The 72,089-nt window shown below is 38.4% G+C and overlaps 2 protein-coding genes and 1 pseudogene across 2 annotated transcripts; 1 reads left to right on the top strand and 2 right to left on the bottom strand.

The window, feature by feature from the left end:
• Window positions 1-7,322: 7,322 nt before the first annotated feature.
• COQ2 (coenzyme Q2, polyprenyltransferase) lies at window positions 7,323-28,216 on the bottom strand. Its single transcript, XM_074324104.1, has 7 exons — window positions 27,908-28,216; window positions 19,088-19,254; window positions 14,936-15,057; window positions 13,528-13,613; window positions 11,987-12,120; window positions 9,799-9,987; window positions 7,323-7,993 (listed from the first exon to the last, which is right to left on the bottom strand). The coding sequence occupies exons 1-7, from the start codon at window positions 28,197-28,199 to the stop codon at window positions 7,829-7,831; spliced, it is 1,155 nt and encodes a 384-aa protein (XP_074180205.1). The 5' UTR covers window positions 28,200-28,216; the 3' UTR covers window positions 7,323-7,828.
• Window positions 28,217-34,224: 6,008 nt separating this feature from the next.
• On the top strand, window positions 34,225-35,539 carry LOC109447187 (transmembrane protein 163; annotated as a pseudogene).
• A 3,362-nt stretch (window positions 35,540-38,901) lies between these two features.
• On the bottom strand, window positions 38,902-71,489 carry HPSE (heparanase). The gene is made up of 12 exons (XM_019731371.2): window positions 71,130-71,489; window positions 60,077-60,222; window positions 58,249-58,374; window positions 53,406-53,579; window positions 51,539-51,707; window positions 50,897-50,944; window positions 50,316-50,409; window positions 49,752-49,858; window positions 48,523-48,637; window positions 45,592-45,710; window positions 44,289-44,435; window positions 38,902-40,503 (listed from the first exon to the last, which is right to left on the bottom strand). Exons 1-12 carry the CDS (start codon window positions 71,369-71,371, stop codon window positions 40,344-40,346), a joined length of 1,647 nt encoding a protein of 548 aa, XP_019586930.2. The 5' UTR covers window positions 71,372-71,489; the 3' UTR covers window positions 38,902-40,343.
• Between the last annotated feature and the right edge of the window lie 600 nt (window positions 71,490-72,089).

Below are 72,089 nucleotides of genomic sequence, written 5' to 3'. Positions count from 1 at the left end.
AGCATGGAGCTCCAACCGCCTGAGCCACCGGGCCGGCCCCTCAAAGCAGTATATATTAACAGCAATAACCAAATGGGCAAGACACGCAAGTAATTCACAAAGAAGAAATAAAAACGTCCTATAAACATTTTGAAACTGTTAATCTACACTAGTAACCACAGAAATGTAAGCAGAACGATGTATTATTTTTGCCTATGTAACTGGCAAGGATTAAAAACTTGTCTTAGTGTTGGCTAGAGTTTGAGGAAAGAGGCCTTCCTGTACTGCATGTAAAAATATAGAACTTTCAGAGGTAATTAGAAAAAATCTGTGCAAAACCTTAAAAATGTGCATAGCACCACGTCTAACCCTCTACACTCTCCCTACAACCCCTGGAAATGTGCACACAGAGACATTCTGTTTCCTGGATTTATCCTACAGAAAAAATCACAGATGTGCCCAAAGATATGGGCACTACTTACTGCACTAGTGTTTGTGAGGGAGGGAATAATGTAAAAGCCCTATGTATTCAATAATAGGATTAATTAAATAATAATATATGCATATGATAAAAACCTATGCAACCAATAACTAGTTATATTTTGAAAGAAGATTTAATGACATGGGAAAACATTAAGTTGAAGAAATAGATTTTTGAAAAGAAAGTATACAATGGTGCCAATTTTATTAAAATATGTTTATATGCCTATTAAAAGTCTAGAAGACTATCAGTGTGCTTATAATGCATATCTTTGGATAATGATGTTAAAAATGAATTTTATTTTCTCCTTTGTGTTTTTCTGTATTTTTAAGCTTCCCATAATATACATATGTGACTTTTGCATTAGGAAAAAATACAGTAAATATTCTTTTTAAAAGATAAGAGAATAAAAGCGGTGGGCAACTTTTTATTTCATGCCTTTTGTTAGTTATTCCTGAGGACAAGCAAGGTGGTATTGTTATTCCCAGCCATAAGTTTCTGATAATGATCAAGGTGTGGAAACTCATTGCCTGATATTACAGGAGGGCTTTGGACATCATTGGTTAAGAAGCTAACATTACAGGAAGCCTTTGGACATTATTGGTTAAGAAACCAGCCATTACGAGAGACCTTTAGACATCACTAGTTAGAAAATTATTTTGGCTTCATAGTAAGGTGGAGATATGACTGTTTTACAATGTGACTTACTGGTAGCCAAGGGATGTCTCAACTTTGGTGCTCTGTTGGGGTTTACTTTTTTGGGATTGTAATCCTTTTTCAGATGTGGACAAGAATTATCACTTCAAGGAAGGCGTGGAAGTCTGAGGCTGCAGTTAGAAGCCTTCCCTTAGTATTCAATTCAATCCTTTATTTTGGAAAGAACTTATTAAAATAATAATAATCTTCCTTTGTTTTTGTAGGGGCTATACATGGGTTATCTTGAAGTTTATATTTTAAATGTAAATATTAAAAAGTAAAAATAATACTGGAAGAACTACAGGTTACGTTCATAGATTAGCTTGAAACATGCAATTTAGGAACATTGCGCATTTAATTTTATTATAAAAAAATTTTATAATAACCTACTACCCATGACATATCTTTCTATTTTTGTTTCTTTAGTCTTCATTATATATTTTTACATAGTTTTAATCATATATACATGAAAAAATCAATATTTTTATTACGGTATCTCACGTTGTGAACTTTTTTATATGTTGTTGGATGACATGAATAATTTCCAATTGTTAACACCAGTTTTGGCAAGTACTTAATGTTACCTCATTGACGTATGATAAATCACAAATATTTATCAAGTACCTACAGTGTGATGTATTGGGGCTGTTTTAATGAATAAGACAAAGTCCCAGTTCTCATGGCATCTGCATCTTAGTAGATGGAGATATGATTTTTAAATCCATGAGAAGGGTAGTATTATTAGCTCCATTTGAGAAACTGAACCACAGAGAGATCAGGTAACTGGCCCAAGATCATCCAAGCTAAACTTGACCTGTAATGAGGCCCCTCCCAGGGGACCCTGGGGCCAGCACGCTGGTGGCCAGCTGTGTACTGTGCCAGAGCAGTACCAGGCCATGAACACAGACAATGCACAAAAGGACAGACTGGGCAGACACCAGAGCTCTGCCAAATTAAATCCTGCTCTGTAGGGTCAGTCCCAGCACAACAGCTCCTTCACTGTAGTCATGGCCAGTCCTCACAACCATTCAGCCTGAGGATCAATCTTTCCCATTAATGAGCAAAAAGCAGCCAATGCTCAACTACAACAGAAGGGCACACACAACCCATTCAAGGGACACACCTGAAGCACCAGCTCAGGTGACCAGGGAAACTGCACCATAGGACCCCACAGGACACCTACTACGTAAGTCCATTCTACCAAGATGGGGAGACATAGCAGCTCTATCTAATACACAGAAACAAACACAGGGAGGCAACCAAAATTGGCAGACAAAGAAACATGTCCCAAATAAAAGAACAGAACATAACTCCAGGAAAAGAAATAAACAAAATGGAGACAAGCAATCTACCAGATGCAGAGTTCAAAACATTGGTTATAAGGATGCTCAATGATCTGAGAGAATCTCACCAAAAAGATAAGAAACATAAACATGGAGATAGAAAACATGAAAAGAAGCAGTCAGTCAGAAATGAAGAATACAGTGACTGAAATAAAAAATACATTAGAAGGGGAGGTCCAAGACAGCCCAGTAGATAAACACTGTGCCTGCTTCCTTCTGTCAACATATTAAAATTACACCTAAATTATAGAACAATCAACTTGGAGAATCATCTTAAGTGTGGTCTGAACAGAAGTTTTATAACTAAGGATAAAAAGAAGCCATGTTGAGACTGGTAGAAAGGGTGGAGACGTGAAATAAGCTGGCCCCACACCTCCGTGTGGTGGCTATGAACCAGGAGGGATATGTTGGCTGTGGAGGTTCACCCCAGAGGAAGGGACCCCAGCCGCAAACCAGTTTCCCCAGCCTGGAGTACTGGTGCTGGGAAGAGGAGCCCTCATAATATCTGGCTGTGAAAAACAGTGGGGATTCCAACCATCTGGGTGGGATGGAAGGCTGTGGGAAACCCAGACATTCTCTTTAAATGGCTGGCGCACAGATTCTCTCACTTGCAAGCACTTACCTTGGGTTCCGATGGAGGGACAGTAACTCAGGGGGTGTTGGAGACATACAGGGACCCGACTGAGGAGTGTGGCTTCCTAGCGAGGTGTGGAAAACTCACTAGAAGGACACCTGTGTGGGGTCCTTTTCCCCTGCAGCCGGCGGGCAGGAGCCATCTTTTCTGTGTTGAGCCCGCCTCCATAGGCCAAAACTGAATCTGATTGGCCTGGTGAGCTCCACTCACTCGAACCTGCTGATTCACTGGGACACCTCCCCACTCAACTCACCCAACACCAGAGGCACTTTCTCCGTGAGGAGCCAGCCCTGCCCAAATTGCATTCTTTCTTAGAAAACTATCACAGTCTACAGGTCCCAGGTGGGTGGCAGCTGGCCTCAGTGTGCTGAGATGTTTGCTGAGGAGCTCCAGGCTCAGCACTGGAGCAGAGTCTACATTAACCTGTTGACCACAACTCTGCCCACTAGTGACTCCCTGAGACCCCCATGTCACCCAAATTGTGTACCACAGGAGTCTTTATCAGTGGCTGAACCTTAAGGCAGGCAGTAGGTGGCAGCAGGCCTCAGGGTGTCCTGGCATTTTGGAGCTACCTCAGGCCTGGTACTGGTCGCAGCCTCTCTCATGTGCCTCCAGGTTTAGCACAGGCAGTGAACAACTACGGGTCACTCTGTAGCTCCTACTAGGTTGTCCCTGGTCAGTCATAGGTAGTGGGTACCTGGGCCTGCAGCAGATCCCCTTGCAAGAGGCCTCAGAAGCAACATACTTGGAGGTTGGCTCAGACCAGAGCAGAACACTGCCCAATTAGCCCCACAAGCAGCACACCCAAATGGCGATCTCAGGAGGAACCAGAACCTGTTGTAGTGAATTCCACTCAGTGGGGTAAACCCCCTGCATAGCAGCATGTAAGCTGTGGATGTGGCCAATTCCCATAGGCAATCAGCCTGAGCGTCAATTCCACCCACTGACATACCACTAGCAATCAAGGCTCAATATACACAGGAGAATACACACAACACACACAAGGAACACTCCTGGAGCACCTAATGCTCATGACCAGGGAGACTGTGCCAAGTCCCCAAAGGGCACCTACTACATAAGCTCATCCAGCCAAGACTGAGAGACATGGCAGATCTATGTATTATAGAAAAACAAAACAAAACAAGAGGCAGTCAAAATGAGGAAACAAAGAAATACATTCCAAATGATAGAACAGAAGAAAACTCCAGAAACAGAACTAAACAAAATGGAGGCAAGCAATCTACCAGAGACAGAGTTCAAAACATGCTCATAAGGATGCTCAAGAGAACTTCAACAGAGAAACAGCAAGCATAAAAAAGAACATAGAAACCATAAAAAAGAACCAGTCAGAAGTGAAGGATACAATAACCGAAATCAAGAATGCACTAGAAGGAATCACCAGCAGACTAGATGAAGCAGATGGTCCAATCAGCGACTTGGAAGACAAGGTAGCAGAAAACACCCAATCGAAACAGCAAAAAGAAAAACGAATCCAAAATAATGAGAATAGTTTAAGAGACCTCTGGGAAAATATCAAGTGTAACAACATTCACATTATAGGGGTACCAGAAGGAGAAGAGAGATAGCGAGGGACTGAGAACCTATTTGAAGAAATAATGACTGAAAACTTTCCTAACCTGGTGAAGGAAATAGACATACAAGTCCAGAAAGCAGAGTCCCAAACAAGATGAACCCAAACAGGCCCACAGCAAGACACATTCTAATTAGAATGGCAAAGGTTAAAGACAAAGAGAGAATCCTAAAAGAAGCAAGAGAAAGGCAACTAGTAACTTATAAGGGAGCTCTCAGAAGATTGTCAGCTGATTTTTCAACAGAAACTTTGAAGGTCAGAAGGGATAGGCACAAAATATTCAATGTGATGAAAAGCAAGACCTTACAACCAAGATTACTCTACCCAGCAAAGCTATCATTTAGAATTGAAGGACAGCTAGAGCTTCCCAGACAAGAAAAAGCTAAAGAAATTCATCACCACCAAAGTGGTATTACAAGGAATCTTAGAGGGACTTCAAGATGGAAAAAACAATAAAAATTATGAATAATAAAATGGCAATACCCATGTATCTATCAACAACTACTTTCAATATAAATGGATTAAGTGTTCCACTCAAAAGACATAAGAGGGCTGAATGGATAAGAAAACAAACTGCTTACATACTCGTATTCTGCCTACAAGAGACTCATTTCAGATTGAAAGACACATACAGATGGAAAGTAAAGGCATGGAAAAAGATATTTCCTGAATATGGAAACAAAAACAAAAACAAAAAAATCTGGGGTAGCAATACTTATACCACACAGAATGACTTTAAAACAAAGGCTTTAACAAGAGACAAAGAAGGATCCAGTAATTCCACTTCTGGGTATTCATCTGAAGAAACCCAAAACATTAATTTGAAAAGATACACACATCCATATGTTCATTACAGCATTATTTACAATAGCCAAGACAAGGAAGCAACCTAAGTGTCGATCAGTAGATGAATGGATATAAAAGAGGTGGTACATGCATACAATGGAAGATTATTCAACCATAAAAAGAATGAAATCTTGCCACCTGCAACAACATGGATGGACCGAGAGGGTATTACGCTGAGTGAAGTAAGACAAAGACAAATACCACATGGTTTCACTTACATGTGGATTCTAAAGAACAAAATAAACAAATGAAACAAACTCATACAGAGAACAAACTGATAATTGCCAGATGGGAGGGGCACGGGGGGATGAGTGAAAAAGATGAAGGGATTAAGAAGCCCAAATTGGTAGTTACAAAATAGTCACAGGGATATAAAGTAAAGCATGGGGATATAGTCAATAATATTATAATAACTATGTATGGTCAGATGGGTACTAGATCTATTGGGGTGATCACTTCGTAAGATACATAAATGTGTAATCACTGTGTCGTACCCCTGAAACTAATAATACCGTCAACTTTAACTAAAAAATTAAAAAAATATTTAAAAAGAGGCATAACCCTATTCTAAGCCCAATGTTTTCCTCACTCTTTTTTGTTGTTGAAGATATCCCTCCACCTGCTTAAATTCCATATTTTATTACGTTTTCTAGAAAAATTGTGTAAATTTGCTAAATAAATCTCTTCCAAAGGAAAAAAAAATATATAGGACATTTGTAAGAAAGCAGAAATTACCATAGATTTAAATTTTATCTATTCTTGGTGCTATGTCGGAATTAGATAAAATAGAATACAGCCATGTCTCCCTAAAAGTAGGATACATTTCTATTTCTTCTCTTTAACTCACTGCTGCTACTAGTAGAATAACTGCTGCTACTCCTGTCCTAAGTCTAAACAGTCATGCTCAGTGGCTCAGTAGTCACTAAGTCAACAGTTAAATACATTTTCCTTTATCAGTTCCTGGCATATGTAAGTGCTCTATTTCAGCTGTCTCATCATCATCATTATGCAATTTAGTGTTTAGAGTTGCTCACAACCCACATACACAAATGACTGCCTCCCTACACCCTACTGTCCATGAGAGCCACTTAAATCAAGTAAAATATATTTTAGATTAATAGTGGTAAGTTCTGAAGAGAAAAAAAAACAATAAAGTGCAAGAGGATGGGAAGCACAGGTAGTATTTGTATATGAAATTTTAGAAACAGTGGCTAGGAAGCCTCCTCAAGAAGGTAATATTTACGAAAAGACCTGCAGCAAAGGACTAAGACATAACTGAAGCACAGCATTCCAGGCAAAGGGAACTGTAAATGCAAAGGGAACTGTAAATGCAAAGGCCCTGGGGTAAGAGTCTGTCCTACCTGTTGAGGGACAGTGAGGCCGGCGGGGCTGGAAAGGGTTGTAAGAAGAATGGTCAGATCATGGAGGGCCTAGCAGGTGGTAGGACTTTTAGTTTGTACCGAATATCCTGGGAAGATCGTGGAGGGTTTTGAGCAGATGAATGACATGGCCTTACATAGGTCGTAAGAAAATCATTCTGGCTGCTGTGCTGAGAACATTCTGAAGGGGGCAAGGGAGGAAATAGCACACTTAATCAATATGCTACTGTCCTATGAATTACAAGCAGATAAGATAAAAAAAGAAATAAATAGGAATTAGTTTCTGGTGACTGCCTGCCCATTCTGGTCACTATGGCTGAACACCCTGGATTTCCCAAATAAATGTGAGGGTTGGTAACGACAGTATTCCGTATGGGTATAGCAGGTGAAGTTTTTTATTTACTTAAACTCTCCTAAAATATAAAAAACAGAATGGTTTTCTGAATTACAGCTTCTGGCAGGGAGTACAGGTCACAAAAAAGCACAATAAACCCCCATTTTCTGTAGTAGCTTTTATTTTTTCCTAAAAAAGAATCCATTTTCCTACATTCATTTAGATGAGATACACATGATTTCTTTTAAAGTGCCAAAATGCATACGGTTCCCATAACTACAGACAAGCACTGTAATGAGAAGAATGCAGCAATTTAAATATTCAAGATCATCTCAAATCCTGAAGAGTCCCTGGTTTCTGTGACAGGGGAAAAATTTTGCTAGTAAATATTTGAGATAAAATCCAGGCAAATAACTCTTCATCTTCTGGTTCTTAATTCTTTAACATATGGTAAGACTGCTTATTCAAATCTAATTATATGGTAACAAGACCTGAGAGTGTTTTGTAAAAGTTTGTATTAAAAATGCCTAGATAAACTTCATTTGCTAATTTTCTATTTTACTATCTATATTTTTCTTCGTTTCATCTGCCTTCTTTTCCTTCCACAAGTTCCCGAGGACAATCCCTAAAAAAACCATTAGTCCTATTGTTCGGTTGGAGGCAAATTTATCCCAACAATCCTCAGGTCTGTGGATGTCTAGACTGAAAATCTGTAAAAGAACACAATGCTGCATTAGTACCGAGTATGGACTTTCGGCATCACCAGTAAACACATTAAGACTGAGAATAGCCCTGTTATAGAACTTTGAGCAATGGGAAGCCCTTAATGTACCCCAAACGGTTTCCCAATGTAGACAAAATCTACCATATGTCTCACTGGGTATCAGCTAAGCTGTGTCCTAAAAACTTTCCCATGAGGGGTGCATGAATGCTTTGAGAGGCAACCCAAGCTACTTTCAGTTTTATTTAGAAAGCTCTTCCTTTTAACTGAGATCTAAAATCTACTCCCTACAGCTCCTACCTTCTAGTTCTAGCTTTATTCTTCAGAGTGGTGTTTCTCAAAGGAGAACAAGTCACATTTGGGCAGGACAACTCCATTGTGCAGGGCTGTTTGGTACGTTGAAAGATATTTAATATACCTGGCCCTCACCCACTCAGCGCCTGTACTGAGCTCTCTCAGTTTCTTCATGATAACCCAAAATACCTCCATACATGTGTAAACCTCCCTCCTATCGTGCCCACATAGAGAAGGGAATCTAGAGACCTAGATTTGCAGCTGGTGACTTAGGACATACTCCGTTTTCTCCATGGTAGTCCTGCAAACATACCAGGACAGTTTCATGCCCCCGTCTTTCTCTTCCCTAGGCTTACACATCTGCATTCAACTATTTCTTATATGGCCTGTACACTTAAAATCATCATAATTTCCTTTCTTTTCAAACACTGGAAGGCTATGTCCATCTTAAAATACTGTGCCGAGGACTGGAGAGAGGACCACAAATGCACTTGTGAATATAAAGTGGGTTCCAAATATCTGTTACCGTATTTGATGGTCCTAATTTTTTCCTTTCTCTGATAATATCCAGGTACTTAAATATTGCTTATTCTGACCAGATAATTAACTGATGAGGACAACCTCATGGAACTGAGCTATGATCAAAGGGGATGCTGAGAAATTCTGAGGAGGAAAATGATGAAATCTGGAGAATCCTGGAGAATCACCAATTCATATCTTTTAGCTTTCCTACTGAAGAAAACAATGAAGGTGATACAGTATGGGATTTACTTTATGAAGATTGGATTTTAGTTTCCTTCACACGTGATGCAAGTCTTGCTTACACTGATAGCTTGCAATAATCTGTATAAAATACACCTAAATACAGATTCACTAACATCTGTTCAATTCTGATAAAATAAAATAATGGTAACACCGATGCAAAAATACTGTCTATTTATAAGCAATCTACTTAATTAAAATTAGATTTAGTTCATTCATTTTACAAAAATCAATATTGTGGATTCCCAATATAAGCTTGTGGGGGCTGGGGTGTTGACAGTTTCCTACTATTTAGGCAGAACTGACATGGTACCATTTCATGACTTATCTGGCCTTGGTTTCTATGCGAGTGGGACCCAAACCTATGAATAATTAGTTTGCTAACCATCATCACTAGAAGTCCACATTTTTAAAACAGCTGTGTTGATCAGTTGCTTTCAGAGTAATTCAGCTCAACCCACAACCTTCAGATACCACTGAAATTTTTCCAGACATAAATCAGAACTAATTCTAGAAAAATCAGAGGAGAAAATATCTGTTTAGTTTTACATTACTTCTCTAAAATAATACAACTATCTCTTCTAGATGATAAATTGGGGCAGGGGAGGGGCTGGTTCAAGGCAGTACAAGCCAAGTGTTTGTTTGAAGAAGTATCCTGCTACGAAACACAGAGGTCGCTTTGTTTAAATAGTATAATTTATACCAAGAAAAATGAGGGGAAAAATAAGAGGGTCGAACCTGGTGAGCCAGATGGGCTCCGACAGCAGCCAGAGCCGTGTAGTAGGGCGCGGTCTGACCACTGTTCACTCCCACCAGGCTCAGGGCCCCGAGCATCGCCACACTGAAGCCACTCAGCCACTGCTTGGTCTTGTCACGGAACAGCAGTGCCGTGGACTTAATGCCAATCAGAGCATCATCTCTCTTGTCCTAATGTCAGAAAATAAGAAATTGCCTGCTTTTATTGACATACCATAACATTTACCATTTTGAAGTATATAGTTTGGTGGTTTTAGTGTATTCAGAAGGTTGTGCAATCATCAACCCTATCTAATTCCAGAGGAAATTGTCTTTTAAAGAACATTGATATAGAAACATAAAGACACACCATGAACTGTGAAAGATGACAGTTAACTCAGAAACATGTGTTGATCTGTAATGAATATGCAGGCCAAATCAAAGTTAAATGTTACTGCTAAAATTATCTTCCAGCTCTATTTCTACAAGTCATTGTATTTCTTATAACTCTACAATGACTTTTAACTATACTTTTACTACATTAGAAGTAAAACTCAACTCCAATTCTTCACATAGCTCCTCCTTGCTAGAGTTCTCAAATCTCAATAATTTCCCGTACATTTTAGTTCCCATCTTGACAAAAATCACAGATGTAGAAAATGGTCACTTACTATCTAACCATATCCATTCACTTTTACTTCTAGCTCAATTTTTTTCCTTGCCTCTTCCCCTCAAATCCTTCCTGTTTACGTAGAGTTAGGTTTTGATGATACACTCACATCTAGCTGACTGGTCTCCTCCAGCAACTTTATTTGTAAGCATTTCCATATACTGTTGTAATTATGGTCCTGTGGTATTAGGAGCTGCATGCTGAGCTCTGCACCCACTTGCAGGCAGAGAGCTATCTTTTGGAGTCCCCAGTCCAAGTGAAAATGAGTGTGGGGTGAGTGTATGTTTTTCCTTTCAGACTGCAAGCACCTAGAGGGTACAAACTGTGTCTTTAATTATGTGGACCACAAAAGTGTCAATGAGAACATGGTGTTTTACTAAAGAAGTTAATCTAATTAGAGTACCATTATCCTGACCACTGGTTCCAGAGCTTACTGCAGAAAGTAGGGTCAGTCAAGTTTCTAAACTGCTAGTCAAGTTTCACTTCAGGAAATCAGGCTTATTATAGACCTGGCAAACTTTTTCACGATAATACAAATGTAGTGGTGGAAAGGGATTAATGACAGAAAGCAGGATGAGATCCAGAAAGAAATATTAGAAAAAATTTCATTAAATTATGACATATTCTTTAAGTAAAGGATTGAGAATACATAATTATATTTCAGAAAATATTGAGAAAAAAATCCTTTTTACAAAGTTCATAACCATAAAAGGAAAATTAAGAATAAACTAAGAAAAGCAAAAAAGGATTTTTTTATTAAACATAAAAAAAAGGCAATATTGAAAGCTATAAAAATGTTTATATCCTTAGTAACTTAGTAACACCACTCCTAAAAATTTACTCGGAAAGTTCATAGTCATTAAAACATTAGTAATTAGAATGTTATTTATAATTGCGGAAACTCAGAAACAACTGAAATGGCCAAAATAGACAAATTGTTAACTTAAAAAAAATTATGGCATATTAAATCAATGGACTACTGTACAGTCTTAAAGATATAATGACAAAAAATAGGTAAAAATAAGGGAAAATGTATATTATCTACACTAGGTAGTAAAAGCTGCCTAGTACAATGATTAGCGGCATTGACAAAAGGGCAGGAGAGGGTAGCGGTTAAAAGCACTGACTCTGCAAACTGTCTGGGTTCAAATCTCAGCTCTGCCATCCACTAATTGTGTGACATGGACAAACTACTTCTCTATATGTTTCCTCATCTGTAAAATGAGGATAATAAAAGTACCTTCCTTGCAGGTTGTTATGAGGATTAAATTAGTATTTGTAAGGTATTTAAAACAATACCTGGCATATAGTAAATATTATTTAAATTATTGTAAATAAAATAAATGAGTTTATCTCTTTGGCAAATATATGTACACATGACAGAGAAGTATTTTGCTGGTGCCATGGAAGTGTGAATCATTTTCTTTTTAGAAAAAAAACACTTTCCCTTTAATTAGGTTCTTAAAGTTTTTTAAAAAAACAACTAAACCAAAGTTAAGAAAAAAGTTGATATTTCTTTACCTGATGGGCATAGATAGTATCATATATTAGAGTCCACATAATTCCAGAAAAATAAAGAGGCAGGCAAACAGATGGATCACAGGAGCCCTTGATAGCAGACCATCCAAGTAATGCTCCCCAATTAAAAGTCAACCCTACAATGAGTAAAACAGGAAGAGAGGAAAAGTCTAGCTGTACTTCAAATTCCAAAGGGAAGGAGAGGGGCATCAGCATGTATTAAGTGTTTCTGTATATTAGGCTCTGTGTAAGCTCTTTTCTAATACATTTCTTCCTTAAATTCTCTCAGCTCTCTGTGGTAGTTATTAGCTACACTTTAGAAAAACAAAAACAAGTTTAGAGAGGTTAATTAACAATTAAAATAATACAGCTGATAGAAACCCTAATCAGTTTCATGAGAACGTTTATCTTACTTAGTATGATGCCTGGCACAGCCCATAAATGGCAGATGCTGGGGACTGAACTTAGACCTAAGTCAAAATCCTGTGATCTTTCCATTATCACTCCACTTCCCCTGTAAGCTACAGAAACAAGAGGATAGACAGGAATCCTTATTTATTCCATAAGCCCATCCTCTCTGAGAACTGTAAACATCTACACGCTATCAACTCCTAACTAAATCTCTATGTACAAGCCTGATCACTTCCTTAAGCTTCGGACTAGACAATGAACTGTCTGGTGGACATCTCTACCTGCAAGTCCCTCAAGTACCTCAAACTCAGTGGGTCCCAAACGTCTTTTCTCAGAAACCCTTTTTCTCCTCCTATGTTGCCAATTTCCACTCAGAATCTCTCAACTGACGAAGGGCCTCTCCTTTGTGTTCACACAGCACGCATGCAGGCCAGTACAATGCCCTGGAATGGCCTGTTTATCTACTGTCTTCTTCTCTAGTTCCTTCAAGATGGTAAATGTATTTTAGTCATCACTTTTATTTTCTTAGTACCTACTGCAATTCCTGACACAAAGTACAAGTCAGGTGTCCAATAAATATTTGAAGTAAATACGAGTATCCAGCTTTCTTAATATTATCTTAAGATAGGAAACGCATATCCTCCTTTTACCAAAAGATTCCCAAGTCAGTTGAGAATATAATGTCCTATATTTTTTAAATAATAAAAAGAAACATAACATTGAGTGAGAGAATCTTATAAAAAAGGTAAATATTTGACCACAATTTTCCAAGTAAGACTCACATTGATTCTTGGAGTGTCTTTTGGTTCTTTTATTTACTGGAAAAAAAATAGTTCAAAGAACTAGACTAGTTCTAGGAACACTCTTAAATTAATCTAGGAATAGAATAGAAAATACTAGTAAATATTTTTGCAATAGATTGACTTACCTACTTACCCATCTTCCTCTAATTGTCTTTTAAAACATGAAAATCTATTCTTGGTTTGGAAAATTTTATGACTGACTTGACATTTTATCTCCGACACATTATATATACATATATTATATCTGAAGGTATAGTTTCAGATATAATATCATACATATATACAATGTGTATGAATCAAAAGAAATACTTATAGTTATTTCAAACTCACCCAAGACTAATTGAGGCCAGTATGTAATTCTTTTCATTAGTGGGTAGGTGATGACAAGAAGTAGGGATGCTGCTCCTAGAGCTATACTGAAATCAAGAAAAACCATTAAAAAGATTAATAGCATTTTTAGATTACAAATAACTAAGACAACAATAGTAACACTAATTGGGAAAATGATTTATCTTAAAATTACATTGTTTGTTACGTAAATTTCTCTTCCTGGACTTTGATTAGGATAAAGGGTGATTAAAAAATAGTTATTAAATTTATTGGGGTGACACTGGTTAGTAAAATTACATAGGTTTCAAGTGTACATTTATATTTTAAGTATTATAAAACAACCAAACAAAATAACAATAGCCAACACATATAGTGCTTTCATGGATTAGGCACTGCTCTAACTGCTTTATATATATTAACTCATTATTATCACCACCAGAACCTTAAGAGGTTGGTTTTATTCTACTTGTTTTTTGCAGATGAGAAAACTAAAGCACAGAGAGATTAAGTAATTTGCCAACTGTCATACACTGAGTCAGTAGTCGGCACCCAGGATTCAAACCTAAGGCAGAGACCAACTTATTACCCACCATATGCTACTGCCTCTCTAAATTCTGTGCTCAAACATTAAGACAGCTAGTAAACTGAGACGTCCTGACAGAGAATTCGAGTCAAGCTATCGCTCCCTAGTTGTACAACAGGGTATTATTTTCTAGAAGAGGATAAGCCTCTATGAAAGGATGATAACTTAAGATGTTCCTCAAAGCTCACCTAACACCACCCTTCCAGGAATAACCTTCCAAAGTGTTCATACGACCGATGCTAGCAGGGCAACATATACAATTAAGTCTAGTCTCTATAAAGGAATGCTTATTTGCTGACTTCCTCCTCTTTTTTGTCTTATTGAAGCACTTTGTAATCAGCCGTCTGATGCACAGAAGTTTAATTCTGTCTCTGTTTAAGAGACACAGGAATGAGTTCTTTCACTTTTTATTCTGTCATGGATTAGGAACATGACTCTGGGAAAGATCGGTTCCTCTTTTTGCAATATAATCACTTCTGCTTCTATGTACTTCAGAGATACTATCAGGGTGAGTAAAATTAAACATACAGGTCTATACACACACATTCACTCATGCATCTAGAAAACCTATGAAGTGCCTTGTGTCCCTGAGGAATATGCAGGGCAAGTACCGAATAAATTAAATGCTGAGCTCTTAATTCCTTTAGCTGAAAGCATTCTTGATTTTACAATGTGTGGTGACTTACACTTGCTAATTTATAGATGCTTGACAGGCAGCCAATAAACAACTTTGTGATAAAGGTACTTCAATTTTATTTTATTCTTTCTTCTTCCACTTCAAAGGAGAGATTTTATATGTGATTATGAAAAACACATTTACTGTACCTGTAGTAATTCAGACACAGAAGAATACTCAGCGCCAAGGTCAGCTGTCCCCCAAGGAAAACAAAGGATTGAAAAGTTGAAATGTCTCCAGCAGCTATTGGGCGACTTGCTGTTCTTGCAACCTTAACACATAAAAACAGATACCTTAGTGTCGTGTAATGTCTCAACTATTTACTTAAACATTCCCTCAGGAGACTGGCCCATGGTAAGCATTAAGGCAGAATTATGAATAAAAGGTGAAATCAACATTGGAAAGTACTGCCAAGAATCAAAACTTGATATTTAAAATAGCTTTGAAAAGAACTAAAAATTCCCACCACTCATCCCCCTTTACTTCCATCTCCCATCCCCATCTCCAAACAAAACAAAGCAACTTCCTCATCTAGTTATTTAACTACTCAGTTTAGCCAGTATTATGTTCAATTTCCATAGAGAAAAGAGAGACAATAATAATGAGTATTCTCAGGAAAGAGAAAATTGCAGTGCATGTTCAATAAGGCTGATAACCTCATGACTGTCTCAGCACTGCAATCAGAAATCAGATGTGGAGAAAGAAAGGAGACAGATTACCTGGGTTTGAAAGTGGGAGAGTGGGAGAGCTTCTGCCAGGGTATTTAGGAATGGGTCTGTTATTTTATATTAGCTGTACCCAAATATAAAGGGCAAACACACTGTAAGAATATGAACAGACAGAGCAATTGTGTGAACAAATAATATATATTAATTTGTTCTTTTCCTTCCAAGAGATTATGAAATGTGATTATTCTAAACTCAACCACAAATAAAGAATTTTCAACATTGTTAAAAGTAAAGAACTCAGGATCTGGGATCAGAGAACCCCCCAAAATTTGAATCCAATCCCATCACTTACTAGCTTTGGGAATTTTGGCAAATTACTAACCTCTCTTGGGCTTAGGTTGCTTACCTATTAAAGGAGCGAAGGAGAGAAGGAGAAAAAGAACAAAGAGAGGTAATAATAGCACCTACCGCATAGAGTAAATGCAGTTTCTGAAGCATATAGGTATGCAACAAATATTATTTATATTTAATATAGCATATTTTTGTATGATTTATATCAAGGGTTAGCAAACAATGGTCTGTGGACCAAATCTAGCCTACTGCCTGTTTTTGTACGGCCTGTGAGCTAAAACTGGTTTTCACTTTTTCAGATGGTTGAAAACAAATTTTAAGAAAATGTGACACATGAAAATAGTATGCAATTCAAATTTCAGTGTCCAAAAATAAAGTTTTATTGAAAAAGAGACACATTATTTGTTTACATATTGTGTATGGCTGCTTTCACACTCCAACAGAGTCAAGCAGTTGTAACAAAGACGGTACGGCCCACAAAGCCTAAAATATTTATTACCTGACTCTCTACAAAAAAATTTTGCTGACCCTATTTATAGCATGCTTTACTCTGCAATAAATCAGCTTGTCAAACTATAATGATTTATCCTGGTTAAAGTGCCAGACTGGATCTTCTGTCCTGGACTTGGTTCCTGTAATTTTAATTGGAAATAATATTCTTATATGGGTTCTTATATGGGTTTCAGGATGTTGTGATTATTCCAATTAGTAGCTGAGTGTTTACAATGTGCCACTCACTATTCTAAGAGCTATAAACGAGGCATCACATCGTATCATTGAATCATCATACCCCTGTCTTTTAACCACTCACAAGGTCTTGCTACTTCTAAGCCTTAGGAAACTTATGTGAACAAATAACATTTATTTGTTCAATAACTTTCCAAAGTCACAGGTAGCACCGTAGCAAGTCAGTCGTGTTCCACTAACCACACGACTAACCACAAGACCACACTGCCCCTTCAGTACAGTAATACTTGCCTAGCTAAATTTGAAAGATGAAAATAAACAGGCACTCCATCAAAACACTAAAAATCATGTAACATGATGATCAAACATATTCCATGTCGTTTTTATGAAACCAGAATGCTCACAGCTTACAAAACCAAATCATTAATACCTGTGCATTGAGATTATTTCAATGTTTTATGGACCTAATGTTTATCACATGGCTAGATTATATACATCAACAGAACTTGCTTAACTCAGATACCCTAATAGCAACCCACTTAAAATCTTGAGCCAGAAACATATCCTTAACGATATATAGCCTTTAAGAAACTGTGAGGTAAGCATTACCATTTGGCCAAGTTTTTTAACTCATCCTTTAAAAGAGATGCACGTAACATTTTAAAATTCACGTTAGCAAAACCACCTCAATAGCTATAAAACACTCACTTATGTACTGTGTTGTAAGTCAATATAGAATCTAGAGTCTTCTAATCAAGGGAAAGTAGAATGGGGAAGATGTAAGATATATAATCAGTTCCCTTTTATCTAGGGAAAAAAAATCACTTAAGAGGTAACTAAAATGGCCATATTTTGTTAATTAAAAAAGTGGAAAAAGTTTGTTGGTTTGAATATATTATTGAATTAAACTTTTTCTTTTGAGGTAACTGGATTCACATGCAGTCATTTTTTCAAATCTCTGTATTTTAAAAAACATAGAGATCCCATGCACCCTTCATCAAGTTCCCCCAAGGGTAACATATTGCAAAACTACAGTACAATATGACAACTAGTATTTGGATATTAGCTGCTCCAAACATGTTCAAGAATTATTTTGAAATGATATATACCAGAAGCCTCATTCACATTGTGATGCAGAATGAAATACCAACCAGATGTGTGAACCCCCAAATCAAAAAAGTATGCATCTCCCGGCACGGATCAAGGCATCCCCACTGGGTCAGTGGGGCACAGAGAGGCTTCTCCATGCAGTTCCTGCCACTCTGCCACTATCCTATTCTGCAGCCATAAGCAAATCTCAGGGTTCAGGTGGTCAAGCATAATATACTTTATCTCAAAGCCATAGCATACCTCTGTACCTTCACCCTCCAGCACACCCTTTTCTTGCTATCCTATTCTGAAACAGTTCAAAGGTCACCCCCGAAAGTCCTCTCTGAGCTGCTCCCGTAAGCTAAGGCAAGTGGTCTTCAGTAAGTCCCCTCGTGGACACCATACAATAGTGCTGCTGTGTTATAACGACTAAACTGTGAGGTCAGAATGTTCTTTCACCCATGAAATCCGAGAACCTATCACGGTGTCTCACACACAGCAAGTATTCAATAAATGTGTTATTTATTTGAATTAAAAAACATATTGAATTAAAAAACATATTTGAATTAAAAAACATATTGTGATACTGTTCTATAAACTAAAAATCATTTTAGGTGTACCTTGTTTAAGGAAACTTTAGACTTACATGAAAGACAAACTAAAAATGAATATTAACTTTATATCAGTGTACATGTAAGATTATTTATTTTATATAATTTACCATGCGTTTCTTTTAAATTGAAAGTTTACTTGATTATTCACTCAAGTACTTAATGATCTTGTACTTGTTATTGCATGGCTGCTAGGATAAAAGGCAAACAAGATGGACCTTTCCCTTGAGAAAATAATGGTCTGTTGAGGAACAAAGAAGTAATTATACACGTGTTAGAATATGCATAGAAAGTAATCCAGAGGAATATGTATCAAACTTTAACTGGAGTTTTCTTCCAGGGTTGGGGGAGGAGATAAGGAGGGCTTGCACTTTCTTTCTCCTTTCTATTTCTGTACTGTATGAATTTTTCAGAATAAACAAGTGGTTTTTTTAAAGCAGAAAAAAGGATATAATTATGTTTTTTGAAGAAATAATTATAGCAAATGCTAATAGGGCTGCGTTGGTTCATCTAAATTAAGATTTGATTTACATATGAACAGTATGGCTCCAACATCTATCTCAAAGGAAGGGATGACAGTTCTTTTAGACACTCAAAGGTTCAGATGGACTTTTTACCTTCACTCCTAACATCCTTACAGCAGCCTTCTAAACCTTAATTCATTTTGTAAAAATGAAGTACACACCTTGCCCCCACGGCCGCTCTTGTGTCGAGAAAGGAAGTACACTGCACTTTGTAACACCAGATGTTCAACTGATATGGGCACTGCTCATGCTGGATTGCAGTGAGGACACTAAATGATCCTGTTGCTTGATGTGGCATTCAAAAGTAATGGCACCACGTTACTCTGCAGAATTGAGCGGAGCCTCTCTGGTCCTTTCCAGGACAAAACTACCTTTTTATCGTAATCCCGGTCCCACATGTCGTTAATAGTACAGCCTGCTCCACGCATCAGAACAGCTCCAGTGCCAAAGAGGGATAGCATGTACCAATCTGGAAAACAGCCTGGTTCAGCTGCCAAACCAATGCTCCAGGTACACGGCAGATACAGCAGCCAGGTTCCTAAGCAAAAATAAAAAGACAGAAAAGGTACAAATTTAAGTTAGTTAACTGTTTTCATTTGTTTAACCGCATCCCAAAGAATTAAAAAACACAAAGTTAAAAACACATCACAAAACTGAGACAATAAATTTGCAACTCCTCACAAAGGATTATTCTCCGTATTATGTAGGGTTCTTAGAAACTGAAGAGAGATCAATAAGTAGTCCAACTGAAAAAAGGACAAAAAGCATGATAGAACTTCACAGAAAGAAATATGAATGGCTCTTATACATATGAAAAGATAACTGACTGAAATACACACTGAGTTAACATTTTTCACCCATTAGACTGGCAAAACCCAAAGTCTGACAACACACCTGGAAAGTGGGATACTTTCTTGTATTTCTGATGAAGTTATAAAATGGCCCAACCCTTAAGGAAGAGAACCTGAAAATTTGGTGTGTGTGTGTGTGTGCCCACGCACACACACATATAAAACACATACATTTGAATGTTAGTATGTTCATAGACCATGTTGGGAAGGCTATATTAGAAACTGATAATAGCTGTCTTTGGGGGAGGGTAACTGGTTGGCTGGGAGAGAAGGGTGGGAGACTTAGTTTTCACTCTACACTTTTGTACCTTCTGAATTTTGTATCATATGCATGTATTACCTGCTCAAAATAGTAAAACTTTCTTTACTGTTATTAATATAATACAATAAAATGGTTTTGGGGTAGGGAGATTACTAGTGCACTGTTTTTTTAATATTTTACAACTATACACACAAATGGGATTAGTTCTTAAACTAGATGAATTAAGCACTTAGCCCATAAACTAGATGAATTAAACTAAAACCAAATACAGTAGTCCTCCCTTATCTACCAGGGATACGTTCCAAGTCCCCCAGTGGATGCCTGAAACCATGGATAGCACTGAATCCTATATCTATGTTTTTCCCTATGTAGACATACATACCTATGATGAAGTTTAATTTATAAATTAGGCATAGTAAAAAATTAAAAACAATCACTAATAATAAAATAGAACATTATAACAATATACTGTAATAAAAGTTACGTGAATATCGTCCCTTGTTTCAGGGGCTCCCCTGCTGTAGTCTTTGTATAAGCTCAGTGCTTTCTGGCACAATATGCTGCTGTCGATTGGAACATGTTTCCATTTAGTATCTGCCAGATGCTAAAGTACATTAAACTTTAAAGTTCATTCTTCCTCATCTATGAATGAGGGGAAAGAATATGTACCTTTCAGAGTTGCTATGAGAAGATGATATTGGTGATGATGAAAACAAAAACAATAACAATAAATACCTAGTGCTCACTGTATGCCAGGTGTTGTCATATAACACTTTTGATTCTCACCACAAATCTATGATATAGACACTATTTTTATTATACACATTTAACAAATACAGAAACTGAAGCATAGGGAAAGTAATATGCCCAAGGCCACACAGGCAAAACGTGGCAAAGCTGGAATTGAAATCCAGGCATTCTGGCTCTAGTCTGTCTGAAGGCCAATGCTATCATATCACTCTGCACACCTAAATCTCCACATACCCCTAAATTCTTATTGTTCTTTTGCCCTTCTGACTCTTAGCAACATTTTTTTGTCTCCCCTATGACACTTTCATTGTATTTTATTCCATGAAGAAAGATGCAGAGGTGGTGAGGATACAGATAGGTTTTAGAAAGAAATGTTTACTATAGAAAAAGGGAAAACTCTCTGGGAGATTAAAGACAATTATCAAGTTTTGATAGGTGATGGGCAGACCAAAGAACCTGGATAAATGGAGTCTAAGAGTCAGTCACTAATTACACATTATCTTTAAGACAACATAATCACCCATAAATTCAGTAAAATAAAAATTACACCACCAATTTAATGGAAAGAGTGCCACCTGCTGAAACTTCCTGAAATAATAGTTCATGGCCCATTTGAAAGAAGTTGTATGTAATTCATGCTGAAAAACAATAAAACACACTTTGATTTATGAAGATAACAAGATTAAACTTCAACAAAGTAAAACAATGAACATAAAATTATCCCGCAAAAGAATTTAAATAAAGAAATATCAAACCTGGATTGTACTACTGTCAATTTATTGCTCCTGGCATACACAGGGGCTCAAAAAATGTTTGATGAACTGTAACACAGAACTATTAATGAATTGCCTTAAAAATCCTTCAATCATCACCTCAGTAAGAACCAAAGGACACAGGCTGTTATCTTTTAACACACCCTGTTTCCCTGAAAATAAGACCTAGCTGGACAATCAGCTCTAATGCGTATTTTGGAGCAAAAATTAATATAAGACCTGGCATTATATTGTATTATATTACATTATACTATACTATGTTATGTTATGTTATGTTAATGTGTTATGTTATGTTATGTTATATTATATATAAGACAGGGTCTTATATTATAGTAAAATAAGACCAGGTCTTATATTAATTTTTGCTCCAAAAGATGCATTAGAGCTGATTGTCTGGCTAGGTCTTATTTTCGGGGAAACACGGTACATAGTAACTATTACCCAATCTTCTCCAATTTCCACTTCTCAAGTAATATTGGCTAACATTCTTGAGCACTTATGTCAGGCACTGTTCTAAAGACTTGACATATATTAATGAATTCTCATGGTAACCTTATAAAGGCAGTATTGTTAGTATCTTAATTTTATAGATGAGAAATGAATAACTTAGTTGAGGTCTCTCAAATGGGCAAAGTGAAGATTCAAACCCAGGAGGTCTGGCTCCAGCTTTATGTAAAACTCCTTTATAGCCTCTTATGTGATGGGGTGGTCTAGCCACTAAAGGAGAAGCCAGAGGTTTATGGAAATGGGAATAACAGCAGCTATTGATCTGTCTTCGATACCCGGAAGCCTACACTGCAGCTCCATGACACAGACCCCAAGAACATAATGATAGTTAGGCTTCAGATTAGAACTGGGCTTGGAAATTTATGCCTATCAACTTGTATCTTGCCCCAAAATGCAATGGTTCATGATGGCAGGGCTGTTCCTACTATTTATTTTGCTTTTATACTTTAATTCTTGATCGTTACAAACTCTTGGTGCTCTAATCCCAAACAGGTAGTGCATAAGCCTAGAATACCAAAAACAAGGCCTAATTTGGGGCCTTGGCTGGGAAAAGGTGGAGAAAATGTATCTATGCATTTCAATGCATTTTCATATACTGCAGTGGCAAATGTCACCATCTGGATTACCTGGAATTCAGCCTCCACCCCTCTTTTGCCATTGTCCATCCTTCTGAAGTCGTTCTTAACCAGGCCGGACTCCCACTATTTGCTACATGCACGTGGGGTTCCAGATCAGCTCAGATTTTTAAGTGTTCTAACACTCCACCTTCAGGTCTCTGCAAAAATATTTCCCCCACCAATCAAGATCTCGTCCCTCCTCTGCAAAAAATCTACTTGTCTTTGAGGTACACTTTTTTCTTGACTTTTTCCAGCAATTAAGATTCACAGTAATTACTCTCTTTTCTGCTGTACTATCTGTATTATATCAACTTTTTCAACTAGACTGGGAATCTAGTTTTGTGCTCAAGGGAGAGCAGGGAGCTTCCATACCTCTTTCTATCCCCAAGGCTAGGCGATGTTGTGGTAATTTATTAATTCACTCAGTACTACTGTCAGGCTCTGTTCTAGGCACTAGGTAGAAAAATCCCATATATGTGGAACTTATAATATTGTATTGGAGAAGTCAATTAACAATAAATGCATAAAGTTAGTTAGTAGAAAGTACTATGAAGAAAAATGGGGGCAGTGAAGGGATAGAAGCGAGGTGGTAGGTGATATTTTAAATAGGAAGGTCAGAGGGGAGGATCAAAGATGGTAGAGTAGATAAACACTGTGATTTTGTCTCCTCCCATGAACACATTAAAATTACAACTAAATTATAGAACAATCAAACTGGAAAACCATCTGAAGTCTAGATTAACAGAAGTTTTATAACTAAGGATATGAAGAAGAAGCCACATCAAGAGTGATAGAAGGGGCGGAGACATGGAAACAGGCCGGCCCCAAACTGCCATGTGGTGGTTGAGAATCTGGAAGGTTATCTTGGTCACAGGTTTCCCCTGGAGGAGCAAGGGGTCCCAGCCCCACATGAGGCTCTCCAGCCCAGAGTACTGGTGCCAAGAAGAGGAGCCCGCACAACATCTGGCTGTGAAAAACAGTGGGGAATCTGATCATCTGGAAGGGATGGTAGGCTGTGGGAAACCCAGATGCCCTCTTAAGGGTCCTGCGCACAGACTCACTTGCTCAGAGGCACTCACCCTGGGCTCTGGTGGAGGGACAGGGACGCAGAGGGACATCAGAGACATATGGGAAGAGACTGAGTTGTATGGCTTGAGGCGAGGATTGGAGGGATAGCTGCCATTTTCCCTGTGTGGGGTCCTCCTCTCATGTGGTCGGTACAACCGATCTGCGTTGAGCCCTTCTTCCATGACCATGGCCAAATCTGATTTTAAATCGCTCTGATAAGCAACACTCACTCCACCCTGGTAACTCCTTGGGACCTGCCCCACCCAACTCACCCAATGCTAAGAGGCACTTTTTCAGCGAGCAGACAGCCCGTATCGCACTCTTTCATGGACAACTATCAGGGGTCTGTAGGCCCGAAATGGGCAGCAACTGGCCTCAGTGTGCTCTGAGACTTTTGCTGAGTAGCTCCATGCTCCACACTGGCACCAAACTAGGATCTGCATTATCCTGGTAATCACAACTAGTCCTACAATGGTAACTTCGTGAGACCCTGCCTAACCCATTTCACGTACTGCACGAGGCTTTATCAGTGGCTGAAACTTAAGGAAGCAGGTAGGTGGCAGGAGACCTAAGGGTATCCTGGCTTTTTGCAGAGGTACCCCAGGTGTGGTACTGGAGGCAGCCGTACTTGGTTCACAGTGTGGCCTCTCCCACGCACCTCCAGGTTTAGCACAGGCAGAGATCAACCATGGTTCATTCACTTTGTAGCTCCTTCAGGTAGTCCCTGACTGGTCACAGGCAGTGGGTGACCTGGGTCTGCACCAGAGCCCCTCCCAAGAAGTCCCAGAACCAACAAACTTGGAGGTTTCACATCAAAGCAGAGCACCACCCAATTAGCCCCACAAGCAGCACACCTAAAGAGCAGTCTCAACAAGCACCAGAGCCTGCTGGGGTGAATCCTGCTCAGTGGGGTAAGATCGCCACACAGTAGCCTGTACGCTGTGGATGTGGCCAAACCCACAGCCAGTCAGCCCGAGGGTCAATCCCACCCACTGATGTGCTAATACCAATCCAGGCTCAATGTAACAGGAGGGTACACACAACCCACACAAGGGACACTCCTGGAGCACCCACAGCAGGTAACCAGGGAGAACTGACACTGGGCCCACAGGGCACCTACTACGTAAGACCACGCAGTCAAGACTGGGAGACATAGCAGTTCTACCTAATACACAGAAACAAACCAGAGAAACAGACAAAATGAGAAAACAAAGAAATGTTTCCCAAACGAGAGAACAGGAGAAAACTCCAAAAAAAGAACTAAAATTGAGGCAAGCAACCTACTAGACACAGAGTTCAAAAGAATGGTTATAGGGATGCTCAAGGAACTTAGTGAGAACTTCAACAGGGATAGCAAGCATAAAAAGACAGAGAAACCATAAAAAAGAACCAGTCAGAAGTGAAGAATACAATAACTGAAGTAAAGAATGCACTAGAAGGAATCACCAGCAGACTAGATGAAGCAGAGGCTCAAATCAGCAATTTGGAAGACAAGGTAGCAGGACAGCAAAAGGAAAAAAACAATTTTTAAAAAACGAGGATCACTTAAGGGACCTCTGGGACAACATCAAGTGCAACAGCATTCGTATTATAGGGGAACCAGAAGGAGAAGAGAGAAAGCAAGGGATTGAGAATCTATTTGAAGAAATAATAACTGAAAACCTGGCAAAGGAAATGGACACACAAGCCCAGGAAGTGCAGAGACTTGAACTAGATGAACCAAACAGGCGCACACCAAGATGCATCATAATTAAAATGGCAAAGGGTAAAGACAAAGAGAGAATCCTAAAAGCAGCAAGAGAAAGGCAACTAATTACTTATAAGGAATCTCCCATAAGATTGTCAGCTGATTTCTCAACAGAAACTTTGCAGGTCAGAAGGGATTGCCATGAAATATTCAAAGAGATGAAAAGCAAGAACCTACAACCAAGATTACTCTACCCAGCAAAGCTATCATTTAAAATTGAAGGACAAAGGGTGGCATGACTTCTCAGTTGCTTAGAGCGCAAGCTCTGAACAACAGGGTTGCTGGTTCGATTCCCACATGGGCCAGTAGACAATGAGCTGTCGCTGAGCTTCCAGAAGAGGCGGTCAGATGGCTCAGTTGGTTAGAGCGCAAGCTCTCAACAAGGATGCTGGTTCAATTCTTTCATGGGATGGTGGGCTGTGCCCCCTGAAAATAAAGACTGAAAATGGCAACTGAACTTGGAGCTGAGCTGCACCCTCCACAACTAGATTGAAGGACAACAACTTGGAGATGATCGGCCCTGGAGCAACACACTGTCCCCCAATACTCCCCAATAAAATTTATTTTTAAAAAAAAATTGAAGGACAGATAAAGAGCTTCCCAGACAAGAAATAGCATAAGGAGTTCACCAATATCAAACCAGTATTACAAGGAATGTTCAAGGGACATCTTAAAGACAAAAAAACAACAACACAAAAAAACCAACAACCAAGAAAACAAAAACAAAAAAAAGATAACAAATATGAAAAATAAAATGGCAATAACTACATATCAATTAACAATTACTCTAAAGTAAATCGATTAAATGCTCCAAATGAAAGACATAAGGTGGCTGAATGGATTAAAAAAAAGAACACTTACATATGCTGCCTACAAGAGACTCATTTCAGATTGAAAGACACACATTTCATGAAAATGGAAATGAAAAATAAAAGCTGGGGTAGCAATGTTTATACCAGACAAAATAGAATTTAAAACAAAGGCTATAATAAGAGACAAAAAAGAACCCAGTAATCCCACTTCTGGGTGTTTACCCGAAGAAACCCAAAATGCTACCATGTTTCCCTGAAAATAAGACTTAGCCGGACCATCAGCTCTAATGTGTCCTTTGGAGCAAAAATTAATATAAGACCCGGTATAATATAATATACTGGCTCTTATTTCAATATTTGCTCCAGAAGACGCATTAGAGCTGATGGTCTGGCTATGTCTTATTTTCAGGGAAACACGGTAATGTGAGGGGACATGTGCTTCCATATGTTCATTGCAGCATTGTTTACAATGGCCAAGATATGGAAGCAGCCTGGGTGTCCATCGATGGATAAATGGATAAAGAGAAGGTGATACATATATACAATGAAATATTGCTCGGCCATGTAAGGGAATGGGTTCTTGCCATCTGTGGGGGGATGGATGGACCTGAAGGGTATTGTGCTGAGTGAAGTATGTCAGGCAGATGCAATGCGATTTCGTTTATATGTGGAATCTAAAGAATAAAATAGACAAAGAAACAAACTCATAGATATAGAGAACATTTTGATGGTTGCCAGATGGAGGGGTAGTGGGGGGGGGGGTGAAAAAGAGGAAGGGATTAAGAAGTACAAATTGGTTGTTACACAGTAGTCATGGGGATGTAGGGTATAACATAAGGAATATAGTCAATAATATGGTAATAACTATGTATAGTACCAGGTGGGTACTAGACTACTCAGGGGTACTACTTCTGAAATTATATAAATGTCTCACCACTATGTTGTACACCTGAAATTAATATAACATTAAATGTCAACTGTAATTGAAAATTTTTTTTTAAATTGGGGGTGAGGTGAAGGGGAATAAAAGATCCAAATGTCCAGGTATAGAACAAATAAGTCATGGGGGTGTATTAATAATATACAGCATAGGGAATACAGTCAACAATATTGTGATAGTGTGATACGGTGTCAGATGGTTGCTGGACTTATCATGGTGATTACTTCTTTAGGTATATAAATGTTGCATAACATTCAAATGTACATCTGAAACCAACACAGATGTAACACATATAAATATGTTATCTATATTTTTAATAAAAATCTTTTAAAAAATAAATAGGAAGGTCAGGGAAATCCTCAGGAGGCAATTACGAGCTGATAGGCAGTCCATATGTGTTGCATTCAAATGAATTAAACCTTTCTTTGTGGTATGAGTGGTGCAAGGCAAAGAGCTGGAATTCAGCATCAAAACACTAGGTTCATCTGGTCTGGCTCTGCCCAAGACTCTTGATTCCCTCCGCGTCTTTATTGTCTTATTTGCTGTGGGAGCCTTACAGGATTAGGGGAAGGCTCAAACATTATGAATGTGGAAGTGCTCCAATACTGTAAATCTGTGCAGATGCAGATACACAAGCACAGAACTTCTGCTCGATTCACTACTTGGACAAGGATTGTGGAGAGCATATTTTGCCTGGCTCAAGCGCTCAGGATTCCGAGGGACGTGAAGGCAAGCAGGTCACTTCCGCGATCGTCGGGTCCGGGTGTCTCAAGAGTAAACGGCGCCTGGAGCTCCGGCTTTTGGGCTCCATTTCCTTTACGCTCGCAGCCTCCCGGACCCCCCGCGCGGCGCGCCCGCACTCACCGATGGGCTTGTCCAACCGCATGAGGCGCAGGTAGGGTTGCAGAGGGCGGGGCGCCGAGTTCACGACCGCCGCGGCCGATAGGCTGAGCCGACGCCAGCGTGGCCCCTGTCCCGCCGAGGGCCGCCAGTCCCCCGTGCGGGGCGCGCCAGCCGCGCGCGCGAGGGCCAGGGAGCGGCCGCCGGAGCCCCGCAGCCATGCCTGCGTCACGACCCGCAGGCCCCGCGCGAGCCCCACGCCGCCCAAGCTCAGCATGGCGCTTGGGAGGCGTGGCCTCGTGGGGCCTGACGTCATTCCAGGGCGTCAGGTTATGGGGAGGCTTGTGCAGTGACGTCGGTTCGGACAGCGCTGTGGCCCGAGCTTTTGAGTAACTTGCAATAGGGATTATCATGGTCACGTTACTCTGTAAGGGGGGGGGGGGGGGGGGCGGTCCCCTAGGTACTTTGCATAAAATGAATTCCTATTATCAGCTTTCTCAATAAATGAGAAAGGATAGTGTTTACGCGTACGGAACAGTTCTAACAAAAATCCCCAAACCTAGTGAACGCGGAGACTGCCAGTCTTTAACCAATGTAAATAGACTGATGTCAGATAAACATTTATATGAATGACTTGTAAGCTTGCCTCTGGGGATGAAGAAAGTTCTGAAATGGAAGTTCTTGCTGACCCAGCCATCTGGCGTGGACTTTTACTACCTATCTTTCCCCAGTGATAAAAGTTACAGTATTTTGCTGCATAGGATGTAATGCAGAGGGACAGGAGTTCTTGCAACCCTATTTTATCAGAGGACAACGGAATGCTTCTGAGGCTGTATTGGCCCTGGGATAATGGTACTCTTGATCTGGGTCTTTATAGGGTATCTCTTGTGGTTGGGGTATAGGTAAGATATTTAGGCCAAGGGCCGGCTTTGCTGGCGGGGACTCCTGACCAGCCATTCTCATCTATGTATTTTGTTAAATTAATTAAACAGGGAAGCTATGAGATTGAGGTGGTTGTAACGCCATAGCGGCCAACGCAAGCAAACTAAAACCTAAACCTTTAAATGCCTCAAAGTTATGAAATCAGAACGCGATGGACAACGAATCACAAACAGCCAACTAGGCTTTAAACTATAGCAAATCAAATAATTTCCTGTCTTTGCTTCTGCACTTTATATAAGTCATCCCCTCTCCCTCCTGTGAGCAGGTTTCTTCTAACCACTTCCAGTTTGGCACTGCCCCTATTCATATGGATACATGCTTAAATAAACTCTTAAAATATTGAATATGCTTCAGTTTATCTTTTAATAGTTTCATGCCCTTTTCATCTGGATTCTCAAACTCAACAAAGACATCTCAAACTCCAACTCAACAAAGACGTTGCCTTGGTCTTTGGAAAGATGGGTTTCTGTAGGCATATCAAGCACTTAGATTGTCTCTAAAGTGGAAAAAATCCATGAGATGTGATTCTTAGTTATACTTCTTGGAAACCTCTCAAATGTGTTTTCTATAGCTTTCGGGGGAAGATTTTACCTTTGAGGGAAAGATTTCACCTTTTCCCTTCCTTTACATCATTTTTAGGATATTTAAATTTGGAGTAAGAATGCTGTATGTTGTCTTGTTTCTGATGAAAAGAACTCGGGGGAGATACAGAGAAAACTGGAACTTACAGAGTGGCCAGATCTTCCCCTGCAGCTTGATGCAAAAGTACAAGTCTCAGAACTGGTCCTGCAATTCTACCATCAATGGGAGCACCCTTATCTGGAGCTAGGCCACTTCTACTTTTCTTGATGAGCTCATGATTCGAGAGCAATCATCAAAACGTGTGTGTGTGTGTGTGTGTGTGTGTGTGTGTGTGTGTGTGTGTTTGGTAGGAGAAAGAACATTGCAACTGAATTTGGGGGTAGGGGGTGGATGAAGGTGAAAGCTGAGTTTCTGAATTTATTTTGTTTGACCACATTCTCCTCCACTGAAACATTCATAAGAGAGCAGCATCTTCTCTTTAGCACTGCCATGGCATTTGGAATTGCAGACATAGTCCTACATATAAGATATTTTCCTCTCCTGAAACATTAATAGAACTGTGTTTTATCTCTTTTATGGAATTTAAGTAATTTTCCTTTGTATTATACTAATTTGTATGTTTTTTTCTCATTTTTGACTGTAAATGCCTAAAAGTCAGAGACTGTAAATAATTTAACAAAATATGTATTGAATTCTTGCTTCATGAAAGCACTGCACTTAGCACAGGGTATACCAAGGAGAAAAAATCCTATTCTCAAAGAGCACACAGACTACAGATGGTCCCTGACTTACAACGGTTTGACCTAAACAACTTTCAGATTTTATTGCCAAGGCACTGTATGTATGCTCAAGGTACTCAACTGCTGTAAACTCCAGAAAAAGCAGACACTGGATTATCTCTAAAAGGACCTGCAAGGCTCTGATTTCTCACCCTGGATCATGGGTCCCTAGAGGAAAGGACTCTGTTTGCTTTTTAAAAAGTTACTATCCATAGGAACTGGGATGGTTAATTTTATGTCAACTTGGGTGGGCTATGGTGTCCAAACATTTAGTCAAATATTGCTCTGGATGTTTCTCTGAGGATATTTTGAATGATTTTAACATGGACTTAGAGTAAATCAAATTGCCCTCCATAATGTGGGTGGGCCTCATCTAATCAGTTGAAGGCCTAAATAAAACAAAAGACTGAACTCTTCCAAGAAAGAAGGAATTCTGCCAGCAAATGACCTTCAGATTTGAATTACAACATCAGCTATTTCCCGAGTCTCCAGCCTGCTGGCCTACCCTGCAGAGTTTGGACTTGCCAGCCACCATAATCACATGAGTCAACTCCTTGAAATAAATCATATCTATATATCTATATATCTATATCTATGTACACCAGTGGTGCCCCCAAAATGTACACATTTTAAGAGATGTTACCTATGTATTACTTTTCGAAGTTGAATTGAATTATGGTAGTAATGTGTAGTATGACATTCGCTCAAAAGATGGCGTTAATCAAATGAATGCTAGCGTCTTTCATTGTATTAGAATTTTAATACAGTTTTTTCCTTTCTTAAAATGTGTGTACATTTTTCGGCACCCTCTGTGTATATAAACATATATATATATATATATATATATATATATATATATATATATACACACATACATATATACAGACACATACTGTTGAATGTGTGTGTGTATGTGGGTGTATATATTATATATATATATAATATACACACACACACACACACATATATATATATCTGTTTACCTAACAATTCAATACAAAATGAAAGCAGGAGTATTTAATACTAAAAATAAATGGTAACGGAATGGATAAGTAGTTTCAATTGTAGATGTCTTTAATGATATTTTAGAAATGTTATCTATGAATATGTATATACACACTATTGGTTTTGTTTCTCTGGAGAACTCTGCCTAATTCAGGTAATATTACCTAGTGGTGAATAAAGTCATTCATTCCACAAATATTTGTTTAATGATAAATCAATCAAAACATTCTACTCTATGTATTCTTTTTTTTAAAATTTATTTTTTAAATTTATTGGGGTGACAATTGTTAGTAAAATTACATAGATTTCAGGTGTACAATTCTGTATTACATCATCTACAAATCCCATTGTGTGTTTACCACCCAGAGCCAGTTCTCCTTCCATCACCATACATTTGATCCCCCTTACCCTCATCTCCCACCCCCCCACCCCCCTTACCCTCTGGTAACCACTAAACTATTGTGTCTATGAGTTTCTGTTTCTCATTTGTTTGTCTTGTTCTTTTGTTGTTTTTGGTTTATATACCACATATCAGTGATATATTCTTCATTTTTATAGTTACATTTTTAAGCGCTTCCATATTCTTTATACTATTTGATCCTTAGAACAATTTTTACTTTCCTACTACATTTCATCTGATTTAGGGGTAGGTCCTAGAGAAAATGTTTTAGATTTTTTTGAAAAAATCTTTTGTCTCTCAACTTGAGATGTTAAAGTTATAAAAGTGGCTTTCAAGCTTAAACAGTACAATCATTAGCTATAATTGCTGTAGGCCTTAAATAATTTTATGTGAAGTTGGTGTTCTTTATATAAATTGTAATTGACAATAAAGTGACTATAAAATGATAGCTACTAAGAAATAGGAAAATAATAAGAAAATATTTCTGAGAGGCATCCCATATGTTTCCCAGAGGTGCTGGTAGAACTGTACTCTCATTGTCTACCATAGCAAGCTAAACAATAAATCTTAATATTGGCTTTTCCTTCTCCTCTGTCTCATGTTCCCTGATCTCTCATGCCTGCTTGCTGAGATCACCTCTCAAATAAACTACCTGACTGCAAGGCCTTGTCTCAGGCTTTTCTTTGGATGACCCCCACTCTGACACCTAAACATAAGGAGTGGCACCTAACAAACACACTAGTAGTTCTACATCCTGTTTCTAGACTCTTCTAATCAAAAACCTGATTGTTACCTTACTTGGTATAGTGGGCCTGAGTTGGCAAGACTGGTAACTCTGGCTAGGGAAATAAATTTGTAATCTGGGATGAAGAAATAATATTTTTATGCAAGTTGTACTTTTATAGTTTTACCTATAACTGCTGGCTTGTTTTTCACGCTGTTTAAATGCTTAGGCAACTTGATCTACTAAATGTGTGTGTGACTTAATAGATGTATAAGAGTTTTTTGTTTTTTTTAATGTGCGTAGGAAAAATATGTTAAATATGCAATTTTGCCTTATTAAGCTTGGAGTGCTGCAGGATCTAATAAGCTAGATTTGTTATTGTCCTTTGAAAAATCTATGGGAATTTTAATAAATACTTCTTTGTAAGTTGCATCTAACAAAGTAACCTAAAAAACAATTAAAAAACTAATGGACTATCATCAAATATGTGAAAATAAGGAAAGAACACATTCGACTTCAATTAAAGGTGTCATAAAAACCTATAGCATTTAATGTTAATAAAATGGAAGATTAAATATTTAAGTACATAAATTGTTCCAGGGCTTTCCAACCCATAACTCTATAAAACTGAGAATGGCATAAAATTGAAAAGAAAAAGAGAGGAGTCTTAGAAATAAACCCCAATATTTATCTCACCTAGAGATGGAGTGAGTATGGGAATCTGTACATTATGTTTTTCTAAGGCATATAATACATAAGCCAGTCATCAGTAACATTTTCTAAAAGGTCACCAAAGATACTTGTATGGGGAGTTGAAACCATCCTGGATTATACAATATCATTACAAGGATTCTTAACTGTGGAAGAGGGAGGCAGAAGAGGAGTATCATAAAGACATATAACTATGGAAGGTCAGAGTGCAGTGTGAGAAGGATTTGATCTGCCATTGCTGCGTTTGAAGATGGAAGGAGACCTTCAACTAAAGAAAGTGGGTGGCCTCTAGAAGCTGAAAAAGGTGAGGAAATAGATTCTCCTCTAAAGCTTCAAGAAAAGAACACAGCCCAGCTGACACCTTGATTTTAGCTCAGTGAGAACTGTGTTGGACTTCTATACAATTATCAGATAATACATTTGTGTTGTTTAAAGCCAAAAGAACAAAAAAGAAACTAGTTATTCATTGCACTAACATTAAAATTTAGTTTCAAATATTCCTTCTTTCATTTTGTATTAAACTGTCAGATAAACATACGGGTATTTATGTTAGTTTTGTTGGTAGTCAAAATTCTGGTTAGAAGGATAATTAAGAGACCTATCAACCGTGAGGTGGTTCAAGATGTTGATTAGATACATCAGAATGTTTTAAAAAGAAAGAAAAAGTAAATGGGTACAAACTACAGAACTGATAAGCCCTGAACACACAAGTTTTACAACAGGACTCGGAAATTCCCATTATCGTGGAGATGAAGTGAACCACAAGGGCCAAACAAAAAGACAAAAACAATTTTGAGCCAATATAAGTAAATGTATTTGATTGATTAAATACCAGAGGAAATTTGTGGGCTCAAAAAGTCTCAATGACATGACAGACAAGAGCTTCCGTTAAGGAATTTTCAGAAAACCTTAATAATAATGCAATTTTCATTAATACATAACTGAGGGCATTTCTTTCTTCAAATAACCATGCTCCTAGTTCTTTACATAACCATTCACCATTAGTAAGAGCTCACTAGTGATAATTTTAAAAGTCTTAAAAGTTAGCAGAGAATACCTTTTCAGGAATTAAATGTCATTAAATATCATTAATTTTTTCTGTGTATTCAAAATCAAAACACCTAAGCTTGTTTCAAATTTGAATGCTCTTTTCTGTCATTAAGGAAACATCTGATTGGCTACTGTGGGCCAGAAAATATGCTAAGTACAGGGAATACAAAGATGATTAAGATTGTACCTTTCTTATGAGCTTAGGGTCAAGTTAGAAAGATATATATGTCCTTCCCTGCTCCCTGTGTCTAGCCTCTGAGTCTCTGGCATTGCAGCTCAGCAGTCAATTTGTCTCTGGGACAGTACCTCTTGCAGGGTTCCACCTCCTGTTGGCTCTAGAGACACTGTCTTCTCTCCTTGTCACTCCAATCCTAGGAGTGGAACCGGCTTCTGAGTGTTATACGTTTCTGGGTGACTCACCATCTCAGTTTTGCTCCCGTAACCATGCAAGCTGCCTCCGTTATGAGGTACAGCACTCCTGCTTTTGGTTTACAACTGATGCCATCCTTGATTTCCTGTCATTGGTAATTGTCCTGTGGTGTTACAGCAATGTGGCCACTGTACACTCTGCCCGTAGAGAATACATAGCCTGTGTCATCTTGGGGATGATATGCCTTCTGTCATCCATATATTGTAGTCAAAGCCATCCATGACCTCTCAACTAGGCTGCTCCCAGAAGTGGTGGATGATTTCTATTCAATAGCGTCTCCATTTTAAATAGGATCCTTTGCAGCATCCAGGCTGTGTTGAAGTTTATGCTGGGGAAGGTTCTGACCAACAGAGCAATCATAACAGATGGGTTTAACTCCCTCTTGGGAGGTGTGGTGGGCTTCTCCATTCTTCTGAGTGCAGAGGTGCTCCAGCATAACGCAGGCGACCTGGTACCCAGATGGCAGCACAGTTGTGCGATCGGCCTCATTGTATTTGCCTAGAGGGCAAAACTCCGCATCGACATGGTGCCTAGGATGAGGCAGATTGGCCACATTACAAGATGTTTGAGTGAAGCAGGCCAGAGCCACCAGTTCTTCATCCGCATGGAGACCATCAGGATGACTAGAGGTTTCCACACAGGCAGTACCAATATTTAACTGAACATCCAATTTCTTTTTTTGGAAAGTTTGTGTTCATGGGAACGAGGTCTGCCCAGCAGGTTGGTCTGCACTGCTCCCCCAGCTCCATGGCTCCCGTCTAGCCGGTTAGGACAACCTGCACAGGAGGGGATACTGGTGTCCCCATCTCCAGTGGGAACTGATCTTTTCTGTTTTCTGGAGTAAGAAAGGTTCTTGTGGGTAGGATAAGATTTTCTGTGGTGCTCCAAGCCTGAAATGGATAGCAACCTACCAGACCCACCTCCTCTGGACTCCGCATGGCCCCAGCCATCTCTTAGTTCTGAAGTCTCTTATCTCCTGGCAGAATTTATGGGGAAGACTGAATGTACCCTTTTTCCCCTCACTCCTCCACATACCCGGAACCATCAGTATATATCACTTCCTAATTTCTATCAATATATTTTGTTAGTTTCGTACTGTTTTACTAACTCTAAATCTCAACAGATTTGTTCAAAAGACCATTCTATTTTTAAAGTACTTAGTGATGTATGTATGAGCCTTGCATGAACAAACTAAGCACATGACTCTTGTACATTCAGAACCTGACCATACATGTAAAAGCAGGATCCATTTTTGACAGATGTGAAACTACAGTTTATTTGTAATAAATAATTATATAATCTACTTATACCGTGTTTCCCTGAAAATAAGACCTAGCCAGACCATCAGCTCTAGTGCATCTTTTGGAGCAAAAATTAATATAAGACCCAGTATATTATATTATATTACATTATATTATATTATACCCAGTATTATATATTACATTATATTACACCTGGTCTTATATTAAAATAAGACCAGGTCTTATATTAATTTTTGCTCCAAAAGACGCATTAGAGCTGATGGTCTGGCTAGGTCTTATTTTGGGGGAAACATGCCATATGCTATGTTAAATGGTAAAGGTGCATTGCAGTCTGTTAGAGATGGCCAACTCCTCTGTAAGGAACAATATGTACTTAGTTTATGTAACGTTACACATAGATTCTGTAAAAATGTTCCCTAACATACAACTGTACCTCTAGCTCTGCTGCTTGTCCAGGTGACGGTATCTGACCAATAAAGACTTTTACCTGTAAAAAAAAAGATATATATGGATACAATTAAGATGCATCATAAGTGTTATAGTAAATGTCCAAACTGCTATAGGAGCAAAGAAATATGATTAGAGCTACTTGAATAATAGGGGAGGTATTGAAACTGATGTTTGATCTGGGTCTTAATAAATGTGCAAGTTTGCCACATAGAGAAGAGTTAGGCTAGTGCAGGTGGAGAGCAGAAGGAGCAACACCAAAGGTACAGGAGCAAAGGGCAAAAGAGGCTGTGTATTCAGACTTCTCAACCAGTGTATGGGATGAGGAACAGAATTTATGGGGAAGACTGAATGTACCCTTTTTCCCCTCACTCCTCCACATACCCGGAACCATCAGTATATATCACTTCCTAATTTCTATCAATATATTTTGTTAGTTTCGTACTGTTTTACTAACTCTAAATCTCAACAGATTTGTTCAAAAGACCATTCTATTTTTAAAGTACTTAGTGATGTATGTATGAGCCTTGCATGAACAAACTAAGCACATGACTCTTGTACATTCAGAACCTGACCATACATGTAAAAGCAGGATCCATTTTTGACAGATGTGAAACTACAGTTTATTTGTAATAAATAATTATATAATCTGCTTATACCGTGTTTCCCTGAAAATAAGACCTAGCCAGACCATCAGCTCTAGTGCATCTTTTGGAGCAAAAATTAATATAAGACCCAGTATTATATTATATTACATTATATTACACCTGGTCTTATATTAATATAAGTTATATTAATTTTTGCTCCAAAAGACGCATTAGAGCTGATGGTCTGGCTAGGTCTTATTTTTTTGGAAACACAGTATATGCATACGAGGTCTGACAATCAAGTTTGTGAACTTGTTGCCATGATTGTTGCTAACCTTTTTTGATATCAGAGGGATTTTCCATTATGAGTTTGTACCAATTGGACAAAGAGTTAACCAAGTTTACTATTTGGAAGTGCTGCAAATGCTGCGTGAAAAAGTTAGATGACCTGAACTTTTTGCCAATAATTCATCGCTCTTGCATCACAATACACCAGCTCACATAGGACTTTCTGCGAGGGAGTTTTTAGCGAGTAAACAAATAACTGCATCAGAACACTCTCCCTACTCAACTGATCTGGCCCCCAATGACTTCTTTCTTTACACGAAGATAAAGGAAATATTGAAAGGAAGACATTTTGATGACATTCAGGACACCAAGACTAATACGACGACAGTTCTGATGGCCATTCCATAAAGAGTTCCAAAATTACTTTGAAGGGTAGACTAGGTGCTGGTCAGTGCATAGCTTCCCAAGGGGAGTACTTCAAAGGTGACCGTAGTGATATTCAGCAATGAGGTATACAGCACTTTTTCTAGGATGAGTTCTCAAACGGAATTGTTCGACCTCATATATGTACCATGCTTCCCCGAAAATAAGACCTAGCCGGATCATCAGCTCTAATGTGTCTTTGGAATAAAAATTAATATAAGACCCAGTTTTATATTATATTAAAATAAGACCGGGTCTCATATTAATTTTTGCTCCAAAAGACGCAGTAGAGCTGATGGTATGGCTAGGCCTTATTTTGGGGGAAACATGCCATATGCTATGTTAAATGGTAAAGGTGCATGGCAGTCTGTTAGAGATGGCCAACTCCTCTGTAAGGAACAATATGTACTTAGTTTATGTAACGTTACACATAGATTCTGTAAAAATGTTCCCTAACATACAACTGTACCTCTAGCTCTGCTGCTTGTCCAGGTGACGGTATCTGACCAATAAAGACTTTTACCTGTAAAAAAAAAGATATATATGGATACAATTAAGATGCATCATAAGTGTTATAGTAAATGTCCAAACTGCTATAGGAGCAAAGAAATATGATTAGAGCTACTTGAATAATAGGGGAGGTATTGAAACTGATGTTTGATCTGGGTCTTAATAAATGTGCAAGTTTGCCACATAGAGAAGAGTTAGGCTAGTGCAGGTGGAGAGCAGAAGGAGCAACACCAAAGGTACAGGAGCAAAGGGCAAAAGAGGCTGTGTATTCAGACTTCTCAACCAGTGTATGGGATGAGGAACAGAATTTATGGGGAGAATGACAAGATTCGAGGCTGAAGAAATAAGCAGGTGCCAGGTTATGGAGGACATTGTGTACCTATAAGAGATGGGAAGCCATTTAAGAATGTTAAGCAAAGTCAGGCGGAACAATTAGATGATGATGGTTATTAATATACAAGTGAAAAAATTCGGCCTTGAACTTATTAAGTGGCAAAGAGAAAGGGAAAAGAAAAATAGACAGAACAGGACTTCGATCATGATTGAATCTACATGATGAGGGAGGAAATTGTGTTTGTGCCTAATGATCTCTCTTCAAGGTAAACTTTTTTGGTGTTAGGGAGACTGAAAGGACAAATGAAGCCACTGTTTCCTGAAAATAAGACCTAACCGGAAATAAGCCCTAGCATGATTTTTCAGGAGGACATCCCCTGAACATAAGCTCTAATGCGTCTTTTGGAGCAAAACTTAATATAAGACCCGGTCTTATTTTTGGAAAAACATGGTAGGAGGTATAAGCAATGCAGTGAAGAAAAACAAGGCTTCCAAGTGTAAGGATCTGTAGGCTTAAGCTTTATTGAAAAGATAATCAAGCAATATTGAGGTTATAAAAATTGCTTTTATTTCAAATGTGAAAATACAAAAACTACTTACATATAAAATTTAAGGGTATTCAAACATCCAAACTTTAAGTTTTATATTAGCCTCTTTTAAATGTAATTAAATTTAATTAAGACAATATTCATAGCAGGCATAAATATAAAGAAGATTGTATTTCTAAAAATTAAAATACAGGAGAAAATAATACATTCTGTCACTGATAAAAGCACAGAACCGTAGAAGTCAGTGCCATAGACTTCCTAACACCCTCTCCATTCCAAAAGAGAACTGGCAAACAATTATAGGAATCTCAGTGATGTTGGCAGTGACCAGGAGAATGGCCACGTGACCTAGAGAATGGCCACGTGACCTATTCCTGACCAATAAGACATGAGGATGCGCGATGTTTGCTGGAGAGTCTCTGCGGAAGGGTTCTTCAAGTCTATCATGGAGATACATCAAAATTGTTCACCTTCTTTCTCCGGGTGCTGCTAGGTCTGAATGGGTCCACGGAATAGCTACAACCACCATGCCACCAGCTTGAGCATGAAACCAATACTAAAGGTAGCAGAGCAGAGAAAGACCCTTGTTCCTTGGTGATATACTGAGCTGTGGAGCTCACCCTGTTTGAACTTCCTGTTACTTCATATTATAAATATCCTTACTGTTTAAGCCATCTGAATCACGGTTTTCTGTTACTTGCTGCCAAAGTCTTCTTGAACTAAAATAAGAACTAAATGTAGAACAAAAGTAACCATTAACTGATGGTAATAATGTATTGAATTAATTTTTTTCCTCTTGGTAAATCAATCTCAGTTATAGTCATTTTTTATTTCATTGTAATTCCTTCCCTGTGAGTTGTCATTAATCATTTTTTTTATACTGTCACATCTAACCATCTGTCCTCTACATAGTATTGCTGATAAAGACAAACAGAATAGAGACAAGCAGCAGCTGAATCTAGCTCTCTGTTAAGGTGCAAAGAGATTGTCTCTCTTTTATAAACAATGTGAAGTTTAGTAGTAAATTTTCTGATGGGAGCCCATAGAGACTGCATATGGAGGAAAGAATCTGATAATCTGCTAATAATTGTTTTTTAAAAATAAATACAACTAAGCAGTTTCTTAAAACTAGTAATATATCTTTCACTTACTTGCATCCTGGCTATACTGGGAACATTCATATACATTTTTACTAACTTAAAATAGTACATGCAAAGTACAAGCATAGTGTTTGGCACAAGGTATTCTTATTAGCAGTGGGCTACTTAGAGAGAACACAATAGTCTGCTAAGTCTAGCACTCAGTGTCCCAGTGTCTCTAAAGCTCCCACTAGTTGATTTGTAATGTATCTGCTTGCCTTCCTGTGTCTTGAGTTTTGCTTTCCTCCTTTCAATACACTTGAAAAATTCAACCTCAGGGCTAGTGTATGCCTTTCATTTTCAGATGCAAGCAGCAGCCTTGGCATTTCTTATCACAAAAAATCCATATGAGAAAGCTGGCAAGCCCAGTGAACTTCCTGGGCGGAGAGGGTTTTCTATCAGAGCTGGCAGGGTTTGATCATCCACCATCTTCAGAGTTTGACCATTGAGTTGGACAGATCTGCAAAGTAGAAGGACGCATCCAAGTTAGCCCAGTTGTCCATGCTTCACCTGCTCTATAAAAGTCGTGAGATCTTTTTAAGACCAAAAAAAGTTTTTGTGACAGCATATATTACATAACATGTATTTCAATACTATATCAGTTACATATTAGACCTAGATATTCTTTAAGCCACATTGGTAGAGTTGAGTAGTTGTGACAGAGACCATATGGCCTGCAAAGCCTGAAATATTTACTGTCTGGTCCTTTACAGAAAATGGAACACAGGTAATCTATATTAGGCAACATGATGGAAGTAGAAAAAGGATAAATATGACATAACTTTTGGATTTGTGGCAATTTACTTATGGGAAATAATTGAAAATTTTTTTATATAAAGCAAATACATATATAGAATGGAATGTAAATTTTATAAATTTAATGTAAAAAATGACAGTCAATGAAAGTTCCCACTTGTAACTATGCCCATAACCCTGTAACTCTCCTTCCTCAGGATATATGTATTCATTTTCTTTATATTGCTAAGATATTTTGGTAGGATGTGTATTGCAGTGGTGAAACAAAAAAGATTTTGTTTGGCTAAACCACAGATTCCAAAATATTTATGTTTCCTTTGCATTTCACTATTGGAATGCAAATTCAAAACTGAGTCAATAATGGTTAAACACAAGTGTTATTTCTTATACATCTATATCATTATTTAAGTCAAATGAATACATGCTCACAGCAATAAATGCAACATAGACAAGAGCTTAGGAAGAACGCTTTAGTCTACTTGTAGTTTTAGTGATAGTTATACTTCCATAATTCTAAATGATGCTTATATCGCTATTATCTTTTTCTCAAATGTTTTTTACATCATGGAAAAAAGTAAGCACTTTTTTATTGTTGAAAATTTAGAAGATTAGTTAATGTCAGAGTTATATGTACATCATATATGTAATATATGTAACATATGTAGAACACTTAAAATAATGCGTTGCATATAATAAGCACTATAGAATATTATTTATCATTGTTATTCAGAAATAAATATAACAAAAGCAACCTGTTAAATCATAACTATTTTTTAATATTTTGATGTATATTCCTTCATCTCTTTCCTATGCCTGTATAACACATACATATTTTCATTTAAACCAAACGAGTATACTGTACATAGTCTCTTAAATCTAGATTCTTTTTCCCTTGACACATCCTAACATTTGCTCACAGCATTAAAAATTCATCCACCACATCATTTTACAGGCTGCACAGGATTCTACTGGGTGAACATATCAGTTATTTACTTAATCATCTAATGTTAGACTTTTGTTGTTTCCAATTTAACATTATTATAAAGTTTTCTTTTTTAAAGCTCTCTCACACTCTATCCTCACTATCAGTCAGCAAAATAACTGGGTTCCACTTAACCTTGGTTGGTAGTCCAGCTCTGGGCTCTGTACTTTAAGACATGTCAATAAGATGCCCCTGCTCGTGCTGGAGGATAACAGCCTGCATTGCGGTTGTACTTGTTCCACATGCAGTGGGGTTTGTTTTCGTGCCTGTATCACATAGGTTTTTAGATGGGCTCTGGAGGAAATGCCATGACCATCACCAGGAAACCACAAACGAAAATAGGTTTTGAAAACATCTCTACATGACAGTGATAAGAGCTGTTCTGCATGACATTAAGGACCATTTACAAGGGTACAGCAAAACATTTCAGAAATACTTTTAAAGAGGCTACAGAGTTTAAAGGTAAATCTGATCATTGTAAGTTAATACTGCTGTGAGTTAAGAATGAAATATGGGCAAGATACTAGTAATATCAGCCTATGTTGTTTCATTAGCTATAAGTGTAGCTTAAGGATGCTATCAGTGTACTGAATGTAAGCTTAAAGTATGCTAATTATTTCTGTACTGGGAGGGGCAATGAAGGTAGGGTTTTATTTGAGGGTAGTATCTTGTTTCATATTTTGAAGTTAGTAACATGATGACAAAGAAATAGAAGACATGCTTGCGAAGTGTCTGATGAAATAGAGCTGGAAGACAATCCAACTGTCCTTAAATATTTGAGAGTTATTTTGGGGAAAATGAGTTTTTTGGCATGGTTCCAGATTAAGGGTAGCAAACTCAAATGCCCACAAGGGCCAAGGAAGTAATATTTGCAAGTGCAAGTAAAACAGATGAATGACCTGCCTAAAGTAAACAATCCCAATTCAACTCCATTTAATTGGAAAAACAAGCCTAGAGTTGCCAGAGTATCCATTTTTAAAGAGAAACTAGAAATCCAGATATTTTAGTAGTTGTCAATTGAATGTTGATAACTAATTAAAAATAAAAAGTAACAGAGTGAATGCCAACCACCTCCACCAGAAAATGAGAAAAAAATTCCTCTAAACCAACTTGTTCTCAGGCATGAGGTGTAGTTTCCAAGCTCTGCTCTGGAGAACAGAACTAAGAGCAGAAGAAAGGCACAAAGAAACTCAGTTTATCCTTGCCAGAAAGAACCGTCACCAGAAGAGGCTGCGAGTTCCAACAGAAGAGGAATCAAAGAGAGCTAAATGGCCTTAGATACCCACCTAACATGGGACTAAAATGATCTCCTAGGACACTTCCAACTTTACAAATATTATTCAATTATTTCAGAAAAGCTTTTCCCTCATCAGCATCGGACACCAGTATGCTAAAAATACCCACTTCAAAAGGGGTCAGAACTCAAATAGAGAAAAGTATCTGTTACCCAAATATGCATTATTTACAACAGGGGGGAAAGACTTAAAACAGTAGGGAAATGGGTAATTTTACAAAACATGCAACCCATTAAAAATGTCTACAAAGGCTACATATGGTTCCCCCTCCCATTTTCCCATTAGAGGTTGTATGATTACAGTTATAGTACAATAAAGCATAGTAGAATATAAAGTAATGGTACCCAGTGTTAACAATGCTTGTCTATGGGGGTAGGACTTTGGAGAAAGCATGCTTACTGTCCTTGTTCAGGTTATGATGTTAAATGTCACCGAAAATATCACTCATATAGTATTTGCAAAGATGGGAGGAGATAGTGAGAATTTTATAAACTCTTAATTTTTTTCTGCTGTAACGTGAGAATAGTCATGATGAAAAGAGCTCCTTCCAACACACATTAGACCGAACGAAATCTGACAATGTCTGTGCGCCTAACTCTTTAAGGCTCATAGTCATTCTTGGATATTTTGTTGAATATGGTCTTTTATAAGACATGTTCAGTGACTGGCTTTTAAAACCAAAATGTATTTGAAACAACTTCAAATAACCCACCTGAAATGTACATTTCTGGCCATTTTTTCTTACTCTAATTAATTAAAAAAGCTTCTTTAATGCTATAAGTATTATAGCACCCAGCTCACATAGTATAATATTTTACACCAATCCCATGTCCTCAACAGCAATTATATATATGTATGTTTTGTTTTAGTGACAGTGTTATGGAGAATTATAAATCTTTTTAGAGCAAATAATTTAAATGCATTGAGTGGGTCTTGATATATCAAGACTATAGTTGTTTTGAAATGCAAACTATTCCCTAAGATAACTGCTAGTTTGTGTTCATACCTTTTTGCTTTGGACTCTCAGATTGAGTTATACCTGTAGTAATAAGTATTCATATATAAACTTCGTGAATATTAAGAATACTCAGAACTTGAAATAGTTGTTTCTTTTTCTCCCTATCAACTCTATTCTGATAAATAAATAAGTGTTTACAAATAAATAAATTTAGTGTTTATGAAAGTTTGAAATGAACAAGGAAAAATACTCACTTGGAAAATAATCCATCAGATCCTGAAGGTTTTACAATGTATCTGTCCACTTGTTTGTCAAATAAATAATATGGTAACTGCAAGTGCTTGGTGACATTATGGAGGTTTAATGCATACAGAGTCAAATCTCCTTCTTTATACCTTGGGCTAAAAGCAAATAGATTAACTCAGTAAAAATATTTCTTTAATTTAAGCAATTAGAAACTTGATTACAAATATAATTATGGATACTAAGCATTAGTATCTATAATGATGATGGGCCCTCGTTTTATCCTGCCATTTATAATAATATAAGAACACTGATGTGGTCCTATTTGAAAATGTAATTAAAAGTAGTGCTCTTCACACCACTGCTGTCTGGGCAAGAGCACTCTGAGATCTTTGCTGCTTTGCCAGGCTGAGTTGCTAGGAAGCTAGTCAGCCCATTCGTTTTCAAACATAGGAAGGTTAAATGGTAAAAAGTGAATTTTGTGGGTTCTTGTGAATTCCAATTATAAACTATATAAATGGGCTTTTTCTAGTCTTATGAAAAGTGTGAGACGAACAAGAAAATTAAATCTATTGATACTTTTCAGAATTTCTCCATCCAAACTACTCCCTCACTTCTTCCTAGTGGGGCTCTCACTATCCATAGAGTTCCCACTCACCAGAAACTGGAAACGGTAGGTGGTTATTTTGACTAGAATTAATATTTTAGAACCATCCTATCAGGAAAGACAGACTGAAAATAAGGAGAAAAAAAAATCTCTGAGATTTAGGAACATATTTGCTACCAAAGACCAGAATACTGGACTACAAAAATCTCTATAGCTTTTCAACCCCAGAAATTAGTTTGAAACTTTTGAAAACAAGATTGTTTTTGTTGTTCTCCTTCTCTTAATTCATCTTTTTTATATTAAGTGTATCCGCTGTGATACAAGGAGATAAGTTATTCATATAATTATTCATTCATTTGAACTTATACGTATATTTATACTCACTCATTGTCATTCAATGAAATAATTGTTCATATAAAAACATATTTGTACCATTATTTATTGAAATTCAGAGTATATTTCTATTATGAATTGTTACAATTAAAATCATTGTGAAAATCTTTGCTAGACTGCAAATGCTAACATTTAAGATATGTTTTTTAAGTTAGACTTTGGCACCATATTTCTATGAATATGGAAAAACATATAGAACAATGACACAGCTTAGACCCCCTGGGTAGATAGAGGACCACAGCGCATTAGAGTAGGAAGTTATGTGCTTACTAATTAAAACTTGTTGGTTGGTAAAGAGTATGTTGCATACTTACTGGTTGATGTTTGTGCAATGAAGGTATACTCGAAGTTTGCTTCTGTCTGGACCTTTCACACTTGCCATTAATACATTGGTGCCCACCAGTTTCTTAAACAGAAGAGAGAGCCAATAATCCTAGATGGGGTGGTTGGGAAGGGGAGGGACAAAAATAGATCATTACTTAGTATTTAACAAAAACAATGTTGAGCAAATAGTTATCCTACAAAGTATGTGACTGTTTTTCTAGAGGTATTTAAATAGGATTCATCTTCTGGCTTGTGTTACCCATGAATATGAGGGCAATATCTTGTTTGCTGCTTTTTATCACTGGAGAACTATGTTTCCACAATTCAGATGGCCATACCTATTAGGAGATAAAGCTCAAGAATGCAATTCATGGTTCAGAGGCAGTTTAAATATTTTTTGTTGTCTGACATACAAGAATTCGAAGCAAAGCTCAAAACACACAAACGTTTTAAAACAGAAGTTTTATCTGTTTAAGAGATTAAAATAATTTCCTTTAAAGACTTATAACCCCCTAATAAATTAATGGGTTAGGCAACAATCATCATTAGTAGCTATCAAGGTCAAAGAAAGAGAGACAACCAGATATTACATGTCTATTGATGGAAGCACACAACATCATCAGAACTCTGACAAAACAAAACAAAACAAAACAAAACAAAATCTGAATAAGTTCAATCCTCTAGTTCTAACTACTAGTTTACAAGAAACACAGGGGATAGAAGGACATGTTAATGATACAGGAATAAAATCTAGGATGTGGGAAACACTATAAAACAAATTACCTGGTTTCTTTAATTAATAAATTCCAAGGGACAAAAAAAGAGGAGAACTTAAAGATTAATAGAGTTAGATATATCAACCAAATGCAATATGTGGACCTTGTGGTTTTGAACATATTACCTATTAAAAACATTTGAGACAATAAGGAAAATGTGGAACACTGACTACATATTTGATGATATTGTGGAATTACTGTTAATATTTTAAGTTCTGATAATGATATTTTGTTATGTTTTTACAGAGAAGATACAAACTGAAATATTTACAGATAAAGTGATATATCTGAGATTAACTTGAACGTAATCCCATAGAAGGGAAGTGAGGAGTGGGTAGGATTATAGATTAAACCAGATTGGGGAGTCATATAATTTTCTCTCTACTTTGAAATTTTTCATAATAATAAGTTAAAAAAAACAAAAAACCATTCGATATATACCCCAACTCTTCCTTTTTGAGCTGAGGGTAAGTAGGCTCAACAGGGCAAACAGCTTTAGTTTCTCTGCTTAAATTCAGATTTTCACTTGAGACAAGAGTGGAATCAATGAAATGTTTTCAAAGGAGACACAACTTTCGCATGGTTCAGTGACTGAAGGGTAGAAAGTATACAAGCGACGGAGCCAGGATTTGTACGGACTCTTTAGAGTAATACAAGACAACTGTGTGGCCTCTAACAAATCACCCGACTTCATCTCAATTAGAACTTCCTTATCTGAAAATTGGATCTAAGACACCTGCCTTGCCACCTTCCAGGATTGTTACGCAAATCAAATAAGAAAACAATCATGTACAATGGGTTTAAGACCAAATCCCTTGGATTCTTGCAGGTGTCAAGGTGTCCATTTATTCGTGCAAGGTTTTCTAGCTGACTGTGAACTTGAGGAAGTATATTTAGTCCATATACAAAGGGTTCTTAATCAAAGGTTTATGTTTGGGCACTGAGAAGATTTAGATGACATAACAAATAGCTGGCACTATTTACAACAAATGACAGGATAACCTGGTTAAATTCTAGACAGTGTACTCAAAGTGAATTTAGTAAAAAACTATCTATTTACCTTCCTTGTTCAAGGTCCATTTAAGAAAGGGCCAGCAGTAGATTTTGGACATTTGTCTAATGAAATTTTCATGTTTGGTTTAACTCTAGAGATGGCTCATAATATGCTTGAGAAAGATAGATTCCTTTGTGCAAGATCATTTTTCTAAGAATTTTCTAAAAGTTATGACAGTGTGCCTCATGAGCATGGACTACAGATTAAAAGCAATTTTACTGGGAAATCTATCTACAAACCACAAAAGCCTAGCTTATATTTTGGCACGTGCTTTTCGCAAACAGCTTTTCTACAATATTCCTAATCCCCTTAGGAATTAAGTGTAGAAAACAGATATCCTCAAATGACATTTTAGACTATAAAAATAAGGGTTTTTGATTTCTCATAGCTATATCTATATCATATATATATAAGTGGCTATTTACATAGAAAGGCTACAATTTCTGATCTCGCACCAGATGCAGTCAAAGGTGGTGTGAAAATGAGATGCTATTCATAAATATCTTGAAGATTGTTAGCAAAATAGCCAATTCTTAAAGTGAGAACAAATACATGGTATTAGCTTATCTTGAAGTTAAGTAAATTATGATTTCATGATATAAAAAAGTCCCGGATACTGTGGCAGTTTTAACTTTGATTTACTTTGTAAAACATTTTTTTGATCTGAGTTTGATTATCTTATAAAATTGGAGTCATAAAATTTCATGTGACCCCGTTTTAAAAAAATCCCACACCATGGGGTGGCTGGTTAGCTCAGCTGGTTAGAGTGTGGTGCTGAAAACACCAAGGTTGCCAGTTCAGTGCCCACATGGGCCACTGTGAGCTGTGCCCTCCTAAAAACAAAAAACAGCCCACACCATGCCCCAAATGGCCCACATTAAAAGTATTATTCCTGGGTTTCAATTTCTTCTCTTGAGACACAAACAAATGTTAGAATGGATGATTTCTAATGTTTCTTCTAATTCATCTTTCTATGGTTTGGCTTCTTATTGACAGTATTGAATTTATTGAGAGGATTGAATATTCATATGAAATTAATAAAAGATGTGCCCTAACCAATTAAAAGAAATAGAAAAATAATGATCACTTACAGGTAAAGGTTCAAAATTTTCATCTACTAAGTGGTAGTTTCCAGCTCCAAAGAACACTTGCCTCATCACCACTTCAATGCCCATTCTGGCCGAAAGGCCCAACTTGTCCAGCCACCTGGAAGAGTGAGGTCCAGCTTTCTTCAGGTTTGGAAAATTAAATAACTCAATTCTAATTATATACTATTCTGTTTTATTCATCTATGTGGGAGGACTTGACAGGAAACCAGAAAAAAATGGTGTTAATTGTAAACAAGCCATTCAAATGAAATGGAGACTTTCCGTCTCTTCACATGTTTTCACACTTCTTCATGATAACAAATCCTGGAAGATTATTAATATGCCATAGAAATCCCCTTCAGGGTAAGACAGCATCTACAATTAAACAACTAGTCCTTGCCGTTTGGGACACACCATCCCCATGTGAGGTCTAAAGACTACAAGGTTGCTTGTAGTCAGCAGTAGTAAAATGTGAAGTAAGTAGAATCACACCTAGCTTTTTTATGGACACCTCCTGCTCCCCATCTTTAGCTAATGGCAAAACAGACATTTCCATTCTTTTCCCTACACCTCATACCCCTACCCCATGAGCACAGACAATTTGTGCTTTAGTCTGGGCTCATAAGGGTAGAAGAAGAAAAAGTAAGTCTCAATGTGAGGATATAGAACTATAGATTAAGAGTGTTCATGGAGTTATGGAATGTACGTTAACCAGTTGTTTAAAGCAATCAAGTTTGTTCTGGTTGGATGAGGAGGTGATTTAGTAAATCTTTAAATTTATTGGCAGCCCCTCTGGTATGACCTTATACTTCAGGCTCTAAACTTCTCGGGAATCTACAAATACTCTGTAGCTATGTTTACCAGCATCCTTCTCAGAGGCAAGGCTCTAGATACACTCCTTTATAATGTATTATTATTATTATTATTATTATTATTATTATTATTATTTTACAATGTACTTCTTTAGAGGAGAAATCCTTGGCATGTTTATGGACCATACTGAAGGAACAATACTTCTAAAACAATTCATTTGTACAATGATTAATTTGGGACACACGTTAAAGATGTCCAACAAGCTTTAGTAAGTCATTTTCTTGCAAAATCTGGCATGAAGTTTGGGGCTCAGCCACAGAAACCATCTCTGATCACATTTTTGGCCGATGAATGGTTTTAACCAAATGGAATAGGAGCATGTGCAACCTGACCCCTGAGGCGGGTGCTACTTCACTCACATAAAGCCAGCCGCAAAGGTGTTGGACAGCAAGGGCGCTCCACCCCCGTATGCAGAGCTTGTTTCTCCCAACCAAACCTTCTTGTGGGGTCTGGTCTTGTTAACAACCTGTGGAACAGGAAGGTCTCCATGGTCATTGCAAACAAGCTGACAAATGACGGTGTTGAGGATTCAGGACAGTCAAACCCTTGTATTCCCAGACCCACCCATCTAATATTGTTACACAACAGTTCACAGCCATTTAGGTCTTGGACAATTTACTTTTATTGGAATACTGGGTGTGAAAGGAATGTAAATAATCCCATTCTTATGGCCTAGGGAAGTTCATTTAACCAAAAGGCTATTAGAAGTATTTTTAATTTTTAATCAACATACATAGATAAGACTTGATGCTAAGGGGGACCGAAGGTGAGTACGACCTAGTACCTGTTCTCTAAGATTAGAAAAGCTCATAAGTGCGCGTGCATACACACACACACACACACACACACACACACACACTAGAACAGCTGAACTAGAGAATAAGGATTCTGGTTTTACATTAAAAAGAAAAAAAGACTATTACCTGGAAAACTTTTTGTACAGATAAAATAAAAGTGTCCAGCACATCAGGGTTTAGAAAATCTTCTTTGGTGGCAATTCGTCCATTCAAGTAGTAGCTAAATTATTCAGAGAATACTCAGAAAAAAATAGCAACCTTTATTTTCTGCTTCTAAGTTAATTGGCCAAATGTGCTCTCCTTCCTACCTCTTCCCACTCTCTGTTATAAAAAAGAAGGCAGAAGTTCTGCTTAGGAGAGACCAAGATGGAAGGGGATCAATTATTCTGTCTTGAGAAGACACAAGTGCAGGTACTTTTGGGTTACCTGTCCTTTGGCAAGCATATTGGCTTTACCTACTTATCTGTTTCATGAGTTAAATAATAGTGTCCCTTGATCTTGCAGAAACCATCACATTATTTAAAACAAGTTTAAATTTTTGTTTTATTAGTATTAAAATCCTAGTAAAGTCCTGCTTGAGACACTATTTGTTTCTTACTGGAACTGTAAAGTCAATTAGCAGTTAAATGGAAATAATTTTTTCAATACTAGATAAGAAGTAAAGCTAGCATTACTTTCTTAGCATGAAGAGCAGGAGACATACTTACTGATGCCACGTAATTGAATCAATCACTCCGCCCCCAGCTTTCAGGAAACTAGAAAAAAAATAATCTATTATGTTATCACTTAATTCATATACACAATATACCGGGAGTATCAAAAAAAAAAGTATGCACATTTTAAGAGATGTTATCTATGTATTGCTTTTTGAAGTTGAATTGAATTACAGTAGCAATGTGCAGTATGACGTTCACTCAAAAGATGGTGCTAATCAAATGAATGCTAGTGTCACTATGCGACAGGGAGGACAAAGAAAATGGCGGAAGCATGGTTGTCATTTGAGGAGCATAAGACAATTTTGAAGTGATATTTGAAATTAGAGAATGTTGTGGAAATACAACAACAACCTCTGTATATGCACAATATATGCACAAGAGTTTTATTCCCTAGAAATGGGCTGGTTACTACTTAGGATTAGGCAAACACAAACTTCCTAATTTGGATACAAATTTTATCATAGGTACCATTTGCCCCAAATCCTTGGTATTCTGAGAAGTCAATGTCTCCTCTTCTGGTAAACCATCTAGTCAGGAAGCAAATTGTTTAACAACAGATGGACTATTGAGGATTCTCCACCAAAGAGAAATATTATTTTTAAGAAAGATAGTTCTGCTTCCTGGAGCTCTTACCTCCTTAGCATCTTCACAGTCTTTCCTCGAGGCTGGCCAACATCAGGACCATAAAGTTTTGTATTTTTGAAAGTGGATTTTCCTAGAAGTTCATGCAACTCAATAAAATCTTCTCCTAACTGCAATCCATCGATGAAAATACCAGCTTTCTTCTGGAAGCTGTTAGGTTCTGAAAGAGCAATTCTCAAAATAATCACCTACCTAGAAATTTCTTATTTAAAAGCAAACACTATAGCCACATATAAAAGCAACAAAACATTTTTCAAATTACAAAGAGTTAGGATTCAAAGTCAAGGACAGAAAAACATCTAGTTATAAAGAAGATATTCCAGAAGAGCAAAAATTTGAATTATGTAACTAAAATATGAGGAGGTATTAAAACAATTTGAAATTAATAATGGAAACATTAAACCAAAGGATATTTGGGAAATAGTCTGCATCCAGTATTTAATAACCTAATTTGCTTTTTTAAAAAATTGTGATAGGGGAAAGCATTTAAAAACCAATTTCTATACAATGCAATTAAAAGTCTCACTGAGAATATTTACTCACAAATTATACCTGCAAGTGACCCTGGAAGTAGCAAAGCTGAAGAGATGGGAGGGAGGCACAGAAAGTGTCCAATCTACTTCCCAAATACAACTTCATCCTGGAAACCAGACCTTCTCTTTACAAAATGGGCTCAAAAAGAGGGAAACATAATGACATCACTATTTTATCTTACTCTGAAGAGCAGGAGTTAGGGATGGATCGGGTAGAAAAGCAGGGTAGGAGGGATGTATAGAGATGGGTAAGGATGTGTTCAGACGACCTATTATTCATATAGCTGCTGTCATAAAGTTGTTCAGCATCTAGTTAAGACATGGTTGCCTCGACCCTTCTATTCTGTTTTCTGTGCTTCAACTTGCCAATTATCCTCAGCAACCTGATCCCAAAATGTGTTGCTAGACTTTACCATAACACATACCATTAAAAACATGTGTTATGTCTTTGCTTATTTTCTTGTTGGTCTGGCTCCCTACCTCTAAAACAGAAGTCTCGAGAGCAGAAACCTTGCTCTGGATCCAGACTGCCTGGGTTCAAATCCTAACTCCTCTAAGAGACCTCTAACTAAGAGTTGCCCAGTACCACACAAGTAGTTAGCTAACTATTTGTGTTTCTTGTAATCTGTGAAAAGAAGGGCATACTTGTATGCACCTCAAGGTGGCTATAAAGATAAAATAAGTTGATACTTATTAAATGCTCAGAACAGTGACTGGAATATAGTATGTGCTCATATTACTACCTCTTCAGTTCCATTGGCTGATGGGTGGGAAAAGCATTGTAAATACGTTTGAATGAATGTGGCTAATCATTAGCACTTCAGTTAGAATTTATAAGATTTTTATAAGAGTGAAGGAGGAGACGATCAGGAGCTTGACCCAGGTCGGATTCTATACTGGGTACGTGTAGCTTGAGCATATCGTTCGGGTTGGGATGGGGTTGCTGAGGTTAACTGACAAGTTGAGAAACACAGAAAGGAATAGAAGGGTAAAAGCAAACTGCCTGCTTTACAGTTTTGCTGAGTCCAGACTGCAGAGCATAATAGGCCTAAGTGACCTGAAAACCCCAAGGGAACCTGGGAGCTGTGGAAGTTGCTGGTTCCAACTATTGCTGGCTCAAACATAACATCGACTGGGATTAGCAATAGGTTCTGGGATATGCAAAGGAGTTCTCTGCCATAAGCAATTCCAAAAGTTGCATTGTTGAGTACTGTACAAATGTGCCAAGCCTGAAGTATATTTACTAATATTAAAAAGAATGTCATAAAAGGCAACAAATAATGCTAAAGAGGAATGTCCTTATTCACCATTGAAGGGATTCTTACCATTGCCTAGTTCCCAAGACATATTATAACTCATAGAAGAACAGTAGTCCAGGAGCAACTGAGCATTAGAACTGTTCCACCGCAAATCTGCTGTTCGGAGTAAGGCGTTTAGACCAAAGATCAAGTCTAGTCTGGAGCACTTTGCAAAAGTGTACAGTATATCCACTGAGCTTCCTAAAAGAAAAACACGAATTTAATGTTTAGGTCAGTACCACAGTGATGAAGTCTTCCAGCTTTTTTCTTTATAATGAATTACTATTTCTGTTAAACTGCAGGAATTCCCATCCTAATGAATGACTATAATGATGAATAAGAGAACAAAATTGGACTGGCAAATTGAAAAAAAAAAAGAGAGAGAGAATGTAACTTCATTTGCCGCAGCTGTTGAAGCAATTCTCACAGAAGGTACCAGAAGCTTTGGTCTGGCACTAAGGTTTTGCTCAAGTGACCGCAGGTGAATTGGGGAAACTACATTGTATAGCTCAGTGCTCCACATGGACAGGCCAGACCTTCATTAGTCAGCATAAGCCCCACTCTTCATAATCTAAATATCTCTACTTACAAAATCAGTCATAAAATATTTTGGTAAATTTAATTATAATTTAAAAGAATTTTTTGAAAAATTCACATATGTGATTTTTTTAACTTTAAATAAATAGAATTTCACATTAAAAACTGGCCTAGAGTTATAGGACTGTGGCTTCCAAACTTTGTGCCAAAGTATCCTGGAGAGCCACAGTGAATTCATTGGCAGGCACAGCAGTCAGATTTAGCAAATAAAAATATAGGACATCTAGTTAAACTCGAACTTCAGGTAAATAATGAATAATTTTAAGTGTATGTCCTATGCAACATTTAGGAAATACTTAGAGTAAAAATAAAATATATATATGTTTCTCTGAAATTCAAATTGAACCAGGCAACCCTACTCATAAGGGCACACAGGATCTTTTCAATTTGCAAGGGAAACACATTGACATCTGTTGGACATTACGAGAATTATTACTGTTAGGGTGTTTGGACCTAATAACAACTTAATAATTGAAACTCTTAGGTATTTGGGCTAGGTACACTGTGAAAAAAATTACTGAGTCACTAAAGTACCATAAAAGTTTGAGAACTTTTGAACTCAGCTTTTTAAACTATTAGCTAGTCTATATTCACTTTTTGAGAGTGACAACAATGTAATTTTTAGTATCATCTTTAAATCAGTTATCATAAGCTAAATAAGTTCTTGAGATTTTCATGTATATTTAGTTATTTGCTAAATAAGTATTCACTCTTGAACTGTCCTGGTTTTAAAAAAAATCTCTGTCTGGCAAATTTATACCCTTTCTTCTTAAAAGTGGCTTTGTGTTTTCTTTCTAAGTCTTCAGCCTGAATTATCTGGATCACTATAGCAGTGAAACTCTAGACTTAATATTGCCCATGAAGGCTGAGGGGCAGAAATGACCCAGAGCAACCTGTTTTAGGTGTTTTTGATGTTTGCTGTGTCACCCACTTCCCCAAAACTACTGTCTATCACCACTGAGTTACGGTCACTGGGGTTTGCAGCTGAGTCCTGCAGCTCAGCGTTTCACTGGACCTTAGAGCCACAGTTTAGGACAGTACCGGCCTTTGGGATTATTGAGTTGTCCCCAAACCTCCACCCTTATTTTTCTATGAGGAAACTGACACTCAAAGAAATGAATGGCGTTGCCCAATATCACGTAGCTGCTTGGTGGCAGTGCCATTACTACAGCCTATTATAAGGCCCTGGTACTGCGTTAGTCACAGCTATATTTTAGCCTTATGTATTGCAGAAAGTATCCTGGATCAGGAATCCTAAGTCCTGAGCTCCAGGTCCCACTCTCCCACTTATGGGCTGAATGACTGGGGGGGACCCCTTTACCCTGCTATGGATCTACAATCCTGGAACAAGTACCTACCTCATAAAACCAAGGTTGAAATGACACATGTGAAAACCCTTTATAAACCATAAAAAAAACTCTTACAGATATAAAGCACTGTTATTGCTTAGCCCCTTTACAGTGATTATGGCATTTTCAAAAAGCTGAAATATTTGCATTTTAGAGCATTTATTCAACTCATGCTGTACTCTTCTTCTATTTTTCATTTTTCCAAATGCACTTGGAATGTATGTAGCTTGAAATTCTATTATGTGCTCCCTATAACAGTAATATCTCCCAGAATAAGGGACGTATATTACTGAATTCAAATCTACTCTTAAACAAACAAGCAAACAAACCAAACCCCACCCAGCCTACTCCCTCCTCCAAATAAGAACAATAAGAAAACTCACAGCAATTATTCAATTCCTAATCATTATCCAATCTTATTTCTTACTGTATGAGAGGATGGAAAGATCCCTGGGACAAAGATAATCTAAACAATATTAAAAATTGGCATTGACTTTTTTTCTGGCATTATACCGTGGACAATTTACATAAGTGTGTCCAGTATCTAGCGTGGGAGTTGGTGGGGGCTGGAGTTGTTGGGTAATAAAAAAGAGAGGTGGAGAAGGAGAGCAAAGAATTAGCGCATTATATGTGATTATTTTAATAAGAGAGTCCTTTCTGCAGTCCCACCCAGAATTATATCTGTAACACTGCTTCCTTTTCCTGTCCAAGCAGGTATACAGCAGGAGTTTATATTCTCATGACAAATGTTTTGTCACCTTCTACTTAAGTGAAACATACCATCCAATGAGTTCTGTTAATTAGAAACCTTACCTATATTTTCTAGGACACCTGTTTTACAGGCGTAGACCACTAACTAAGCAATTAACATGTCCTTGCTACAACAGACTTTTGCTATCTCTTCCATCGTACAATGCTACCCCAAGATACTCAGGCATTACCAGCCTCAGCCATGGATGCAGAACAATGCGTGGAAACACCTATTGTCTTCTGAGATATGTATTACTATGCTTGGTGCCCAGAATAAATAATAGATTACTATCAACCTGTTTCTAAGACATGTAGATTAAAATAGAGAATTTCAAACCAGAAGTCAAATGTTTCCAAATACAAATAAACTATCTGTATTTGTTATACATTTTAGCATCTCCAACAGGATGGCTAGAGTAACACTGACACAGTTACTACATACTGTGTTTCCCCGAAAATAAGACCTAGCCGGACCATCAGCTCTAATGTGTCTTTTGGAGTAAAAATTAATATAAGACCTGGTATTATGTTATGTTATATTTATATTATATTATATTATATTATATTATATTATATTATATTATATTATATTATTATATTATATTATATTATATTACATTACAAGACCCGGTCTTATTTTAGTATAATATAATTATACTAAATAATTATACTATTAATAAAATGTAATTATATAATTATACTAAATATAATTATACTAAAATAAGACCGGGTATTATATTAATTTTTTCTCCAAAAGGCGCATTAGAGCTGATGGTCCAGCTAGATCTTATTTTTGGGGAAACACAGTAGTTAGTAAAGGAAGTTTTCTCTGGCATAAGAACTATGAAGGTCCAAGTCCCAGAGGCAGGAAAATATGCTGGAAGCCTACTGTCTTGGTTCCAGAAAGATCATGTGAGGTAACAAACTGTTTTTTTTAGAAAAATTGATGATAAACTGCTATAAAGTTTAACATGATAAAACAAAAAGTGTGACTCTATAGATTACCTAATTCTGTGAGGTCTTCTCCTACGAGGCCCATATCATGATGATGTATAACACATGAAACCTTACTGCTGTGGGTCTCCTGTACTCCTGTCATTCCTCTAATGGGATCTGAGATGTCCCTGTGTTATGACAAATTCTGTCCAACCATCGCTCACTTCATTAAAGCGTGAGAGTAGACCCCCACCTCCGCCCCTTTAAAATGAAAAAAATAATTGAGAGAACTACATTATCTATTAGCATACAGCCTATTTTCTGATTTCTTATGTGTCACTTTTTTCTGTATCTTATAAATAAAAAATATAAAACTAAAAAATCCATCGGACACATTGAAATCTGATAGTATACAGTAAAAATCTTACAGATAAATAATTTATTTTCAGTAATGTACTTTTAGAGTGTTGACTAACCCATATTAACTTCAAGATAATTTAGTTTTCAAAAGTCAGAAGAAGACGGAGAGTACCTGAGCCGGTTATTTCCTTAACTGAGATCTGGGGCAACATCATCCCTTAGGTGAGTATAATACATCAACTTTCAGATAAAATTATATTTCATAGTTAAATAAGGCTTGCTTGTTTCAGTTGCTTTAAAGCCCTGCGTGATGTCATCCATTTTGAAGACTGGAAAACGGTTTCAGTGAATGGAATTAAATTCCTGGTTAGTTGAGCTAGTCCTATGTTTGCAAAGCCACAGAGGAAAGAAAAAGAGAAAGCTGCTTATTGGCCAAGACTATCTGTTATGACCCAGGATTCCTCTGCCTAATAATACACCAACTGATAAAAGGAGTTGCTTATGGATGGAGAGATGGAATGGACAACAGGTGTGAATGTTTTCACATTTTACTCTTTGTATTTCGGTATTTTACTTTTACAAGAGGAATGTATCCATGTCTTCCTTGATTTTCCAGTTCTTCAGAGAAGTTAAGGTCATCATTAGCTCATGAATGAATGATTTCAATATTTCACTCCATGGCTAATAGGCAAAATCAGTTGAAGAAAAGAAAACAGAAGTTTTAGGTTCAAGATTTCCCATTAATCTTGACAAATTTGAGTATTATGCTGCTTTATACAACTGCTATGGGGTTTATTAGATTCAAGGCAAATTTCAAGCTATCCAAATATTAATATTTCATGGGCTGGGACACCTGCAGGATGCCATTCATTTCTTACTTGAGTAGGTGCTGCTCTTAAACTTTTTCTGATGCTGTTCTCTGAGTATCAGTTGCTCCTGGAATGGCCATTCCAATTGTAACCTCTTCTCCACATCAGAAGGGATGAATCCAGATTTGCAAATATCTGCAAATGGAAGATAATGTAGAGACTCTGTTTTCGTTTATTTAGTTAGCTATTTATGTGATTAAAATAGGATAATTAAGTTTCTGGTTATTAGGTATGAGATCAGAGAAAATATTTTCTGTTACATATGTCAAATTTGCTGGCTAACCAGTCACCACAAAAAAACAAACAAAGGGCCGTTTTCCTAAGAAACATTGCCCACAGGGACATTGGACATAACTTCAGGTTATTTAACAATTCAGAAGGCTTCTCAGAAACTTGAAATTACCAGAGGATCCCACTGAAGAAAACATAGTTCAGTTCTTTTAAGGTTTACCTTCAAAATACATACAAGTCTGTTTTACGTGGACTATATCTGATATGTGGTGGTTTCCTCTTGCCATAATGATAGGACAGGAAATGGTAACTTTTTTTCCTTCAAATTTGGTAACATCAAAGCTTCTTAGACCATAACATGTGCACTTGGAAAATCCACCACTATCTTGTCAGGCAGACAGTGCTTCTTTATCACAAGACAACAGGGCTGCCAGGCAATAGCTGCTAGGGCTGGCTGACATGCCAACAACTTCCTTTCTGGAAAGTCCCACATTCTGGCTTTCTGGCAGCCAGTGCCTTATCCATCTCTGTGCTCACAAAGGATGTTTCAGAAATACTTGGATATTCCCAGTGACCCGCCCCACTACCACTGTCCCAAACAGGATGAAGAAAATTGATGATCAAAGGACAGTTTCCGGTCTAAACTTATGAGAGCTTCTGAATGCATATGACTGGTGGGAGAAGGCCAAGTCTAAACATAAACTATTCCAATTTGTTATTCCAAAAGAACCCTCCTGATTTTTCCATTTTTTTCTAATTACTACCCTATTAATTTTGGCCCAATTTCTGATTAAATTGTTCTCAATACTTCTTAACTGAAGAAAATAAACAGAAGGAAAATATGTAATATATGAAAAAATGAAATATTATTCATTAATATGTAAATTATACATACATTATTATAATTCAATAATGTATATGATATTTTTAGTGATTTTAAGATCATGATTTAACTTCCATTTGATGTCTGTATAGCACTTATGAAAGACATGGGGCAAATCCTTGTGGCTCTCTAGAGCAGGTTTCTCAGGTGAAGCCCACAGACTTCCAATATCAGAATCACCTGAGGAGCCTGCTAAACTCTGAACTAAGGTTGGAGCCCAGGTATTCCAATGTTAAAAACTCACTTCAGGTGATTATGTGTAGCCAATAAAGTTTGAGAATCATTGCTCAATAAATCGTCTTAAAATCCTTTCTTAGAAGCAGTGTATGTCTCATGTCCCTTGTTACACCTTTCATCCACATTTTATTTCCAGAATAAATGGGTTTCAGTCCATTACCGTGTCTTCAGCTGGAAATACTCTCTTCAGTTGGAAGCATTTCTAACCACATGCTCCCTCTAAACAGCTCTGTCCTTCAGCTACTATCATTGTCCTATTTATGCACAATTAACTCTCAGTTATGCCCAGTACACTTTTTTGTGTGTGTGTGTGTGAGGTCTCACATTTCATGAAAACATCAGATCAGGAGGAGGAAACCTGCCCACTGCTTCCTCCTTTTGTGTAGGTGCCTCCACAGGTCAGTTGGGAGCCCTTAAACTCTTACTGAATGCTCATGACTGACTCAAATTAATTAAAATATATGGTTAATCTTTAAAAAGTTTCACCCTGGTTGAATTGAGATTGCCAGTAACTTCTCTCTTCAAAGCTTGGTTCCTTCTTGGGATCGAAAATGAGAAAGTCTGTCTTGGTGCCACCAAATCTCAGGTATGCAGGAGACAAACCTCTGGCCAAAGTACGAAGCTTTGGAGAACTGTTATGAAGACAAAAAAGAAATTAAAATGATTTTTTTCCAAGACAATCCAGTCAAACATCTTTATTCCCTTTTCTCTTGGTGGACCTATTTCTTAACATCTTGCTGTACAGGCCTTGGAGGGAGAAATCATATTGCTCTGTCGGGGGAATCATCTCAATCTGAATCTTTCTAATTGCAAGGCTGCTCTTCTAGGCACCTGGAGGCAACTTGGAGCTCTAACTCTGGCAGGAGCTTATGTTTTAACTTGCCATTAGGCTAGTGTTCGGTACTTTAAAAAAACTCATCACCTTTTATGATTGATGGAGGAAAGGAGGTAAGAGAGTAGAAACTACAGGAAAGATGACTCTGTTTTTTTGGAAAATAGATTGTCTTCAAAAATTTATGTTCCCACATAAGTTCATAAATGACTTAGGATTCCTCCTTCTCTGGCTAACCACTTCCCTCCAAGGAAAACCATCCTTTTAAATTCAAGTCAAATTAACTTAGAATTATATAAGATTCCAATTCCTATCATTGACACCTCCATTTGAGCAATTCTATTTGCCTCTCATCAAGCCAAAAATGCTCCTGATAGGTGCCAGTATGTGCTCACAATGGTACCAAGTGCTACGGAATGAATTAGATGATTTATAATCCCTTCCCTCAGAACGATGAATATGTCATGAATATTTAAGTGAACAAAACTAAGAGAACGGAAGACCCAGGTAACAGGGACCCCTGCCATACATTTCTAAAGTCTCACACAGGTGATCCTGGTCCACTGCTTTTTGGAATGCTCTTAAAACACATAAAATCAATGTTCTGTAGTTCTCAGATTGGCCTGATTTTAGTTTACATCCGGGTTCATTTCAAATCAGAAAATCATTCCAGGAAAATTATCTAATTGCCAATAGTTCTTCACTTCCTAAGAATTAAAGACCTGACCTAAAATTTAAAATTTTAAGGTGTACTCCTGTTTATCTATAGCACTATGTAAAATTTTTGAAAGATTTCTTTATTTATGCTTAGAAAAGAGAAATTAAAAGATGGAAATTGACCAAAAGATAAGACTCCTGCATTAAAAAAACTTCAGCAAGTCCTCCCTACCATTTTTAATTGTTTGTAACTTGAGAGCTTTTTACTTCTACTACTGTGTTTCGCCAAAAATAAGACCTAGCCGGACAATCAGCTCTAATGCATCTTTTGGAGCAAAAATTAACACAAGATCTGGTCTTATATTATATTATATTATACCCAGTATTATATTATATTATACCCGGTATTATATTATATATTATATTATATTATATTATACTATACTATACTATACTATACTATACTATACTATATTATATTATATTATATTATATTATATTATATTATATTATATATAAGACCCGGTCTTATGTTATAGTAAAATAAGACCGGGTCTCATATTAATTTTTGCTCCAAAAGACGCATTAGAGCTGATTGTCCAGCTAGGTCTTATTTTCGGGGAAACATGGTTATTTAGGCACTTTTTTCTTCATGAGCCTCTTCCTTCATAAAAAAGATTTTAAATTGCACTGTATGACACTATTTATTTCTTTAAAGACAAATATGTTAATATTATATATTAAAACATTTTCTTTGACCTAAAAGTTCATTTTCTTGGATTTTTTGGATCTTAAAAGAACTTATTTTCATGGGTCTCTAAATGTACATGGGTCCTGAAACAAGGAAATGAAGCACAAAGTGAGACTTCAGAAATGTTATCAACTTGGAATCCACCCTGACTGAAATACCTTACAGCACAGAACTCCAGGAAGGATGGCATCTATCACAGGACCCTCAAAACCACTTGAAAATCAATGGGAAAGCTAACTTGGACTAAATAAGTGGTCAGAAGGAAGCCAACTCCACTTTACTACAAACCCAAACAAAAATAAACTGTAGGAAGGGGAATAGAGCATTATTGTTCAATGGGTACAGAGTTTCAGAATTGGAAGCTGAAAGTTTGATGGCTGCACAATAACGTGATTATGTTTAGTGCCAGTGAACTACACACTTTAAAGTGGTTAAAATGGTGGCAAATTTTGTTTGGTATATTTTACCACAATAAAATGAGCAAACTGTAGGCATAGTGTGATTGCAACAATGAGAATACTATCGATAGAAGGAGATAACAGTGATCATTATTATCGGTGAAATGGATGATAGACTCTTTTCCATTGTTTTCTTGTATTTTACAACTTTTCCATAATAAGAACATGATATTTTAATGTATACAGAGTGGTTTAGTGTGTATGTGCTTCTGTTTCAGAATAGATGAAGAAACCAGGATTTACATAAAGGAGACATAGCCATCCATTAATTTATTCAATAAATGTTCATTGCAGGCCCACTTGGTGCCAGGCATTATGCTCATTGCTGGGAATACAACAGCAAATAGGACGGAAATAGCTGCTGTTCTCATGTAATTTAGAGTCTAGTGATATAGATGAACAAGTAAATAAGCAATTCCAAAGCAGTGCTATGAGAACAAAGAGGATTCTAACCCAACCTTTGGGCTGGGAGTAAGGGGTGGTTAAAGGTTTTACAGGAGAAGTGGCCTCACTCTTAGACCTTTGAAAGGAATGCATCTTATCCAGATCAAAAATCGTGAGGTGGGATTGAAGGAAGTGTTCCAAGTGTGGGGAACGTCTGTGCAAAGACCAGAGACAGAAGAACGTATGCCACCACTGAAGAGCTGACAGGTGTGGCCAGAGCCTGAGACTGGGAGCAGGGAGTTGCTGAGAGAAGATAAACGAGAGGCAAGCAGGACCCTATCACAAAAGGCCTGTAACTCCTATACCATGTCTAGGAGTTGCAACTTTATATGAGGGCAGTGGGGAGCCATGGAAGGATTGAAAGCAGTGTATGACCTCACCAGACTTTTATTGCAGAAAAGAACCTCAGGCTGCAGTGTAAATAACTGAATAGAAGGACCAAGACTGTGGTCGTGTTAATGTAGACAGGAAGTAATGGGCTGAGGTAAAGTAACAGCAGTGGGGACGGAGAGAGGTGGATAAATTCAAGATACATGTGGAAGTAGAAATACTAGACTTGGTGTTTAGTTGGATGTTGGAGAAGAGTCAAAGATTACCCCGGGAAGCATCTTGGAAGAAGGTAATATCATTTGCTGAGATGAACAGATGATAGCCTGGTGGGGGTGGGGGACTCAGTGTCCTAGATGCCAATGGAACAGGTGCCCTTTCAGCAGGCTGAAACATATTCCCATCAGGCCCTTGGCCTTGTGTGTGTGCAGCTCAGGAGACACATAGGAAGGGTATAGATAGGCTAGTCCTCAGTCTAAGGGTCAGTGACCAGGAACCCCAGTCCACAGGTATGGAGACATCGCCCTACAATGGACACAAGGAACTCCCTCAGAGTCACTCCAGGATGATCCTGTTTCACTGTCTTTGCCCAGACACTGATTCTGGTCCTTGACATTTTGGTTGTGTTTGAGGATAGGAGAAGCTCATTTACATCAGTGTAGCTGATATTTGTAAGCTGGTGAGAGGCTGGTGCTCTGTGGGAAGTGGAAGGGAAACGAGCACCCGGGAGAAGGAGCTGTGGCATCACAAGTTTTACATCTGTGCCTGGCCTAGGTCACATGCCCTAGCACCAGGTAGTGACTATACCACCTCGGGTCACTCTCCATCATATTACTCTGCCTTTGTTTCCTTCCTGGCATGCACCACACTCTAAAATTAGCTTCCTTGTTTGTTTCTTTGGTTTACTATCAATCCAGCCCTCACCCCTGATGTTATAAGCTCTGTGAAAGCAGGGATCTTACCTATCTGGCTCATCAGATCTCCATAGCACCTAGAGAAGCATCTAGATAAGTGCCTGGCACACAGCGGGTGCTTCATAAATATTGTTAAGTGAATGAACAATCAAGTCCAGCCTGCTGAAAGGGCAAATGGGGCCAAAGACTGTTTTCTGAACAAAATTAAAACTCAATGCTATGTCTCCTGCCAAGTAAAGGAAATCACATGCTTCAAAGTATTAGTAATACAGACCTTTTTGTTTGTCTCCTTTGCAATGGAACACTTCCTTGCTTTGAGAACAAATATCAGTACCCCCTGACAAAAACAAGATTTAAAACAGCACAACACATGTCATAAAAAACAAAATTGATCAAAGGTACAGTATTTCTGTTATAAAAGAAAGGGGAAAAAATTTAACTACCACTATAGTGACATGGAAATAACAAAAGGACACATAAAAGCAGCAGCTCAGATATTCCATTTCCAGAGCAGATTGTTAGGGGAAAGAAAAGTCTGCAAGTATTTTTATTTTACCTTATGTGTAAACATAAGATGCTTAGGTCTGACACAAAAGCAAAAGTGTCCAGGAGCCAGCCGTCTTCTGGCTTCTACTAGCTTGTGAGAGCCAATAGTTTAATTTTGAGAACCAGTTGTTAAACTGTTGGCAGATTGAGAGTAGCCACGGTGGGAGTATTTACACCAGAGAATTCAGAAAAAAGCTTGTTTAACAACTGGCCCCTCCTCCCAGAGAGCCAGTTGTTAAGCATTTCCCAGCACTCTACTACACGAATAGTAATTCAAGCCATGGAAGTGGGTGAGACCACGCGGGAGATTATGCGAAGTGAAAAGAAGGCCTACGTCAGAAGTCTAAGGAACACCAACGTTTAAGAGAAGTTAAAGAAAGAAATGGAGAAGAACTGTTAGAGAGGTGGGGGAAAACCCTAGAAATGGAAGTGACACAGACCCAAAGGAATGAGAAAGTGTTTGTAAATGTCCACATTGCCAAATATGTCCAAGAAGCTGTCTTAATTTGCTAGGACTGCAGTAACGAAGTGCCACAAACTGGGTGGTATAAACAAGGCACACTTATTGTCTTACAGTTCTGGAGGCTAGAAATGTGAAATCAAGGTGCTGGCGGAGCCAACGCTACTGAGGAAGGCGCTGTCCCAGCCCTCTCTCCTAGCTTCTGGTAGTTCCTTGTAGCAGCATAACTCTAATCTTCACATGGCATTCTTTCTGTGTGCATGTCTGTCTCCAAAGTTCCCCTTTATATATAGACATCAGACATATTGGATTAGTACGACCAATTCTTAACTAATTATGTCTACAATGAAACTATTTCCAAATAAGGTCACATAGCTGGGTACTAGGGGTTAGGGCTTCAACATGTAAATTTCTGGGGGACACCCAAAAATTCAAACCCATAAGAGAGACCAAACAGGAAGGATGGAAAGGTTGTTCATTGGATTTTGCAATAAAAGAAGGTCTGGAGAGACTGATTTTATGACACCATGATGGGGACAGCGTGAGGGTGGAATGGGCAGTAAGGAAGGCTACAGGAGGAAGGAGAGAAAGGCAGTTTCTGCAGAGGCATATGTGCAGGAAGGTGTTTGAGATGGAGAAGACTGAGAATGTTTCTATACTGAGAGGAAGGAGCCAATAAAAAAGGGAGAGGTTAAAGAGAAGAAATAACTGAGAGCAAAGTCCTTGGGGAATAGGAGGGGACAGGATTCGGAGCCCAGCTGCGAGAAGTGGCCTGAGAAGAGAGAAAGGAAGAAAACTGGACATACCATGGTATGCCTGCAGGTTTGATGGCAGGAAAGGAAGTTCCTGTCTAGTGACTTCATTTTCTTTGGAAAACAGAAAGGTGGCTATAGGCTAAGAGTGATGAAGTGGAGGTGTGATCAGAGTTTTGAAGGAAGTGAAGGATGAGAGAAGTAGGGAAATGAAGAGTTAAGGGGTAGCATGAAGGGCCAAGTAAGTCCGGAGGTGAAGAATTTATATTGTAACATCAATCCACATGGCTGGGAGATTCCCTTCTGCCCCCAAGAGCTCAACAGCCAAGCCATACAGGACACTTGAGACTGGAAGCAGAGGCAAATACATAAAAGTGGTTTATAAATATGCATTACAATTCATGATTAGATAATATTTTAAATTTCTAAGCTTTATGGCCACCTTATAGATTCCAAAGAGGGAAAATACAGTCAAACCAGGCTAAGTTTGAGGCTCTAGCAGAAAGAACAATGGGGCAGGAGTTTGTGATAGGAGTGGTTCTTGTGATAAACTAAGAAAGTCCAAATTAGACATGGAAGACGTAGAGAGAAGGAAAAGGCTGTTCAGTGGAGGTACTTAAAAAAATAGTTGTGATGGGATCCACAGAGTGAAAGAGCTAAGAGGTTAAGGAGTATAATCCAAGAATGGGAGGTTTTAAGATTTCAAGTGTTGAAAGGTGCTTAGTGATGCAAAGGGTCAAGGCATGGCCATGGCATTAGGTGGCTGAAATGCAGTGAAGCAGTGTGTGCCAGAAAGCTGGCTCCCTGAAAAGAAAAGTGTTCTATGTTTTAGCATTTGCCAATTTCCATGGTGTAAATATTCCCACCAGGGCTGATTTGAAGCTCCCAGTGTTGACGTTACTGAAGACAGAGCTGGGAGGAGATGCACGCATTTCACAAGCTGGCACAAGCTGGTGCTAGTACAACACTGAGTAAAGATTGTTGTAAAATGTGGGTATGAAGAAACTGAGAGACAGTTTACTCAAGTGGACTTGAAGTCATCTAGGATGATGGTGGGACACGGGAGTGGAGAGGAAACTGTGAAATCAGCACCAGTCTTTAGTCAGTAAGAAGTGCGCGAGAGGGAAGCGGAGCGCAGTGACAAGGAGCACGGGATGAGAGCCACACATGGAGACTGGGAACCTCACCCTGGGGTTCTGACAGTCATCTCCAGCAGGCATCATGTTAGTCCAAACTGAGTGTTTGGGGCACTTGGCGTAGGTTATTTTACTTAATTCCAAAACAACCCAGTTGAGGTGGGTATCATTATTATCCTCATTTTACAGATAAGGAACCTGAACAAAAGAAGGCTAAATAATTTGCCCAAGATAACAAGCCAATAGGGATTTGAACCACAGCGGTCTGGAGTTCAACTAGTGGGCAGTCATCTAGAAGCTGCACTGAGAGTGGGAAAAGGGCTGCAGTATGGAGAATGCCCAGCTTCTACTCCAAAGGGCTATTTCAGAGAAGGAACCACATCTACTTCTCTATTTGGGTCTTCAGAGAAGAGCCAAGTTTTGCTAGAGCCAGGAGGTGGCAGGAATAGTCTATGAGGATAGAGCAGAGTTACCATGCAAAGGGCACCATGGAGCACAAAAGAAGGTTTGGGAGGGGAGAGAAGAATGAGCACTCCATCAGTGGGGAGCACTGCTCAGGCACCAGAAAATGGGAGTCTATGTGGCTTTGATTGTTCTCAGTTCTGTTTCTCTTTGGTTATTTCTGTCAGCAACAGGCACATACAGGCCTTACGGCTCTTTCCAACATCAGTTATCAAAACTTGCACTTGACATTGATAATAACTACTTTACCAAATATTAAAAACAACGTTGTCAATGAAGATGGAGGAATCTGATTATCAACAGTTATTATTAATAAATACTTATCAAATTGGCAAAAAGGGATGAAATTTGCTGAAGAAAAATAAGCAAATCCTTATGAAAAGCAAGTAGCACTGACGATTACTGCTGTCTCTGTTTAGCACATCTTTCGTACGGTACTGCTATCCTCTCTACCATTGACTCAGCGCTTTGCACTGAAATGTGTACTGCACTGTCCAGTCTGGTAGCTACTAACCACATGGGGCTGTTGAGCACTTGAAATGTAGCTAGTCTGAATTGAGATGCACTATGAGTATAAAATATACACCAGATTTTGAAGGCTTGTTTTGAAAAAGAATGTAAACTATCTCATTTTTATACTGATTACATGTTGAAATATTTCAGATAGTTTATATTAAACAAAATGTTATTAAAAATAATTTCACCTGTTTCTTTTTTAACATTACATACGTAGTTTTTACATTTTCTACGAGAAAATGTAAAATTACGTACGTAGCTTGCGTATGAGGCTCACATTCTATTTCTATTGCGCAGTGCTGGTCTCGCCCCGCCCATCGTTGAGGGCTAGGGGATCTTTGGAGCTCAGCAGAGCCAGGCTTAGGATGGTTTTGACTGTGTTGTTGATTAGTTACCTCTAGGAAGAGGGCAAACGGAAAAGATGCTCCTTTCCAATTCTAGATTGTTCTATCATAGGCGTTTCAGTTCTGTGTACTCTGTGTTCTTTAATTGCAAATGTAAAAAAACCGATCTGTTTGCCATCATGGAAAACAGAACCATGCCATCTGATTAAATTTGCTTAGGCCACTTGGGAGGTACCTGAGAGGTTTAACCCCCAATTCTCCTCCTCTCAGGTCAGTGCTTCATTTCATTATAGCAGTCTTCTCAGTTTGTTTCTTGACAATCTTTCTTTCTTTTTTTTTTTTATTTTTTTTTACCATATCCTACTCTGCTGCCCTTAAAAAATATAAACTGCTTTTCTTTCTTTTTGTGTACTCTGGTCTCCGCAATTAGCACCTGGGTTCAAACTCTGCTCCTTCTTATAGTAGCTGGTTGACTATGGGCAAGTTATGGGATCTCCCTAAGGCTCAATCTCTTCATTTTTATAATGGGGATAATAGTTCTGACCTCAGAGTTTTGTATCAAGGACTAGATGAATTCATACCTAGGAGGTGCTTAGAACAGGACTTGGCTTATGGCAAAGGCTCAATTAGCATCAGTTATGTTTTTGATCCTCTTCTTATTATTACTTCATTTTTCAGCTGCTCAGCTCTTGATATCTTCACTCAATAATCTTCACTTTTGAGGAACTGTAATAAAACAATGCCCATCTGACCCCTTGCTCCTCTGGACAGATATTAAGCTTCGTGTTGTCTTCTGAGAGGGCAACTAAGTGCTTTGTCTTCTGAGATGGTTAGGCCACCCTGGGTTCTATGCTAACCGTCCTGGGAGCTGGACCCTCAGACCCTAACTCAGAAGCTAGGTCTTAGATGAGAAGGAGAGGGAGCTCCTGCCACTTTGAGCTGCAGTCCTTTAGGTCTCAACTACGAGTAGTGTGGATGTGCTTGCAGGTGCCTCTGGGGAGTAGGCCTCAGACAGCCTCTGCTAAGGACAGGACCAGTAGTGTCCAGGAGCCAGCCCTGGAGAAACCCGTGTGAACTGGAATACACTGTGGTTTGCTAACTAAATGAACAGTTTTATCTATTGCATGCTAAGCTTTTTTGGTTTTCGTTATCTGACAACTTTAACAAAAAGGTGGGGGCCAGGAAGGAAGAAAGAGTGCTTTGCGAAATAAGAGATTGGGTTTAAGAAGAAGCACAGGTATCATGCTCACTAAATTGCAGATTGGAAGTTCTGTGTGTTTTGGCAGGGATGGTGCTGATCAGTTGGTTCATTTGACAGCAGGGTGATCAGGTCTGGACCTAAAAAGTCATACTGTAGGTTTTTTTCTTTTGAACCTGTTTCTCCAGGGAGGAATCTGTAAATGCAGGATTTAGGGATTCGGGGGAGGGTTGGGTTGTGTGCTGGCTGCAGCAGCAGAAGAGGACTTGAGATCTCACTTTTGAGTAAGTGGTCATTTACTTAATTCCTCTGTTTTCAGTTATGTATTCTCGCACTCTCTCTTCTCCTATTATCTCCCCACCACACCCCAAGCTAGACCTGGGGCCCTTAGATATGGAGCCTTATACTTCTGTGTTTCTCCAGAGTAATCTTTCTGTCTCCCGACCAGCTGCTGCCTGTATCAGCTTCCTATCCCTAAGGGAGAGAAAAAAGTGGGGACTCCTCCCCATCAGGAAATTCTCCTTCCCCCCCTCACAGGAGGAAAGATGGAGATTAACCATGATCAGAAGAAACACACAGAGAATTGGTGAATAAGGTTAGCAAACACTCATCATTTTCCAGGAAGAAGCAATTAATTTAAATTATAAACACTCTCTGTCAAACACTGTGCTAAGTAGTTATTTATTATCTCATTAAATCCCCATAACAATCCTACAAGAAAGTTTTATAAAGTTCCATTCTACAGGTGAAGAAATCACGGCTGAAGTTGCTGAGTAACCAAGCCACCCAGCTTTGGCAGCGTTGGGAATCAAGTCAGGGTTGTCAGACTGCCAATCTCTTAACCATTAGGATACCTGTTTTTATTTGCAGAATAAATGACTGAAATTAGTAACGGCAGCTGACAGTGTGGGCACAGGAAGGACAGCAGGTAGGTGTTTGGCAATGGTGATACTCCCAGCTGTCTGCGCTAGTTGAGGTGTGGTCATCTCTGGAGGCTCTCATGACCTAGATGAGTGGCCTAGATGACCTGGGGCTGTCACTGTAGCTCCCCATCTTGGGATCAGCCTGCACTCATGGGGCAAGGGTCAGTGCACCTGGTTCAGTCTTTGTCAGGTGAGAAAAACATTATAGCTAATGAAGCAGTGCCATATTTTGCAGCCTCATCTTGGACAGATATCTCTTCATTAATAGTTTCCCAGTCTCATTTATTTAATATTTAGATTTTTTTAAAGGGTAATATGAGAAATCTCTGTACCTTGTGCTCAATTTAGCTGTGCACCTAAAACGGCTCTTCAAAAGTTATTTAAAGTACATATATACTATGCCTAATTTTAAAATACACATATGGAGTAAGTAAGCTTATTCTCCTTTCAGGCCTTTTCCATCTGATTTTTTTTTTTTTAAACCTTCCTAATAGAGTTTGAGAGACGGAAGCCGGGTCCACAGTCTCACTTGTCATACACTGTGCAGCAAATTCAAGCGATCACAGTCCGCCAGGTGCACTTGCCAAGACCGCTTCCGGGCGCGTTGCTGGGCCAGTTGGGAAGTTTCTTCCCCAAATTTCCATTTCCCCTTAATACCTGATCCTTAGTTGGCGTTCAGTCATCGGGGGGGGGGGGGGGGGGAGAGAGATTTCCGTGTGGCAAAAGAGAGGAGAGGGGGTGTGGTTGGCAGGGCGGACGCAGATTTCAGGAAGAGAGGAGAGGGCACAGGGGCACAGGGACCCGCAGGCTGGCGCTTACCCCAGGAAGGTGAGGAACCGCGGGTCTGTGGCCAGGTTGGCGTCGATGGTGAAGGACAGGAACGAGGGGCTCACCAGGTGCACCGACCGCTCAGTGGAAAAGTCCAGCTCCACGGCGTCCTCGGTTTGCGCGGGTCCCGCCAGGGCGCCGGGGGAGAAGGCACCAAGCGGCCCCAGGAGCAGCAGCAGCGGCAGCCCCGCCTTCAAGTGCAGCAGCATCTCGGGCTCACCTGGCTGCCCCATCCACGAGCAATCGCGCCGCGAGACTCAAGACCTCGCGCACTTCCTCTCGCCAAGCCCCAGCGCCTTCTCTCCTGCAGTACCGTGGCTCGCTCCGCCACATCCCTCCCACTGAGCCCTGCATCCCTCCCCCTCCTGCCCTGCATCCCTCCCATAGCTCCTCTTCTGCTCGCCCCTCCTCCCCCGCTCACTCCTACTTCCTTGCACGCTTTCCCCTCGGTGGCGGTCACGTCCATTTACGAAATCACCCACACCCATTTGATGGGTGCGGAAATGGCCAGGATCCAAGCGTCCAGGAGGCCAGGGGAGGGAGCGCCCCTAGAGGAGCGCCGGGCATCCTGGCCGGCTTCCCGAAGCGTAGTGTCCCGAGCGATCATCTGGGAACACCAGTGTTTCCCCCTTCCAGGTGACGCCAGGTCTTCTGATCCTTAACTAAAGCCTTCAATTGATCAATCGTCGCTTGCCCCTTCACCTGGTTTATAAACACTTGCTTGTCACATGAGCCTGCCAACATCTGATTAACCTGTGTGTCCTCTGGCCAGAGAACTGTTTCCTAGGCATCTTACTTTTGTCTGGAGACTGACTCTGACCTGGGCATTGGCTAACCTACAGTTAGAAAGAGCACCTCCAAAATTCCTTATCAACTTCTCATGAAAACCCTAGTTAGCAGAGCCTTAAAGCATTAGGTGCTCCAACATCTAAAACTTAGGATATGAAGCTT

This window comes from Rhinolophus sinicus, linkage group LG02 (genome assembly GCF_036562045.2).
Source record: "Rhinolophus sinicus isolate RSC01 linkage group LG02, ASM3656204v1, whole genome shotgun sequence".
Classification (NCBI taxonomy): domain Eukaryota; kingdom Metazoa; phylum Chordata; class Mammalia; order Chiroptera; family Rhinolophidae; genus Rhinolophus; species Rhinolophus sinicus.
This window is presented reverse-complemented; position numbering and strand designations above follow the sequence as displayed.

Bases quoted from the DNA above. Each gene is read 5' to 3' on its own strand.
- HPSE (XM_019731371.2), bottom strand. From the start codon at position 71,371: ATGGGGCAGCCAGGTGAGCCCGAGATGCTGCTGCACTTGAAGGCGGGG. The intron at 45,711-48,522 runs GTAAGTGATCAT...CACCCCATCTAG, and splicing joins AAAATTTTGAACCTTTACCT to GATTATTGGCTCTCTCTTCT. The intron at 40,504-44,288 runs GTGAGTATTTTT...TCTACTTTGCAG, and splicing joins TCTGATGGATTATTTTCCAA to ATCTGTCCAACTCAATGGTC.
- COQ2 (XM_074324104.1), bottom strand. From the start codon at position 28,199: ATGACGTCAGGCCCCACGAGGCCACGCCTCCCAAGCGCCATGCTGAGC. The intron at 15,058-19,087 runs GTAGTTTTGTCC...TTATGTGTTAAG, and splicing joins ACCGGGATTACGATAAAAAG to GTTGCAAGAACAGCAAGTCG. The intron at 9,988-11,986 runs GTAAAGAAATAT...TTCTGACATTAG, and splicing joins ATACTATCTATGCCCATCAG to GACAAGAGAGATGATGCTCT.